We start from the raw sequence: 71196 nt of genomic DNA on the forward strand, positions 1-71196 counted from the left end.
ATTTGGTGCATTATGAAAGTTGATAATTGGCCACTGAACTTAATTCAATGTCCTAAAAATCTGAATAAAAAGCAAAATGCATGAATTGAAACATGGCACCACATGAGGAATTAGTGTCTGATGTCCCAAACATTAGGGCCCATGCATTCCTACATACACTTGATCAACAACTGCTCATGTCTAACCACTACCTCTGTTATATTATGTCTCTGCTACAAACATGTGTTGTGTCATATATATAAATCAAATAAAACAACCATGATTCTTTTCTTTAAAGAGGAGTACATATTAATAAATTTAAGAAAAAATAGAACATTTTAATAGATTTAAAAAAAATAATAACATCTTAATAAATTTTTAAAATTACAGAAATTAATTTATTAATAATAATAATATTCAGAAATTAAATAAAAAAATTTATTTTAAAAAAATTAAATTTTAACAATTTTTTTTTCTTATTTTTTATTTATTTTTAATGAAAAAAAAAGATAAAAAGACTATTTCGATAATAAAAAGAAAAAATAAAAATATTTTAATAAATTTTTAAAAAATATAGAAATTAATTTATTAATAATAATAATACTTATCAACTAAATAATAAATTCTTTTTTTTTTAAAATGGGGATTGGAGGATTCGAATTGAGATTTTTCAGATTTACTCGAATGTACTTCCCACCAGACTAAACCTGTGAGTGCAATAAATTCTTCTATTTTATTTTTAAGTTATATTTTTTTCACAAATTTTTTCATTAACGTATGTAGATTTTTTATGAGAAAATTGTAAGAGTGAAAATTCAAATTTAAATCTATGAGACGAGTACTTATCTAACGATTTACAGGAATATAAAAATTCCACCGCTTCTAGCAATACTTTCGGATTAATTAAAGAAGAAAAGGTGATGGTGGGTTATTCATACACAGCAAGCAGCACTAAGGGAGCATGACTAACCAAAACAATGCCTTAACTAAATATAATAGCAATTGCAAGTGAAGACAAAAAGCCATTGCTCTTTTGTTTAATGGAACATATATTCCACTTATCATTGAAGATCTAGAGGCTTTTATTTCCGTTGATGGTTTGGGTCCCCCTTTAGAATCAAATCAACTTTGTTAACGGTCAAATTAAAATAATAATAATAATAATAATAATAATAATAATAATATCCGTTTTACCATAAGCTCAGTATATAAAAAATATGATCCGACCTATCTATTAAATATAAGACTCTCAAATATAGAATATATAAAAAATTATAAATATTTTAATTAAATATATACTTTTATATTTAATTAATTATTTATATAAATAAATTTGCAACGTATAAAATATCAACCCATCATAAATACTAATTATCATCCATTATTTAGTGTGATAATTGATGATCTGATATCCAAAAAATAGAGTTTTACAATGGGTTCTGTAAGACTGGAAAAAACTTAGACCTAGAGGAGAATATTTCTCCTTTTATATGTTTCCTTTTGGCAGCTAATGACGTGTAGCAGAACGTGTATCATTGGACCACCTGTCCCTGTTACGTTGATACGGAAGTACGAGGGAATCAGATCTCTATCTCATGTATAACGGCCCCTGATTCTCCCCAGGTACGCATGCGGATGGTCTCACAAAATGAATAGGCTGAACTCTTTCTGGATTCCGAATTGGGCCAGAAGATAAGGATAAGGCTAGGTCCAGAGGGAATTTGTTCATTGGGCCGAATGAGCTGGGCCGGCCTGATTGGAGGATCTGACTGGAGTCCGGTCTTTGAGCTGAGCGGGCTGGATCTGGCTCTTAAAAGAGATTTAGAAACTTTCAGATTATGGACTGTCCTAATAGGTCTAGTCTCAATATGGAGTGAAGAAATCCAACGGTCATCAATAATAATTTATTCACAGTCTAAATCATGATGCATATACCCATGAAGAAACACAAAATGACCAAAATTTCAATAAAATTATATTTTTGAAAAGATGAGGCGACCACATGATGTGATTGTGTTTGGCCCGCTAATCAAGCAAGCGTGTTAGAATGCACCCACTACCATGTGCCCCCTTATGCCTTAGCTTCTCCATAAAAATTAGCACAAGAAACTAAAACTATATCTGCCCATGCCATGCCCCATGTGGCATCATCTCATTTGTTATCTCCATTGATCACAAGCTTCTTTTGTCCTCTTGCATGCCTTCTCCCTTTATTTAACTATCTTAATCTCTACCACCTTCACTTGTTCTAGTTCTTGAGAGAAGCTAGAGAGGTGCTTGAAGATGATGAAGTTGAGGTCAAAGAGGTTCTGCAGAGGAAGCTTTAAGCTCGGTTGCAATGGTGGTAATGGAAATAATAAAGGTGGAAGTGAAAGAGAAGGGTCTTGTGGAGGCCTTGGTGAAATCAAATGGGAGCTTAGGCCTGGTGGAATGCTCGTTCAAAAGAGAGAAAATGGAGATAGCGTTGGAGAGTTGATTACAATTAGAGTCTCCACTCTTTCTCAATGGCATGACATTTCCATTGATGCAACTTCAACTTTTGGTAAAAGTTTAATTTTTTATAATGACAATATCAACTTCTTCTCTAATTTCCTTTCATTTCAACTTTCGAGACTTACATGAGTTTAATTCTTGAAACAATCAGGAGAATTAAAGATAGTATTGTCACTGGTAAGCGGGCTGGAGCCAAGAGAGCAAAGGCTGTTGTTCAAAGGAAAAGAAAGAGAAGACATTGAGTACTTACACATGATAGGTGTTAGAGACAAAGACAAAGTGTTCTTGTTAGAAGATCCAGCCATTAAGGAGAGAAAGCTCCATGGCTTAGCAGATGGAACTCCTTGTACTATAAGTATATAATATCTTTTATTACTAACCACCTTAAAGAGAAAGGAAAAGTGCCCAAAAATGGTGATGGGTTTCTCTCTATTAACTTGATTGTGTATCATTATTCTGCCAATTTGACTAATTTAATATGTGAAAGCTGAGGCATAGTGTTATTATTATGTGAAGCAAAAGTAGAGAAAGTGAGGAAAATGTAATGAGAAGAAGCTGCTATAGCTTCCCTGTTTAGAATGCTTATGCAAGAAGGGAGAGATCTTGTATCAACTACCCACATAAGATATTTCTTTCATTAATGAAACAAATGGTCCATGTCCCTAAAGAGAGATGTCATGTTTGATTCTTAGACACCACGTTAGCAAGTGAGATTAGACCGAAAATTAATTTCATTTAAATCACTCTATTTTTTCTTCTGTTGTTTTAATTTTAAAAATTAATAATTACAAAATAAATTTTCAATTATAACATTGCGGCTTCTTTTTTTTTTTTTTTTTCATATTTGTTTTAATGGAAGTGGATGATAACATTTGGTTCAGTAAAAACAAATCGATCACATTAAATTAATTTAAAAATTAGTTTGATTTTTTATTTTTTTCGATTTGATTTATTTTTTATTTTTAAAATTTTTATTTTTCTTTTAATTTTGATGAGAAAAATCAATAAAATTAAATCAAATCGATTAACTATAATAATATATTATTTTTGATAATATAAAAAAAATTAGATTATAATTATGGTTGAAAGACTATAACTAAAATTGAAATATTTCAATTAAATTTTAAAATATTAAAAATAATATATAAAAAATAAAAGCTTATTAAAAAGTTTAATCTACCAATTAAATTGAATTAAATTAAATAAATTTAATTTAAATTAATTTTTTATTTAAAATTAATTTGATTTAATTTATATAAATATTAAAATTTTAATTTTTAATTTATTTAATTTAATTTAATTTTAAATCAAACCGGTCGAATACTTTAAAAAATAAATATTGAATCCATCTCCAAAAATAAAAAAATATTGTGGAATGAAAAAAGAATGTAAATGAGATACAAGGAATTTAAAGTAATATAGTTGATGAAATAGTATAATTTTAAATAATTTATTTTTATGCAATTACAAAAAAAAATAATTCCATTACTTTAATCTAAAATAAAATTTTAAGAATTATTTTAATAATAAATTAAAGATTAGAGAAGCACCAAACAGAGTAATCAATTTATTTAACAAATTTATGATTTAAATGGTAATTTTACTTTTTAAAAAAAAGAGGAAAAATAATAACCATCATTTTTTTTAAAAAATAGAGACTATAAATAAAAATTACTTATTTAAGGATTGGAGATGTTCTCCCCCTTGTGGCATATGGCTATTTGGTTTGGGGCTTTGGGCCCTCTTTCCCTAGCATATTCTCTTGTGATCGTTTACCTCTTTGTTCATGGGTTGGGTTTAAGGAGAATTTATTCCAACTTCAGTCGATGTTTAAACGTGCTCGAACAGGTTGAATTTAAAATTAAATTAAATTGAATAAATTAAAATTTAAAATTTTATATTTATAAAAATTAAACTAAATTGATTTTAGAGATAAATTGAATTGAATTGAATCGAATCGAATTAGTGATATTTAATTCAATTTGATTTGATGAATTAAATTTTTTAATAAATTTTTTATTTTTTATACTTTATTTTTAATATTTTAAAATTTAATTAAAATATTTTAATTTTAACTATAATTTAATCACTTTATATTATAAAAAAATAATATACTAATATCACTAATCAGTTCGATTTATTTTTTTAATTTTTCTAACTAAAATTGAATCGAATCAAAATAATTGAAAATTATAAAACTAAAAACCGAAACAAACCGAAATAAATAAATAAATAAATCAAAATTTTAAATTAATTAACTAATTCGGTCTTTTTTTTTTTGTTAGAATCGAATGCTACTCGCCCTTACTTCCATTTCATAATAAAATCCTTACTTCCATCTCATAAATTTTATTTATTTTTTTTATTATTTTAATATTATTGTTTCTTTTTAATAGGATAGTGATATATAAATTTACTATTATAATTCTATTTAATTTTATTTTATTTTTAAATTTTTTTTAAAAAATCTCTTTTAATATTTAATAAAATTAAATTTTTTAAAATAATATAATTAAAAGATTAATAAAAAAAATTATCTTTCGTAATATGTATAAAAAAAATAAAATTAACGGAGGAGTATATAAAAAATAAATACTTCTTAAGTTTTATTAATTTCAATTTCTTATATTTTTTAATTTTTACTAATTTCATTGGATTTTTCAGCTTTTAATGACATTTAAAAAGTTAATAATATTATAATACATAAAATTAAAAAAAATTAATAAGAGAGAAAAAAATAAATTAACATATTTTTCTACTTTTTCAATAGATATATTAAAATACAATTAATTTACATACTAATTAGAAAATTATATTCTATAATTTTGTATGTTATCCTATCTGGCTTTTTATTTTTTTTTCACTTAATATTATGGAAGAGATTTTCTTAATTAGACACTATTCCAATGCGAAATATGTCATGTGAGTTTATTTTTCCAGACCTTATATTAGTTATAAAGTGCATGTGGATAGGGCCTATTTAGAATAAAAAATTCTAGAATTATTATAATTTTAAATGTAGTTAATAGTGATAAATATTTGAATAAGTTAATTTTTAGTTTTTTTTTTTAAAAGATGATAATTAATAGTTATTCAATTAATCCATTTTTTATTAGTTCTATTTTTAGAGATATTTTTTTTTATCAATCGGGGTGGATTAGATTTTTTTTATTTAGAAAATATTATTCTTTGAATATGATTAAATATTTTGAGATTTTATTGTTTTTAATGTAGTTCCATGAAATTTATACAATATTTTGAGAAAAAAAAGCCAAAATTATATTATTTTAGCAAAAAATATCAGCATATCTTGCATAATATTAAAGATAGATACGGGACATGGCTTTTTTTTTTTTTTTTAAATTATGAGCGACAGTATATTATTGTAATAATATATAATTTAATATAAATAAAAAGATTGAAACAATATTCGCTTGCATTTTTTTATTCGATAAAAATGGATTTATATATAGCTCCATCAACTATTTTGAAAGGTACACGTTATTATGTACAGTTATCGTTACAACAGAAAATATGTGAGTTAAAGAGAGAAAAAGATTTTTCCATTATTTTGTGCAGCTGGCGCGTCTTTTAGAATGATTGTCCAACCTCTTATGTTAGCTGACACATTTTTTGGAATAGGCGTTCGACCTGGTCTACTGGAGAAGTCGTCCAACCTTGTCTACTTGAGAGGTTGTCCAACTTGGTCTATTGAGAAGGTCGTCACCTGGTCTGCTGGAGTGGTCGTCCGACCTAGACAAATGGTCATCCGACCGACTTGGTCTGTTAGATACTATCAGGCCCTTCTCTCAAGATGGAGGCGGCAGATCTCAAAAGCCCATCTTGAACAGATGCTCATGAAAGGAAATGGAGGTTGAAGGCTTAGTAAGGAGGTGGACAAGTTGATGTTGGGAAGAGACGTGCAAGGTAGAAATGAATCCTTTTATGAGTTGTTCCCGGACCACATGGCAATTAATTTCAAGATGTTTTGTTTATTCATGAGAAACAAGATTCACAGCAATGTGCTCGGCCGCTTGATTATCATAGAAGAGATGAATAGGAAGAGATATTTATAGATTAAAATCTCAAAAAATGTAACTTATCAATTTTAGTTCACATACTATTATTGCCATGCTTCTGTATTCTGCTTCAGCGGAAGATCTGCTAACTGTGCATTATTTTTTTGCTCTCCAGAAAATTAAGGATGATCCGAGAAAGATACAATAGCATGTGATGGATTTTCATAATACAGGACAGAAAGCCCAATCAGAGTCGCAAAAAGTTTTGAGTTGCGTGCCTTTAGAAGCAGAAAAGAATAGACTTTTCAATGGACATCCCTTTAAATAACGAAGGACCTGAATTCTTGCATCCCAATGAGACTTTCTGGGAGATTGCATGAACTGACTGAGTTGCTGCGTGGCAAAAGTAACATCAGGTCTTGTAAGACCGAGGTATAACAACCTTCCTATGAGTTCTCTGTATTGTTCTGGGTGTTCAATGAGCTCCCCTGATTTATTATCCAGTTTGATGCTTCTTAATAGTGGATAGGATGCTGCTTTCAAATTGGTCAGACCAGTGTCTTGGAGAATGTCCAAAATGTATTTCTATTGATTTAAAAACTTTCATTCTTGAGATCGGCTGATCTCTATCCCTAGAAAAAATTTGGCATATCCTAGGTCCCTAATTGTGAATTATTGGTGAAGGAAATGTTTGGCATGCAGAATCTACTGTTATTTGAACCTTTAATCAAGAGATCATCAACATAGATAATTAGAGCTGTAAATTCATTTTCTACTTGCTTTATGAACAAGCAATGATCAGATGAGGACTACTTGAATCTGTAGTCTTGTGACTTTACTATAAGTTCATTATTCCCCTGTCTGCCCGCTTGCTTCAACTCATAGAGACTTTTAATTAACTTGCACACTTGTCCCGCTTTGGGTTTTGTATATCCCTCTAGTGGACGCATGTAGACTTCTTCATCTAAGTACCCATGTAATGCATTATTTACATCTAACTGATAGACAGATCACTCAAATTTTATGGAAATGCCTAGGAAGAGTCTGATAGTTACTATTTTTGCCACTGGGAAAAAACTTTCATGATAAGCAATTTTGGTAGTTGATTATAGCCTTTGGCAACCAGTCTGACTTTATACTTGTCTATACTCCCATCTTGTTTGTGCTTTACTTTATAAACTCATTTTGACGAAATTACCTTTTTGCCTTTGGGTAGTGTAGTGAGTATCCATATCTGATTTCGTTCTAATGCCTCTATCTCTTATTGTATGGCATGAACCTAGTTACTATCCCCCCCTAACTTGATTGTAGAAAATGGGTGTATGGATAATAGACACATTTGCCATAAATAATGTGTGTGAAAGACTATAAGTAAGGGATAAGTTCGACAAGTCTCAGATGTTACCTTGGCTCGGACTAGTTTCTATTGAAGTGTTGACTGAGGATTCAATAAGTGAAGAATTATTCATCACATAATCATTTAACCAGCTTGGTTTAGAAGTAACTCTAGCATTTCTCCTTGGTTCTTCTGAATTTGTTTGAAGAAGTGGTTCAATTTTCTTGCTATTTGTGTATCCGGAGAATAGCTCAAGAATAAGAAAGTCATAATTCAGACCGGAATGAGAAGGTCGGTGTAGGTCGAAAATGTCAAGGATGGGTGATGGATTATTATTCAGATTGGAATGAGGTCGATACAAGTTGAAATTGTTAAGAGTAGATGATGAATTGTTGTTCAAGTCAGAATGAGATTGATGCAGGTCGAAATTGTCAAGGGTAGGTGATGAATTGTTATTCAGGTTGTGATGAGGTCGGTGCAAGCTGAAAATATCAAGTATAGGTGGTGAATTTAGGTCGAGATGAAATAGGTAATGACACTGTAGTATTAAATATTGAAGTGTCCCCACTTGTAAAAAGAAAATATGTTTTATAAAAAACCACATCTCTTGATATTATTATTTTCTTTTGATATAAATTATATAATTTGTATGTTTTGAAACCTGAGACATACCCAATAAAAACACATTTAAAAACATTTTGTTCAAACTTATCCTTTTTAGACCTATTTGTAGAAAAATATAGACAGCAAAAAACTTTTAAATGTTTGTAGGTCAGCATCCGTTCAAAGAGAATTTCATAAGGGGTTTTCCAATTCAAAACTGAACTTGGCAATCTATTTATAATATAAGTGGCAATTACTATACTTTCTACCTAAAAAAATTTGAAAGTTTAGATTCAAATATTATAACCTTTGTCACTTGCAATAAATGTTTATGTTTTCTTTCCACGATATTATTTTGTTGTGAAGTGTATAAATTTTTTCTTTAATTGGAAATTCCTTTTGATTTAAAAAGAGTTTTACACTGTTTATTTATGAATTTTTTCCATTATCCAACCTCATTATCTTGATATTTGATTTACAAAGAGTTTTACACTGTTTATTTATGAATTTTTTCCATTATCCGACCTCATTATCTTGATATTCTTATGAAGCTGATTTTATATCATGTTAATGAAATCATGAAATATGTTATGCACATTAAATTTATCATACAAAAGATATGTCTAAGTGACTCTTGAAAAATCATCCATTATAGTCAAAATGTATTTTGCACTTAAAATTAAATGAGTTAAATACAGGCCCCATATATCAATATGAATTGGTTAAAAAATAGTTTCAATCGTTATTTTGCTTTTCTGAAAGCTTAACCTTTATAAGTGGATATATTTCACACACTTGATTCTCCTTATTTTCTGGTTGAATGGTTAAGATACTAATTAATTTTGCATGTGATGTATGACCAAGTCTTGAATGCCATAGTTCATAGGAATTTTGACAAGAGTATAAATGAAAACTTCATTCTTTTCATGCATGAGGTTTAACTTGATACAATCAGTGCTAGAGTTGGCAACTATACCACACCTCTTCAGTCACTGAGTCCTGTACAAAGCAGGTTTCAAAAGAAAAGTTTATTGTTAGTTTAGAGAATTTAAAAAGGCTACTGATTGAAAGTAAATTGTGCTTAAAGTAGGAACATACAAGGTATTTTGTAGAATTATTTTAGATGAGAGTTTAATGCTTCAAGAATAATGAACATGTTTGGATGTTCCATCGGGTAGGGTTATGGTACTTTTATTTGGTATTGCAGAAATGATATAGAATAGAGATAAGTCACTACACATATGAGTTGATGCACCTGAGTCTATTATCCATATGAAATTTTTATCATGTCTGCTAGTAGGATAGATGCTAGTATTCTTACGTGCAAATCGAGAGAAATTAACATAACTTGCTTCATTTGTTACTGGATTTTGGTTTTGCATATATTTTGCCACCTCCTCCTGCTGAATTAAATCTGCCCAACTCACTTGGCTGCCTATTGTTTGCCATCAGTTTCCATCGTGTTCTCCTGTACATTTGCAACAATCAGTCCTTTTCTTTTCATCCTATTATTTTCAGCTTGGTGAACAATTATGGGTACCTGTGAAGCTTAAAACACGCTTCCTTTGTGTGCCCCTTACCTTTACAGTAACCACAGGTTCTATTTTCTTTTCTGCCCCATTCATTTTTCTTGCTTTGAATTTTTCCAGCTGCGATTGGTTTCTGGTCATCATAACCGAGTTGAAGTCTCCAACTGTATCGCCGCTGTATATTTCTTTCTATTTTTCAACTCTAACCACTATCGAGTAAGCTTTGTTAATGGTCGAAAGATGATCCAAAAGTAAGATCTTATTCTTAAAATGATTATAGCGATCATTTAAGTCCATTAAACATTGAATCAGTTTATCCTCATTGCAAATCTCATTCAACTGTTTGGACACACCACATTCACATATAGGTAAAGGCTTTAAACAAGTTGATTCATCCCACAATCTCTTCAGTCTGATAAAATAAATCATGCCAGAGGTATTAGCTTAAGTAAGAAAACTTATCTCCTACTTGATCTGATAGAGAAGGGGTCTATTGATCTGTCTGAATCTTTCCTTAACTTTTTCCCAAAGTATTTGAGAAGACGACTCATATATGAATTCATTAATAAAATCTTTTGACATTGAGCTTAATATCCATGTGGTAACCATACTGTCCACCTTCTTCCATTTCTCTAAGTTTTGAGACTCAACAGGTGGCATTTCAAAGGTGCCATCAATAAAACTAAGTTTGTTCTTGGCCCATAAAGCAATCATCATAGATCTGCTCCATAACCAATTGCATTCCATGATTATCCGAGTTTTGAAGTCTGAGGAAGTCACTCTCATTCTTCTTTTCAGTTTTGGTTTGATTTACGATTTTTGAGGTTGTTTCTCTGGATTGTTCTTCCGCCACTTGAGTGACGAAGAAGGAAGAAAAATTAGAGAATAAATACAGCATAAGTATGCTCCGATACAATGTAACAAAAAGAACTTGATAGGAATAAAGAGGCTAAGACAATACTCGCTCGCATTTTTTTTTATTTGATAAGAATGAGTTTATATACAACTTTATCGACTATTATGGAAGGGTACACGTCATTATATATAGCTATTGTTACAACAGAAAACATGTAAGTTAAGAGAGAGAAAAAAATTCTTCAGTTATTTCGTGCAGCTGACGTGTCTTTTAGAATGATTGTCCAACCTCTTCTATTAATTGGCACGTCTTTTGGAATAGTCGTCCGACCTGATCTACTGAAGAAGTCGTCTAACTTAGATTTGGTCATCTGGAATGATCGTTTGACCTTTGAGTGGTCATCCAACTTGATCTACCGGAAAAGTCGTCTGACCTGCTCTATTGGAGAAGTCGTCTAACCTGATCTATTGGAGAAGTCGTCTGACTTGATCTACTGAGAAAGTCGTCACCTGGTTTGCTAGATTCGACCTAATCTATTGGAGAGGTCGTCACCTGATCTGCTGGAGTGGTCGTTCGACATGGACAAATGGTCATCTAACCGACATGGTCTATTGGATACTATCAATTTTTTTTTTTGAATTAAAATTATAACAATTTAATTCAATTAATTTTAAATAATTTTCTTATTTAAAATAAAAAATTTAATTTTTTAATTTGAAAAAATTTCATTGTAAAAAAAATAAATTTTATATAATTTTGGAAGAATTTATTTAAATTATTTTATTAAAAATAATTAAATAATACTAATCGAAGGGGTTAAGGCATATCCAATGTGGATGTATGAAGTGTATAAAGGGGACTGCGCCCTTAAATTGTGTTTTTTTTTTTAAAAAAAAATCAATGTAAATAAATTAAACTAAAATCTGCTTATAGGCAAAAAAATATATATATAAATGCTTAAATACATAAATTGTTAAATTCTTTCGGTAAGTTTTCAAAAGTGAGATGAAATGATATCAATTTCTTCTGCTTTTTAGTTAGAAGTTTTGAATTTAAATTTTGAATATGAATTATTTTTAAAATTTTAAAAAGTACATTTCTTCTATAAAAATTTTAACTCGAATTAATTAAATTAATAAATTTTTAACCTCGGAAAGAAAACAGTCCTTTAAAAAACTATAGTTTTATAATTTGAAATTATTGGGATAAATTTATGTCACCGAATCCTCTCGGACATGATTATTTACTGCTTAAGTATTTTTGGTGGAATAACATGATTGCTGTTCTTAGAATTTAAAATTTTTTTACCTAAATTATCAGTAGAATGGAGAGATGTCAAATTTAAAATTCAATTGTTTTTTTATATTTATTTTAAAACCATGTCCCATATGTTGAATTTTCTGGTATTAAATTATTATTTTTTTTCTTTCCTTCAATTAAGTTAGATCTCCATGCTGTATGCTGCAAATTAAGGCTTGGCAAGTCAATAAAAGGCAACTGAATTTCTCTGCAATCTTCTTGGAAAGTAATGGACAAGGGCTATCTTTTTTTTTTATTAAAAGGATAAAATTCACACATACAACCATTTTATTTAAATTAAAGGTTTTAGTGATATATAAGTCAACACATATACTTCCACCGTTAATGTAAAATTTTAAAAAATCAGTTTATAGGGTAAGTCTTTAAAGAGATCTCAATTTAAAATCCATGTCATATCACACATATATATTAATTTTTCAAATAATTTGTTATTTTTATTTTTTTATTAAAAAATAAAATTTACATGCGCGAACGGCAATCATAAAAATCAAATTAAAATCATAATAATTTTAATAAAATTCAAATTAAAATCTTGGCGATTTTAACAAAATTCATTAATGATATATAAGTTGACACAAATTCATTTATAACTAACATATCATTTTTCTTTCAAGAAAATGGCAAAGTCTAAAGTGCATTTGGCCATTATTTCTTTTAACTTTCGTACTAATATTCAATAAATATCAGAAAAAGATTTATTTTGGTCTCAAATTGTAGAAGGAAACATCGACCTTAAGTCAAGTACAAGCCATGTTAGACATAATCATCATCTCTAAATTTTCTTATACATATAAAAGCAGCCGCAAATGTCTTTGAACAATTAAATTAAGGTGGCCCGTTTTGTTACAGCACAAGAAAGGGATTAAACAAAAAGAGGGAAGGGTATTATACAATTTTAAATAACGAAGAGGAAGGGCAGGAGGGACTATTTCGTTAACGAAAAGAAACGATAAGGACATTTTAATAGATGTGAGAAAAGATATAGATTATTTCATTGACGAAAAGAAACGTTATGAATGTTTTAATAGATATAAGAAAAGATAAAAATATTTTAATAGATTTTTGAAAATATAGTGAGGGATGATTTCGTTGACGGAAAGAAACGATAATGAGAGACTATTTCATTGATGAAAAGAAACGATAAGGACGTTTTAATAGATATAAGAAAAGATAAGGACAATTTCATTGACGGAAAGAAACGATAAGAATATTTTAATAGATATGAAAAAAGATAATAACGTTTTAATAGATTTTTGAAAATATGGGGACTGACTTGTTAATAATAGTAATATCCAAAAGATAAATAAGATATTTTATTTGAGAGTAAAATTAAATTTTAAAATTTTTCTTCTTTATTTTTTATCTAATTTTAACGGAAAGAAGGACGAAAAGATTATTTTATTGATGAAAAAAAAAATAAGGCCATTTTAATGGATTTCTAAAAATATAAAAATTGACTTATCATAATATGTAGAGATTAAACGGTAAATCTCTCAAAAATAAATAATAATGGGAAAGAAAGCCTTCCATAATGTCCAAAGAAGAAAACAAAGGTAGCTTGTACTTATTTTTCCTTTGTTCACACCGTAAAATCAGCTCTCAACCGACAAAAGGTGGTCAAACACCGTCATTAATTAGGTTAAGATCATTGCATAAATAGTACTTATAATTTTATTTCACTTTAACTCTGATTTTTTTTAAAAAAAAAAGAAATAACGGAAAATAATTTATATTTAGAAAATATTTTTTTAAATAAATATTTTTTATAAAAATATTTTATAATAAAATAATTTATTTTTTATTTTTTAATTTTAATTTTAAAAATAAAATATATTGAAAATTTTATATATAATTTTTAATAAAGTATTTAAAATAATTTATATTTTTTATGATAAAAATTATTTTTTATTAACTAAATTTTTAAAATTATTATACAGATTAAATAAATTGTTATTATTAAACTTTTTGTATTCAATTTCCTCAATCTATATACTTTACATTGTTTAATTTTTTATAAGTATTTTTGATAACCACATTTTAATAATTTAATATTCTCAGATAGAGTTTGAATTCTCAATTTTTTAATATTAGATAATTAAATATTTCTTCATTAAATTAACTTAATGAAAATTTCTCCAGATTTTTTATATAATTAAAAAATAATAAAGATACATAAATCTCAAAAATTAAAAGAATTGGGTAAAAAGAATATAGTAAGGATTGTTCACTTAGTCAGAAAGATTGACTAGGCCATCCATATGGGTAGAAAATTGCATATTAGGGCTTGATTAACGGTTTAAACTACCAACAAATGTAGACCAAAGCAATACCTGAAATTACGATGCCTATTCGCTGAGACCCCACTTCTCCATATTAATTAATCACGCCATTACTCCCGGCTTTTCACTTCTTTATAATCCCTACCCATACCCATCTCTCTAAAATCACCCCTACTCTTCTCTTTTCTCTCCTCCTAGCTGCAGAACAGGAAGAAGAAGAAGCAAAATGTCTACTGCTACTCTTTCTTCCCTTTTCCTCTTCTTCTTCTTCGCCATTGTAACCCCACATTTCGTTTTCTCTTCCCCAGTTCCTGATCCTGAGCTAGTTGTACAAGAGGTGCACAGGTAATGTACTTCTTTTAATTTGTGGTTTTACTGTATAACAAATTTAACTTTTTGTGACGGAATTTTAATGAAAAAAATTTCACCACTAAACTCTTACTATTGCAATTTTTGTGGCGATTTAGCAGTGATTTTTATCCAAATTTATTAATTGATACTGGAGCTAAGTTGATATTTTAATTTGGTTCAGGAGCATCAATGCTTCAAGGAGGAACCTTGCCTTCCTCTCATGTGGAACCGGCAACCCCATTGACGACTGCTGGCGGTGCGACCCCAATTGGGAGAGGAACCGTCAGAGATTAGCAGACTGTGCTATTGGGTTTGGGAAGGACGCCATTGGAGGAAGAAATGGTAGAATTTACGTGGTCACTGACTCTGGTGATGATGATGCTGTGAACCCAAAGCCTGGGACTCTCAGGTATGCAGTGATTCAAGATGAACCCTTGTGGATTGTTTTCCAAAGAGATATGGTTATTCAACTGAAGCAAGAACTGGTGATGAATTCTTTCAAGACTCTTGATGGTAGAGGAGCTAGTGTTCACATTTCTGGAGGACCATGCATTACTATTCACTATGCAACTAATATCATCATCCATGGATTACACATACATGATTGTAAGCAAGGAGGGAATGGTAATATAAGAGATTCTCCTCATCACTCAGGGTGGTGGACTCAATCGGACGGTGATGGTATTTCCATCTTCACAAGCAAACATATCTGGGTCGACCATTGCTCGCTCTCTAATTGCCATGATGGTTTGATAGATGCCATCCATGGATCTACAGCCATTACTATCTCTAACAACTACTTCACTCATCATGACAAGGTCATGCTCTTGGGTCATAGCGACTCGTATACTCAAGACAAGAACATGCAAGTTACTATTGCCTTTAATCATTTTGGAGAAGGATTAGTGCAGAGAATGCCAAGGTAATTAAAGAAAAATTCAAAATCATGCATGTACATGAATGCATGATTGATGATTTGTTAAAGGGTATGTAAATATTTGTTTCAATTGCAGGTGTAGGCATGGATATTTTCATGTGGTGAACAATGATTATACTCACTGGGAAATGTATGCCATTGGTGGGAGTGCTTCCCCTACCATTAACAGCCAAGGGAATAGATTTCTTGCACCAAACGACAGGTCCAAGAAAGAGGTGAGGCTTTAATCGCAGAATACGTAAAACGGTTCCATATGAGACTCAAAATGATACACACACACAACCGTTGTATTATAAAATTTCTTATGTGAAAAGTATGAGAACCAATGTTGCTCTCGGTGTAGGTGACCAAACATGAGGATGCGCCTGAGAGCGAGTGGAGACACTGGAACTGGAGGTCAGAGGGAGACTTAATGATGAACGGAGCATTTTTCCGGCAATCAGGTGCAGGAGCTTCTTCAAGCTATGCTAGAGCTGCTAGCCTGAGTGCAAGACCATCTTCTCTTGTAGATTCAATGACCAGGACTGCGGGTGCACTTGGCTGCAGGAGGGGTTCTCGTTGCTAGCTACAATTAATTGAAAATCACTATATTTAACAGTAGGCCTTAACTGGCCAGTGTAATGTTATGGATTTGTCTCTTGTTTGTTTTGACAACCTCTGTAATATTTGCTTTTTGAAAACTTTAATGGATTGGACTTCGTTGCCAATCCTTGTTTTTGTTTAAAGTAAAAGCAAGACCAGAAGCGTTGACTTTTTGTTTAGTATAATAGCACTGAGTACTGCATGTAAGGCATAAATTTCAATAGAATAAAGAAAAAATTAAAATTAGGCTACATATTTAAATTTTAAAATGTAAAGAAGGAATAATGTATTTTATCATTTGTAAAATTTTAATTAATTTTCGGTAAAAAAAATTTAATTGATTTTAGTATTTTTAATTAATTAAATTTAATATTTTTTACACTCACATACCTGTGAGCTGTTTTTTAAATTATTAAGGGAATGAAGGTTGTTTGTTTCAAGTACATATTAATAATTTGCCGTTAATCGTAATGATGAATGTGAAAAGCAGAAAAGAAAAATGGACGTCAATCGCGGAGAAACACCTGGAAGTGGGTCCGCAACAAGCCCAGCATTCATTATTATATGGAGAACTCGTGGGCGTATCATGGGACCCAAAAGCGTGTAAGAATTATTTAAAAGTTCGGATGAAATAACACGGGTATTTTTTCGGTTAAGTATTTTTCAATTTGATTTTAACGATTTGATTGATTAAATTTTTTAATAAATTTTATTTTTAATATTTTAAAATTAAATTAAAATATTTTAATTTTAATTATAGTTTAATATTTTTAAATTATAAAAAATAATATATTATTATTATTAATTGATTCAGTTTAATTTTATTAAAATTAAATTAAATTAAAATAATTGAAATTTTTAAAAATAAAATTTAAACTGAATGAATTAAAAAAATAAAAATTAAACTAAAATTTTAAATTAATTTAATTTGATTAATTTTTTTTAAATTAAAAAGAATACTAATCACCTCTAATTTATATATTAGAAAAACAAGTGTGTAAGGACTGTCAGCAAGCAGAATGCAAAGCTGCAGCCAACATTGCTGCTTCTCCAAGTCAAACTTTTCCCATTTACACGTCCTCCTTCTCTTGCCACTATGAAAATTTTTCATGATTTCATCCAATTGAATACGATTAAATATAAATTTTATTATAATTTTATTTTTATTTATGATATATTCAGATGAAGATAAATGTTTTTATCCTTTTATATAAAAAATTATTTAACCCAATTAATACATAAATATAATGAAATTTATATTAAAATTAGTATAATTCATATATTTATTAATATAATATAACAATTATTTAAAATTTATAAACTATTATTATAAAATAGAGTCACGTAATAAGAACTAAATTGATACGTTATAGCAGAAATCTCATTCATAAGGAAAATCAGGACATCATAAATTTATTGTTCCGCTCTTTCCTGAGCTGGTTGAATCTTTTATGAAAAGTCACCGTTAGCAAATATAATCTAATATATTCTCGTTACGTTTATAATCTCAAAATTCCTTATTCACTAACTAATACCAGTCGAATTTTCAGGAGATTCGATAACTAACTCATTCCTTTACAGTATAAAAGCAAATATGCATAAAGTTTAAAGGTATGTATTTTTACACACTCATTCTAAACTCAAAGCAATCTATTACATTCGTTTATGCTAACAATTTACTCACTTAAGCGTTGGAGTGATCGTCTATAGAAGCTAACCATCTCTATCTTTTTTACACATTTATCAATCACAATTCAACCCCATTTCTACTCACATCATTTATGTTTTAATAAAAATGCCTTTAGTTTAATTTATAAGTTGATTAAATTTGCTTATAAGTAATGACTTATAACTAAATTAGTATTTAATTGGACTTATAAGTTAAAAAATTACTTAAATAAAGTAAAACAAATCTATAAATATCCATTATTAATAATTTATCTAATTGACTAGATATAAAAAAATTATATTATCTCAAAAATCAACATTGTCCTGTCATGCTTGATAACTATTGGGTCTTTGATACTCTGCCCTCAGCTAAGTCCATGTAGAAAGGCTAAACCCTAGCCTCATCAAAACTCGCTACGCAGGTCCATCCATTAGCACGCAGCCCTGACTTTGTACAAATAGGCCAGACAGAGCAGAATTCAGACCCATCGATGGGAGATCCAACTCAACTGACTTGATGGGTCAGTGGGGCTACAGACCCATATATCCGGGATCATGATTGCATGGCGCTCTGTCTGACGATGGAAAATGACACAGTAATCCGTATATATAGTCCTGCGTGATAATAACAAGTTGTACTATAGTAGGATGGCGGTTACACGTCACTAGAGAACAAAAGGGAAAAGAATATAGGAAGGAAGGCATGAGCCATCCGAACCAAGTTCATAAATACATGCCTTGAGGTATGTATCACAAATACATACCTCACTCCTCAAGAGTAGTGACCTCTTAACGGAATTGTTGTTGTTGGAGATGAGCTCTTCCGCTGCCAAAGCCATACCTTTCAAGTCCTCGATGTGTTTGTTGAGCTCCTACTGGAGGATAGCAGTTTGAGCTAAAGCCTCATTACGTTGACAGCAGGACTCCTCTAAAGAGGACAACTATGCTAAGGCCTCTTCTCGCTGAGACTCAGCTGCAGAAACTCATTGGGAGGCCTGGGCAACCTCCTCCCTCTTCTTCCCCAGTTGTTTGGTGAGGTCCTTAATAACCCCTTTGAACTCAATAATTTATTCGCGAGCCTCACTAGTGATAATGATATTTCATTTCGGTGCTCCTCAGCGATGCACTACTCCACCAAGCTCTGAAAAGACTGATTTTGGGCATCAATTTCAAGGAATACTCCGAAGGCCTGCCACAAAAAAAAAAAAGAAAAACAAAGTTAAAAAAGCCAAAGAAGTTAGAAATACCCATGAGAAAAGCAGATGGCTTACCATAAGTGTAACGACCCGGAAACCGGACCGCTATGGGCGCTAAGATTTAGGTCGACTTAAGATCACCGGATCCCGTAGCAAACCTACTATACCTCCTGTGTACCTGATAAAATCCCATACATAATCATACATTTTCATAAAAATTTAAACTTTTCATATGCCAAGCTCGACCTGTGCATGCATCATAAACTGTATACATAAAACTCACACTAGAGCCCTCATCAAATGCTCTAGTATGGTAAACATCATATGCCTCAAGCTTGGTTCATCATAACTTATCATTAAAACTTTTACATAAAGATCATGATAAACAGGGATACACTAAACATAAACTAGAGTAAAGCATAAATCTAATCCATTACATAGTACATATCCACCACTATTTTATTACATGAGCTTATACCAGCCTCTAGCCGACTTTCCGAGCTATTATTGACCCTGCAAACTTGGGGTTAGAGGAAAGGGATAAGCTACAAGAGCCTAGTGAGCAGAACGTAAAAACAGTTTAATAAACATATTCTCTCATGAAATGCATCACAACACAAACAATACACATCAAGGATGGACTTTTCACCAGTAACCCTCTACATATCCAAATAATACCCGGCTCTCGACGAAGCTCCTCAGGACTTCCTCTTAAATATAACATAACATATCCAACTATGCCAGGGGCGTAGAATGGGTCTCGACCTGGACTTCCGTATCATATCATATTATATTGAGGGCTAGTGGGTCATTCAATATCCATCCACATCAACAGCAAATTATGCAATGCATCATATTCGTGAATTCTAATGCAACAACTTATTACATAACATGGCATTCATGATGCATGAACATGCTTAAAAGTTTGATTACTTTAAAAACAATAGATTAGTTTAGTTCTACTCACCTCTGGCTGACGCTCAACTGATAGAGACGCAGCTGGCTCACTGAAGGCCTCTACGGTCTCCCTGATCCGATCCTACACAGGTGGACTCAAATGAGGAACCAAACACATCTCTAACAAAACTCTAAACATCTCCCCAAAAACCCCCTAAAACATCATAAAACATGCATTCAAAATAGGCAAAGGAAGGCTGGGCAGGAGAATTTCAGCGGCAGGTTCGGCGGCCGAAGGTCCTCTACAGATCCAAAAGTCGGGGTCCTTTGGGGGTAGGTTCGGCGGCCGAAACTCTCTTACAGATTCGAAAGTGCATGCTTTCGGGGTCAAGTTAGGCTGCTAAAAGGTTGCCTCCCATGCAGGTTTTCGGCGGCCGAACCTGGGTTCTCCAGGATGGCAGAACCCAATTATGCCCTATGCATTTCAGCCCCAAAACTCTCAAATCCTCACACCCAACTTTCCACAACATGCATACACACTCATCAAGCATAGGGGACACCGAAACTAGCCTAATCCCCGGCAAACAACAACAAAAACTCATCAAGAAAGCATTTGTCATAAAAACTAACATAAACCCTTAAAACTTTAGATCTACCCATTTCATACATTATAAACCCTTAAACCTCTTAAAAACTTACTTAAAACATAATAAAGGCAAGGATCTACACTTACCTCTTGAAGATCGAAGATAGATGTGACCCAAACTTGGAGATGAGGAGGAAAACGGTTTCCAGAGGTCTCTAAGCTTTAAAACTTTGGATTCAAGCTTAAACTTCAAAAACCAGAAGAAAACTCATGAAAATTTGAAGGAAAAACATAAAATCATCAAAGGAAGGGCAAGAACTCACATTTGCCCAAAAATGGAGAGAGAAACTCCCCTATTTTCGGACTAGAGGCCTCTTATAGGTGGCTGGCCAGACCACCTTTGGGGGCTGAAAGAGAGCTCCCGCAGCAGCACCATGTTCGGCGGCCGAACATGAGGTTCGACGGCCGAACTTGGGCTTATCCCTCAAAAACATTTTTCTTTCATTTTTAAAACTTTAACTCAAAATCAAACAATAAAATCATGAAAAATATTTTGTAAAAATATATTTTACCCTTCTAAGAGGTTCCAGTATCCAAGATTCCAGATTCCAACGGGATTCTGTAGGAAAGTTGGAATTCCGATACCGGAGTCTAGCCGGGTATTACAATAAGGAACATCTCCCTCAAGCTGTTCCTGAGGTCATCCAAAGAACGAGTATTGAACACCACCTATTGCTTGGTGGAGCAGGCAAGGTGGCTGATGAGAGCCAAAAAAAGGAAAATCCGAGACATTCGGAGTCCCCCCAAACATTTTCTCGTAAAGCATCTTGACTGCTGAAGCCGGCATGGATTTAGGAGGCACTTCGACAGCATTCAATAGCTCATTATCAAGACCTGATGACAATTTCTCCACTGCCTTCTTCCCCTGGTCAGCGAAGAGGGGGGAGAAAGGGGCTATCCTCGTAGGCTCTATAGTACGAGCTCGCTTGGCAGCCCTACCTTCAGTAGCAGGCTTTGAGGATCGAGCCTGCTTGCTAGCTACCCCTCCAATCACTATGGCCCCTATAACTTGGAGAGGTGGGACGTCCAAATGGGCAATTCCAATGCCCTCCTTCTTGTTGAGTGTAATAGGCTCCTTGGAGGCCAGTTTAGGAGCCGCCGGAGTCTTAGCGGGAGCTGGCACTTTGGTAGGAATGGAAGCCCTCAAAGCTGTAGATCGAGAGCCTCCCATGGCAGAAACCAACGCCAAAGCAGGGGCAGGGGCAGTAGACCGGTTTGCAGTCGTGGGGGGCCACAACATGAAAGACCTCCTGAGTCACGTCGGCCACCATCTTATTAACCTTAAAGGCTGCTAGGGTCGCCCTCATGTTTTTTCGAGACAAGAAAAAGTTTTTTAGGAGTTTGATGTTATCCATAGGAACAACAGAGGCTAAAATAGAGATGTCAATCCAGTTAGAACTCAAAATAACTAAAAGAAAACGCAACAATGAAGAAAAATAAAAAATAATAATACCAACTTCCCGGCAATCCCGAAGGTTAGACATGAACATGTACTTCTCGACGTCATACTTCTTCCTTACAGAGGTCAGTCGAAGAAGACAGACCTGGTCCAACAGGGTCAACTTGGAAAAGTCGTTGCAGTCCTGAAGGACTTCCCCCTAAGAGAGATCAACGTAGTAGTTGATCCCCGAGCTCTCTTTCAACTCGACAACTACAAAGGCCTCAACCCAACTTTCTATCAAGTCCTTGTACCCGGCGAAGATAGATAACCCTGTCCGGAGACCAAAGTAGTAGAATCCGTAGTTAGATTGGATGAGGCGGAAGAAGGTGGAGAATAAAGCGACAGAGGGACAAAATTTCAACACAGATAAACAGACTCAAAGCAGCATATAAACAAAATGGAATTGGGATATAACATACGGGAAGTCACTTTGAAGTGATGGAAGACCTCAATAAAAAAAGGGGTAAAAGAAAAGATCATCCGAAATCGCGTTGCTTGACAAAGAAGACCAAGTTGCACCCTTATTGGGCGTCTCCTAAGCCTGCAGGAGGTGGATTGGAGAGAATAATCCTTTCATTAGGAAGGGAGCCCTAATCCTATAAATAATAGTATTAGCGTAGTTGCTGGAGAAGAAATTAGAAAGGAAAGAAGAGGTAATGGAGGACACCAGACTCACGATATCGGGGATTCTAAATGAAGTCATGAGAAGAGTAAAACATACCTCAAACTGAGAAAGCAGGGATTACAGAGAAGAAGGAGAGCAAAATAGCAGAGGCAGCGCAAGAGGAAGTACTGTGAGTGAAAGCAAAAGACGAATTTGAAACGGGTAAAGGCAGAGAGAAAATGTTTTGACAAAAGCACTCTGAGAGCCATGCAGTCATAATTGGAGTTTCAGGATTTACCCTCTCATTGATCATGGAATAATTAACGAGCGGGTAAAGAGACACTTGATAACTATTGGGCCTCGGATACCCTGACCTCAGCTAAGCCCATGTAGGAAGGCTGGACTCTAGCCTCATCAAAGCCCGCTACGCGCGTCCATCCATTAGCACGCAGCCCTGATTTCGTGCAAATAGGTTGGACAGAGCAAGACTCAGACCCATCAATAGGAGATCCAGCTCATCTTATTTGATGAGTTAGTGGGGCAACTGTAACGACCCGGAAACCGGTACCCCTCAGTAACGGTCCGAACCATCACTGGCACTAGGATCCAGATCGGCTTAAGGCCGCCGGGACCCGTAGTCAGCCAACTATACTCTCTGTGTACCTGATAAATCCCATTCATAATATAAAACAATACTCACAATCCTGTAAAACTCTGTATGGTTAATAAACAACAACAATAAACATACAGGGAAACAAGAAGAAAGCCTACCATCGGTCTCTACGAAGAGACACAGATACCCCTGGAGTAAAACTCCCGGGTTGGCTATACTGTCTGACTTTGCTGACCCTTCACTGCTTAAGCTGTGTCTACACTGAGTGTTTACCACTCTTGCTTGTACACAAACGACCTGACTCTTTCATATGACTACTAACTTTTCTTTTCTTTGCCTTTTCTCAGCTTATTCACACTCTTCTGGTTATACTAACCTTTACTTCTCTTTACTTATCACTTCTGTCAGTACACAACAACTGACTTGAATCTTTCATCTGACTACGGATCTTCCTTTCTCTTTGCTGCTTCTCGGCTTTATAACTCTACGGAAATGCTAGATGACTTGGCTATCACGTTCTCTTTCTCTACTTACTTTCGATGTTATATTGTGACACATCACAATGAAACAGACATGCCCTGAAATTGCACTCAGCTTACAGAACTTGACCTCTATGCCATGTTCTCTGAAAATCTACAACATTTTGTAGATAACGGGCATGCTTCTCTGTTTCTCTAAACTATTCTACGATTTTGCTGCGCACTCTGATCCTTGCCCGCTTTTCTTCTTCTTTACTATACTGGCTTCTTCTCTTTTGATCCCTTTTTAACTACACTGGACTATCTCTAGAGAGCTCGCTAGCTCTCTAGCTTAGCTGTTTCTATAGGCTCAACTGATAAGCGACTTCTGACTGAGGGCAGCTCACATCGCAGTTGCCTCACCCAGTAGATACTGTCTGGTATACTCAGAGTCGCTGAGCAGGTTTACCCCTTATTGCGGGTTTAGACTCTTCACTATGATCAAGATGTCAGTTTTCTACCTTTCGACATATAGTTCCCAACTCTCAGATCTCTTCTAGAAAACCACTAGCTTCTACTAGCTGGTCCTATAGCTCATCCATTTTACATGGAAACACCTGTCCTGGTAGTGCTTTTGTGCAACTGCTCACAGTCGTTACAAAATTTCAAGGTTTCATCCTTCGTTTCTCATACTGACACTGGAACATTCCAGGATGAGGTACGAGGTCGGATATAACCTTTCTCTACCAAGCTTCTCTATCCTATGCTGACTAGGCTCTCTCTGCAGGTGTCATTCTGTAGGGTAGAAGGAAAGAAATGGTTCCGCGTCCAGACACCACTTCTATTCCACACTCTGACTCCCTGACAGATGGTAAACCTGACAGCTCGTCTGGGAAAACACATTTAGAACTTGCTAGCAACGGGCACTGAGGCTGATTCCCTGATCTGACTCCTAAACGCGCTCACAAGAGTTAGAACCCTCTGATACCCTTTCCTGTGTACCGTTGAGTCTACTGGGCTGACATCAAATCTCTAGGCACCTATACTCTGTCCCTTTCAAGGACTCTCTCTGATCCATCTTAGCCTCTGAACTCTCTTACCTTGTCTCTACAGACACAGACACAAGTAGTACAATGAGTAAGTAGCCAATCCGCCCTAGAATGACATCAACTAGTCAACTCTAGAACCATAAGGTCAGCTGGATAGTCTCTACTCACTCCAACCGCTAAACTGCTCTGACTGACTGACTCTGCCTCAGATGGATCATACTCGGGTCCACTAACCCAGAGCAAAATACTCTAAGCCTAGAAGTCATTCAACCCACTCGAGTCACAGCTCACTAAGTCACAAGGAAGTAGGAACACGCGGGTTCAAAACAAAGCATACACATCCGAACATCCACAAGTGAACATACCTGACGTCACTGTGTTCGATGTGATAGTTTCCTACTGAGTCAGAGTGAAGATCCGAACTATAGGTAACGGACCTTCTCTCGGGAACGTACTAATGAAAAGGCTAACCCTTTCCTCTGCCTCAATTTAGCACCGAATCCCAGAGTAAACTGAAAACTCCTCCTGAACGTACCCTGAGTCTTACTCGTTTCTTTCTCTATTTCATTCTAGTTTGCGTATTCTTTTTCTTTCTTTTGTTTTGTTACTCTGATCTATGACACTTACTTTTTTCTTACTCTTATTCTTTTCTTACTCTGTTCTTTGACTGATTTCTTATACTGGAGGGCTGCACTCAGAGATGAGAGATCACCCCTATACCTGGATAAAAAGCATCTCATAGCACCACTCTCGAATATCTTTCCTGGTTCACTATCTCGCTATTCCTCATTTGGCTTTTCCTATCTCTCGCACTCTCCTTACCATTCTTCGTTCTCACTCTCTTCGTTTAGCGGGTGGTACACCTGATGACTTGTCTGGGTCCTATCGATAACTTGTCTCTGGCTGTGGGCACTACAACTGTTCCCCTTCTAATCTGACTAACTACGCTGTTCTCTGACACAAGCAAGAAACCTATGATAACCTCTCCTAAACAGCGTAAGAGCCTCTAGGGCTGATAGCAAACTTCTAGGCAGCTCTACTTTGTCCCCTCACACATTACCTGTGATCCATCCATCCTGGTCTAAGCCTGACTAATCTGCCTCCGCTATCGAAGGTAGTACGATGAGTAGCTAGTCCATCCACCCCTAGAATGACATCAACCAGTCACTCTAGAACCACAAGGTCAGCTGGAAGGCACCTACTCAAAACTCGCACTCAACTCTATTGGCAGACTAACTCTGCCACTGACGGATCACACTTGAGTCTATTGACCCAAAGAGGACATTCTAATCCCAGAAGTTATCAAACCCATACTCTCGACGGCTCTCACGGCCCTAAGGAAAGCGAAACATCAGAGTCACTATGAACAAACACATCAAAACATATGGAAGTGAAACGTACCTGTCACTGCCAGGTCCGATGTGTCAGCCTCCTGCTGCGTCAAAGCGAAGATCCGTGCTGGTACTGATGGATCTTCCCCTGGGGAACCTGTGGAAGAAGGAGTGATCCCGCTCCTTCTGCCTCTGCCCTGCGCCATGGCTAGAGCTTCTGGCTGAGCCACTCTGTCTGAGACTGTTTGCTGGGACTGTGTTATCAAAGTTGCGGTGGAACACTCACGTGCTATGTGCCCCTCCTGTCCGCACCTGAAACATGCTGTTGTCCCTACTAAACAGACTCCTTTGTGCGACCTACCGCACCTCGGACATTTTGAGGTATTCAAACCAGAACTCGAACCCTCACCTATTCCCAGACCAGACTTTATCTGCTTCCAGAACTTATTCTTCTTTGATCGTCTGAGGCCTCTACCTCCCTTCTTCCTTTCTATACCAGCCTCGTGCAGAGGGGAGAGATTCACATCACTTGTCCCTGCAAGTTTGGCACTAGCTTCTCTCTTCTGTGCCATATCTACTATATCATGGAACCTCTTCCTTGCGCTATCTGGAAAAGCCCCTTCGACAAACTCTGTTGCAAACTGTTCCCAGGATCATCTTTCTACCCTCGGGTTCACATACTGGTTGAACCATTCCCTTGCCTTTTCACATTTCAAAGTGACCCCTGCCATCTGAATGGCTCTACTCTCACTGGCTCCCAATTCATCAGTTATCATCTTGACCGTTCTGAGATACTCAACAGGGTCATCACCAGTCTCAAACTTGGGAATATCTAACCGTAAATAATCTGTCAGCTGCACCATACTTTCTCCAGGTGAACTAAGCTTAGGTGTTTGGATGACTGGGGCTACTAGTTCTACTGGTGGTGGAGGAGGTGTAACTTGCCCTGGGTTAGGGTTTACTGACCTTGGGTAACAAAAGAAGGGTGGACACATGGTATACTGTGGATATGATGGTGGATATGGCGGATAAAAGGGAGGATAGGGCATAAAGGTAGGATATGGGTGATACCTAGGAAACTCTGCTGTATCTTTCATCGGGTACTCAGCCCCCCACTGGTAAGGTGGATACTGAGGTGGAACAAATCTCGAGGCCTGAGTGCCTCCTTGGGACTCACCCATATCTCCTCCTAATCCGCTCATACCAAAGCCGCCCTCTCTACTCTGGTCATCCTCCTCTCTTTCTCTCATAAGCCCTGACATACCACTCTGGACAACTCCCCTTCTACTCTCCTCAACAGACCTTCTAGGGTCCCTTGATGTACCTTCTCTGCTTACACTATCTGATGTTGCCCTTTGCAGAACGGGGAGGTGAGCATCCATGTCCTCATCCTCCGGCGGAGCTCCAGTCAATCTACCAGATCGACGAGTTCCTCTCATCCTGCCTCTGTAAAGCACAACAGCACACAAAAATATCATCACATGATCCATGTGAGAACACATGAATCCTTAGCACATATCAAACATATTCATAGCACATGTTGCTCATCATGGCATTTCACATCATCATGCAAGACAGGACTCCACATCCTATCCTAGTGGACATGATCTTAACTTATTGTGCTTTCCCTCCTATACAAGACACGACCTCTTTCCGATGTGGGCTATCCCAACACACCGTACTCTTGAGGCCCTATGCTCTGATACCAATCTGTAACGACCCGGAAACCGGTACCCCTCAGTAACGGTCCGAACCATCACTGGCACTAGGATCCAGATCGGCTTAAGGCCGCCGGGACCCGTAGTCAGCCAACTATACTCTCTGTGTACCTGATAAATCCCATTCATAATATAAAACAATACTCACAATCCTGTAAAACTCTGTAGGCTTAACCACTGCTACTCAGAAATGTCAATCTGAAATGGCCCTCAGGGCCTGTACCAGGGACTACTATCTGCTGTGGTCCAGGGATTAACACAATCTGTAACACATCCCACTGGTATCTCATCGAAGCCATACATTAAGCCTAACTCACACATTTCTCATCAAGAAACGTAAAACAGGATTGTGTACAAGGGATGAATCACACATCACACTATAGCAGTGACACTAGGGAAAGCATAAGTCTATCCAGTATATGACAGTACATATCTATCTATTACATTACAACTAATCTTTCAATTACATCATGTCCACTATCCTATTACAACATACATTCATGCATAACTGTCCTCAGTACTCTTGCTGACTTTGACTTCTCCTAGCTCTCTCAGAACCTGCAAAACTGGGGTCAAGGGAGTGGGATGAGCTCTAGAGCCCAGTGAGGAGGAACAATAAAAACAGTTCATTCATTACATGCTCTCATGCAATGCATCACATCACAAACATATCATCTCAAGGATGAACTTGTCACCATAGCCCTCTACATACATAATAGTATGTCCAACTGTGCCAGGGGCGATGAGGCCTCACCTGGACTACTCTGAAGTAACTCATATCATAACATGTCCAACTGTGCCAGGGGCGATTAGGCCTCACCTGGATTGCTCTGAGCTCTGATCTGACAGCCCAGCTGTCTCACTCATAGTACCAGGAGCGACCTGGACTAACCAGGGGCGACCTGGTATGGCTATCTCATGCCACAACTCTGTATCTGTGCTCTATCAAGGGCTAAGGATCATCCAACATTCATCCACACAAATATCAGCTTATGCAATGCAGCATATTCGTGGAATCTAATGCAATACAACCTAATACATAACATGGCATTTTATGATGCATGGATCATGCTAGATTCGTGTCATTTCTGAATGTAAAATAGTACAGTTAGTTCCACTCACCTGTAGCCTCTACTTGGCTACCTCTGGGCTACCTCTACCTCTGAAACAGCTACTACTGCTAAACACCTTGGTTCCTCGGGTCCAATCCTACAGTGGAGGACTCAAATGAGGTACCAAACATACTCTAACATAACTATGAACATCTCTCCAAAAACCCTCTAAAACATCACAAAACATGCATGCAAAACAAGCAAAGGAAGGCTGGACAGGGCACCTTCGGCAGCACTTTCGGCGGCCGAATGTCTCCTCCAGAGACGAAAGTCAGGCATGTTCGGCGGCCTAACTTGGACTTTCGGGGGCCGAACCTGAGTTTAGCCAGAACTCAGTTTCGTGCACAAGGACGCCTGTCAGTCCCTCCATCACCTGTTCAGACCTCAACACATGCATTTAACCCTTCTAAAACATGCATAAACACTTCAACAAGCCTAAGGGAGCTTCAAATAACTTTAAACTCCAACAAACAAGCTCACAAGACACACAGCAAACATAAAGGATTCATAAACCCTATGATGCACATCTCATGCAAACTCATGCCTAGCTCCCTTTTCCCTTTACAAAACTCATAAAAACATCATAAGAACCATGGATCAACACTTACCTCTTGAAGAACAAAGGCTGAGATGATCCAAACTCAAAGATATGGAGAAACCAAGCTTCAAAAGCTTCAAACTCCAAAACCTTGTTTAAAGCTCACAACTCTTCAAAACAAGGGTAAAACTCATTACAACCGTGAAAGATTTGAAGAAAAACCATGAAAATACTTTAAGGAGATCAAGACCTCACCTAGGTCAGAAGGAGAGAAGAAACCTCCTCCTTTTTCTGCCACTCGGTGCCCTTATAGATGAGCAACCGCCTCAGGTTCGGCTGCCGAATCGCATGCAAAACTATGCAACCTTCGGCGGCCGAACTTAACCTTCGGGGGCCGAACATGGCAAAATGCCTCCTTGGCCATATCTCTTCAAAACTCAATCCTTTTCTACGCTAAACCTTTAAAAACACTTGAAAATATTTTAGAAAACTTTCTCTTACCCTTCCAGAGACCTCTGACATCCTCGAACTCCCCCGGACGGTAGGAATTCCGATGTCTGAATCTAGCCGAGTATTACAGCAACAGACCCCATATATCTGGGATCATGACCGCATGGCACTGAAAGGAATTAAATTGCCGTCTAACGATGGAAAAGGTTGCGGTACATCCATATGTATGACCTCGCATAATAATGATAGATTGTACTGTAGTAGGATGGCGGTTACACATCACTAAAGGATAAAAGGGAAAAGAATAAAAGAAGAAAAGCATGAGCCATCCAAAACAAAATCACAAATATATATGTTGAGCCTATCTTCTATTGGATCTCGTATCGTCATACTTAATTACATTTTTTTTTTGTCATTTTAATAAATTAAAAAACTTTGAAGCATCCTTTTCAACCAAACAACTAAACCAATTGAAGTTATTTTTAAAGATTTTATCAAACAATTAATTTACGTATTTTAAAATTAATTTATAAATTTAAAATATTTTTTAAATTTGAATGTAAAAGTAGGCGGCCAATCTAAACACTGTCTTGGTAATTATTCACCTGAGATTTTGAATTTAAATTCTAATTTAAGATTTAATAAGAAAAATGTTTTTGCAAATAAAACTATATATTATGATTCGGTGAGAGTTTGGTTCAACAATTGACTTTCTTAGTTGGCTTAGTTAGTATTTCTAGTGCTTTCCAATCTTTGATAAATATAATATTTAAAATAATATTTAAAATATTGGGAATTATATTTAAAATTGTTTATTAATCTATAATTATTTAATCATTAACATTGTCAACCGAAGTAAATGTTCATAATTTTTTTTATATTCACATGAAAATAAATAAATAATTATGAATTTTTTTATAAAAAAAACTAAAATATAATTATTAATGTTGGATTCAGTTTTTTTTCCTTTTCAATTCGGACTTCTTAAAATGCAGTTGTTAAACTTATGATTGCTACAATTAAATCTTCTGTTAGTTAAAGAGTAACAGTCAACCAATAGCATTTCGAAAAAAATTATCAAAACTCGATTTAATTATAAACTAAAAACACAAATTAACAAATAAATATTTTATAAAAGATTATATAAAATTTACTCTCAAAAAACTTGAAAAAATTATATGAAATTCACTCTCGTACCTTTTAAATCTATAGCAAATTAGATTCATTTAAAAATTTTTTATAGTGTTTATAATCTGAATTTTCATTTTTATTATTAAAAGTGACCTATTGTCATGGAACGGTAGATGGATTAATCTTATTTATATAGAAAATTTAAAAAAAAATTAAAGGAAATATTTTTTTAACAAAATAACTTATTTTTAGTTTAATTATAATTTAAAAAATAAAATATATTAATAAATTCATAAATAAAGATTTTAATAAAATATTATTTTTATTAACTAATTTTTTAAGTGATTCAAATCTGTTTCCATGGTTTCTAAAAGTATCAAAAACAATTTTAAAAACTCCACCTGTTTCACACAGATTTATAAACTTATAATTATTGTCACATTAATAAAAAAATATAATTAGCGTAGTTAAAAATTATAAATTTTATTTATCTTTCCTAATATATTCTCTATTTATATTGCTATATATTACTAAATTATTAATAAAATTAATTCATTTTACTTTTTAAATACATATTAGTTAGGAGTAACTCAGAAAGTTAAAAAATAAATTAATATATGATAAAAATAAAAGTCACATATAATTAAAATAGATGAAAAATAAAAGTAATTCTATATTTGTGGGATAGGGAAAATTATATTCATTCACTAGAGTGTTATAATTTGTTGGGAAAAAATAAGAATGAAAACAATTTATTTCATTTGATAAGTAAAATTCATAAACAATACATTTATTCTTTATTGTAACAAATTGAAAATTAAACGGTTAAGTTTCGAATCAATTTAAAATTATCGAAATTCAAAGCTTAATATATACCTGATATATTTTATTATTATTTTAAATATATATAAAAATATTATTATGAATCGAATTCAGCACATACATAATCATATCCATAACATAACCATGTATTAGGAGTCTTTAATACATAATCATATCCATAACATAATCATGTATTAGGAGTCTTTAATAGAAACTGGGTGAAGCACAATTTTAAAACTAAACATCATATTTATATGTCCATTAAGTTAAACAGAAACCTAATAACACTCTGAAACCCTAAAGCTCTTAGCTAATTTTGATTCTGTAAATTTGGGAGTTAGAGAAATGGAGTAAGCTACGGTAGTCTAGTGAGTATAAACATACATAAAATAGTAATTTATAAAAATAGATGTTCACATGTTTGCAACATATCACATCATAATAAATTTATCACCAGTAACCCTCCATATATTCAATAGTGTCCGACTCACAATGGATGCTTCTTAATACTTTTTTTTTAAATATAAACATATTCATAGTACTAGAAGTGTAGAATAATACTCTAGTTTTTCACTTACTATAATACTAGGGGTGTAGAATAAGTCTATTATGGACTTCTATATTTATCATAATATATCACAAGTGCTAGTAGATCATTTAATATCTATTTAATATTAAAAGACAGAAAATATAATGCGTCATATTTATGATTTTATTATAAATAATCTTTAATTGTTCATGACATTTATGATATATGAATATATTTAAAATAATTGATTTGACTTTAAATAATTTAGTTCTACTCATCTCTTGTAGACACAAATCTCGATTTCTAACAATTATCTTACTACTGAGGGATCAAATATAAAATTTTATATCTTTAAAATCACCTAAAAAAAACCCTAAAAGTACAAAACAGTATATAAAAAATGGACTGAAAATACTAAATAGAAGACTTTTGGCAGCCTAAATTTTGTGTACAAATATGAAAGTCCACATTTTGAAACATATTTGGCAGCTAAAGCTAGCTACTTCAAAATGCAGGTTCAACAGCTGAATCTAAGATTTATTAAAACCCCACATCTCGAATCTACACTATTGATATATGTACCAAAAACTCAACTCAAACATACGTAACCCTACACATTAAAACTCTAGATCATACGAAAATAGTTCAAAGGTCTCAAACAACTATCAAATGCAAAATAAACCACATGTATTAACATCATCAAAGGAAAATAGGATTCAAAGTAAGAACTTCTTACTTGCAACAAGGAATCACAACTCTCTCTCTCTCTTAAAGCAACATGCAATCTCAATACTTCCTATTGAACTAGATATTTGAAAAGATTAGTGACTTAAATAGATTTGAGCTTACCTTGAACAAATTTTTTCCAAGCAGTCATCTAACATACTAATAATTCCACACACTTAAATTAAAAAAATTGTATATATATATGTATATATAAATATAACTCGGCTGACTAATATTTTTTAGCAAAATTGATGATAATAATAGGGAAAATTTTATGTAAATTTTCATCACCATAGATGAGATTGTATATAACTTTTCAAGAAAAATAATCTGGCATAATAAATGGTTAATTATGAAAAGATAAAAAATAAGAGAAAAGAGGACAGCCCAGTTCGTTTTCAATAAAGGTTTGAAAATTGAAATTATGAGCTAAAAAAGAAGCACATAATAAATATCAAAGCCTAATACAATTTTGAAAATGGCACTGGCTCGATGCCTAGCCTGTAGCAGAAAATATTATAATGGCTTCTTCTTTTTCTTCTTCTTCTTCATCATCTTCAAATTAAACAAACTAGTTATCCAAAACACAGAAAACAATCTCATCATGAAGATTCAGCACAAACCCATCTGAATAAGCTTAAAAGGACAACAAGAAGAAGCCAGCAGCTGCAGCAACAGCAACAGCAGAGACCTTTAGGATAGCAGCGTGGCTTCCATCCGGAGCATCAGCTGGAGAATCACTGCTAGGACCATCAGATGCAGCTGGTTCTTCTGAATCATCAGCAGCTTGGTCATCGGAATCAGGACTTGGGGAGCCCTGGCTGGATGGTGCAGGAGGAGAGGAGGCCGCACTCTCAGGTGCAACACCCTCTTCAGGGGAGGAGGCGGCGGGAGAGGGGCCAGGTGAAGATGCCCTGGGGCTAGGAGCAGAAGACTTTGGAGCTTTAGCAGGAGCTGGGGATTTAGCACTGGACTTGGGTGATTCAGAAGAAGATGGGGCTTTGGCATCACCAGAAGGAGCTGAAGCTGAAGCGCTAGAGTTATTAGCAGGACCTGCAGGAGCCTTAGAAGGAGCTGGAGAGGAAGAGCTATTCTCTGAAGGAGAGGATGATGGGGAATCAGAAGGTGCATTGCCATCGGAAAATGCCCCAGAAATGGCAACATAGATAAGAGCAAGAACAAGAAATTGACGTGCCATTTTGGTTGTTCGATGTTTGAGGTTTTGGAGATCCTTAAACAAGAGTACTTTTCCGGTGTCGTTTGATTCTATGCAGTATGCAGTATGTCTTAAGCAAATTTAGAGAAACACTGCATGGAGAGCTGTAGAATGAAGGAAGAGTGTGGATGAGAAAGAAGTTATATAGGATGAAGGAAGGATGGAAGTTAGGGAAATGAAAGGACAGAGAAGTGAAGATTTTAGGGTAGTTGCTTGACCGAGTTTAATGGGTTTGTTTTTTGTTACTAAATTATTTGTGGTTCTATTTAGGAATATGATCTTAACCTTTTCAATTCGTCAATTAATCTTTTAAAAAAAAAGTGTTATAGCATTTTTTAAATTGAATTTTTAATGTAAAATTATGAAGAAAATTAGGACATCAATTAACTTCCTTTTCTTGTAAGCGAGCTCCAAGGAGGGATGTCTTAGCAATGTAACATAAAACCCACCAAATAAGGATACAGGAAAATTCTTAATAGATATTCACGTGAGGTGAAAAGCTATTTGTATTATATTTCTTTGGATGCATGCTTGCCAATATATAATATGAAGACATTTGGAAATTTAATTTTGCAAAAAAAAAAAAAAATGAATAATCATATATGAATTGAAAAATGAAAGCCAGTGAGTATGGCTGGACTCAGGAAAAGAGTATTCATTCTCTCCTCACTCTCTCTCTCTGGATGCAGAGAGAGAATTCTCTAGAATTAAGTTTTCTCCTTTTCAACTTTCCATTGATACTTTTTATCTTTTTTGGAAGGCTTTTTTTTGCCTTTCTGGTGGGTTTTTCTCTCTTTACAATATCCAGAGCCGAGTGGAGTGTAAGTAGAATTTTTGGTGCATTGGCAACTAAATCTGATTATTTAGGATTTCTAGTAGAGCTGCCTTATGTGTTTTTTCCTGCCTCTTTGCATATTTCTTTGGTTGTATAGGTTTTTAGAGGCTTCTCAGTCCTGATGCTACTGTGGTTTTTTTTACGACGAGGGAATGTGAGATGAAGGGAGCTTTTTTTCAAATCATACCTAAATGAAATAAATTTTTTCAAATCATGCAGGATCCGAAAATATTTTCGGATCCTGTATGTCAAACCTGAGTGTTCGGCAGTCATACTGCCGAACACTCTTGTTCGACACCATTGGTGTCGAACAGAGCCTTTGTTCGACACCATTGGTGTCGAACGACCACGTGGAGCTGGTGTTCGACACCAATGGTGTCGAACAGACACGCGGCACCGTTGTTCGACACCAATGGTGTCGAACAACGGCTTCTCCGCCACGGGAGCAGTCAAAACTGCTCCCGTGGGGCACTAGGCGTGTTCGGCATCATTGATGTCGAACACGCCTGACATGTTCTGCACGAACCTGGCCACACGTCCCACCTTCTCAACGGCTACATCCGCAGATTCATGGCCCCTTCTCAACGGCTACTTACGCAAATCAACGGCTACTTCCGCAGATTCATGGACCCTTCTCAACGGCTAGCAAATCAACGGCTACTTGCATATTCATTTTTTTTTATTTTATTTTATTTCATCTCCCGGCTTCGTCTATAAAATCCCTATCTCCAAATTTCTATTTCCATTATCTCATTACTCTCTCTTTGATCTTACTTCCTTATTATCTCATTACTCTCTCTTTGATCTTACTTCCTTACTCTCTATGTGCTTTTATTCTTGTATTAATTTTATTTTTGAACCCATTTCATCTCCTATTTGATCTCGTAAAATTATCGTATTTAATTATTTTAATTCGAATAGCAAAAAAAATTTCAGTAAATTTTAGATTCTATTTATTTTAATTTATAAATTTATTTACTTGTTTAGAAAATTTTATTAGAAAAAATAAATATCTAATATATTATTTTTTTGCAGAAATTGAAGAATTTTATTTTATCGATCGAAAAGACGTAATACAGTGATCTATATTTAAAGGTATGTACATATTAAATAACAATTTTTATAAATAAATATATCATATGTATTGTATATAATTTTAATTTATTATAATTTTTAATAATAAAAAATTATTTTTTATAAATTATAAAAATATTAAATTTGCATGTTATTTTTTTTAACAGAAAAATAGCTTGTTGCATATTCTTACCTCCTTACTCCCTATTTGCTCTATTCTTATATTAATTTTATTTTTTAATCAATTTCATCTCCTATTTGATCTCATAAAATTATCGTATTTAATTGTTTTTGACTTGATTGAAAAAAAATATCCGTAAATTTTAGATTCTATTCATTTTAATTTTAAATTATTTTTTATTTTTATATAAAATTTTGTTAGTAAAAATGAATTTCTAATATATTCTTTTTTTGCAGAAATTGAAGAATTTTATTTCATCGGTCATATTGGGAGAAACATAATACAGTGATCCATATTTAAAGGTAAGTACATATGAAATCATAATTTTTGTAAATAAATATATTATATGTATTGTGTATAATTTTAATTTATTATAATCTTTAATATTAATTTTTTTATATAAATTATAAAAATACTGAATTTGCATGTTATTTTTTTTAACAGAAAAATGGCAGTTCCTGCATATGCGAATATTCGTTGGGATGGAAATATTATAAATAATTCTGATGGATACGATTATGATGGAGGTTTTTCAAAAATTGTTCCAATAGGTAAACGGATAAATTTTAGTCAAATGGTCGGGAAAATTGCTCGTGCAATTGGATTATCGAAGAATAATGAATATATAGAGACGATTAGTTTTAGAAAGCCTACAATTGTGGATGGATCTTTAAAATTTGAATGCATGGATATATGGGGGGAAGATGATATGTGTAGTATGTTTAATTACTTATATCAGATTGGTGGTCTGCCTGGTATAGAAATATATGTTAAGGTACTTCGTTGTGCTGATGCGACGAATGAGGATGTTGATATAGGTTCATCTGGAACTGCTGTAGAATCAAATGCGGAACAATGTGAAGAGCAAAATGTAGTTGATGATTATGAGTTATCTGATAGTCTTGCAGGGCCGTCAAGTAATTTATCTCATACAGTTCAGGATGAGAACGAGGATGATGATGACGATGACGATGATTCATGGATGTCTACTGAGGATGATGATGATGATGATTATGGTCAGGAGGGTAATGTGAGTGAATCTGAATATTACAACACACAATTTAGTAATCCTATTTTGCCTGTTGTTCATCCTCCCCCATACGCAGAAATAGACTTCGATTTGCTGAGGGTTGATCCTTATGACAAGGCAGAAGGTCGTTCCTTTTGGGATCCTTCCAAAGAATTTTCAGTTGGGATGATTTTTTCTTCGAGAGATGCAGTGGCTGCAGCTGCAAAAGAATATCATCTAAGACATCATCATCAATTTTGTTATCATGAAACAAGAGAGAAAACTTATTCTATCAAGTGTAAAGACAAAGACAGTGGGTGTCCATGGAGGCTTCGAGCATCAAAGACAGAAGGTTCAGATATATGGAAAATTACGAGATACAGTGGACCGCACACATGTACAAATCCTCAGTTGACAAAAAATCATAGCCAATTAGATGAAAATTTCATTTGTTCGTTCATATTTGCATTAATTGAACAGCAGCCCGATATAAAAATTGCTGCACTACAAGCGGAAGTGCGGGATAAATTTGGGTACGAGCCGTCTTATCAGAAGACATGGAAAGCTAAGCAGAAGGCAATTGCAAGGCTTTATGGGGGTTGGGATGAATCATACGGTCGTTTGCGTAGATTCATGACTGCTCTTCATCATTTTAATCCAGAAACAGTATACATGATTGAAGATAATCCACATTGGATAAATGAGAGGTTGAATCCGATGTGTCGTGTATTTGACCGTATGTTTTGGGCTTTCAAGCAATCGATTGAGGGGTTTAAATATTGCCGACCTGTTGTCTCAATCGATGGGACTTTCCTATATGGAAAATACACCGGGTGTATATTGTGTGCAACCGCATTCGATGGAAATAATCAACTATTTCCATTAGCATTTGCCATTGTTGATAAGGAAGACGGTGATAATTGGTCGTGGTTTTTGGATTGTTTGAGGATCTTTGTGACCAATCGAGAAGATTTGTGTGTAATTTCAGATCGTCATGCTGGAATTCTTAAGGCAATGCAGAAAGATTGGTGGCAACCTCCAGCTGGTCATCACCGTTACTGCATAAGACATGTTCTGAGTAATTACAATAAAACATTCAAGAATGCAGTAATAAAGGAAGCGTTGCGCAAGGCAGGTATGAGTAATTCTGTTATACACAAATAACTTTATTTTAATTATTTAGTGTCATTTTTGAGTTATGCTAATTTTACCTTGATTTACTTGTCATTTATATCAGCAAATGAAAACCAGAAAAGAAAGTTTTACGAGGCAATGAATAATATTCGGGAGGTGCACCCTGAATTATATGATTGGGCAATGAAGATTAATTTAGAGAAATGGACGAGATCACACGATGGTGGACAGAGGTATGGCGTGATGACAACAAACATGGCTGAATCTCTGAATGGCATGATGAAAGGATTTAGGGCGTTGCCTATAACGGCAATGGTTGAAAAAATATTTTTTCAGTGTGTTCATTACTTTGATACGCGGAGGACAACTTTTTTGAATCAACAAATGAAGGGCTATATTTTCAGTCAATTTTGCAGTGAAACTCTGCGTGCTAATGCAATAAAGGCGAATGGACACAGGGTTAGACGATTTAACAGTCAGACCATGGTTTGCGAAATAATTACTGCAAATGGTCGGCAAAAGCAAGTGGTCAAACTCATGGATCAAACATACACATGTGGCAAATTTCAGGAGATAAGAATACCTTGTTCTCATGCTATTGCTGCATGCATGTCACATTCAATTGACTACGAACAATTTGTATCTGACTACTATAAATTGGATCGTACAATCCAGTGTTATGCGTACACGTTTCATCCTCTTGGACATCCTGACTATTGGCCTGCAGCAGATGGACTTCCTCTCGTGCCTGACATTTGTAGAACAAGAAAGAAAGGACGACTGAGATCTTCTAGAATACGTAATGAAATGGACTGGAGGTCTATTCAACTCACAATCAATTATGATCACCGGTACCACACCCTCGGTGTCTCCTCTCATGTGGAGCACGTAGACGACCTTGCCATGGTCCTGGTGCAAGGAATTGTTCGGGTTCCAGATCATCCTGCGTCGGTACTTCGTGATTTTGCACCACAGCACCCACAGTACCCGAAGGATCGGACTGGCCAAAGAGGCCTACACCAGCCTGGCCGTATCCTAATCCAGCGTTATATCCCGCAAACATATGCTCTGAAGTTCTGCCTGACATGTGAAACTGCCTTGAAGAAGAAGGCTCATGCGCAGGCTCTGATGCAAATGCGGGAAATACCGCTCCTGCTGGTGTGTATGGTACACTATATGCACTGGCCGAAAATGAAGCCATTGCATGCGGTCCAGGCGTCCAACCCATAAACTGGCTCTGTGAAGGATAAAACATAGGTGGACCCTGAGATGAGCCAGGTGGGAAATGTGATGAACTTGGTGTAGCTTCATGTTCTGCTTGTGACTGATGGTATTGTATCGGAGGTGGCACTGGATGCACGTCCATTTCACCTTGTGCTGCTTGAGAGGAATCCCTTCTACAGCTCCTACCATGACCACGAGTCCTACCCCTACTACCACGTACAATGGACTCTGGGATGGACGGGTCATCTAGGTCAGCCGCGAATATTGGTGCAGCAGGCGCTGGATGTGGAGCTGGCAGCTGTGTTTGCCGCCTCTCTTCCATCAAACATAAAGATACTGACTGTATGAGGTCGCACATTGCTGTCATGCTCCCAGCCGTAGGGTTGGTAGCAATGGCGTACATATGCTCCAACCCATCCTCCTACACAACATAAAAGCAATTATATTATTAAAATTGTGCTGTTATTATAGAAAATCACAAATTTTCATAAATTTCTCACCCCTGATCCCATTGCTGCTCCTTTAACCGAAATCCAGCGTCTGGACACCCTACGGTACCACTCCATGTACTCTGAATGGAAATGGAGTGGTTCTGTTGCTGCCCTGGCGGTGACTACTCTTCTATCTCGGGTGTTCCAGCGCGCGATCCACATAGAGTGCACCTCCGCCCAGTTCGTATCGCTCTTACGCAAGTCTACATCATGTAGTGCAGCAGGTTGTTGGGGTTCAGCAGGAACGTGTTGCTGCATACCGAACTGTCGCATAACCCTGTCCGGCTGATGCCACTCTACAATATGGAAGCAGATTAGTGGCACAACAGCTCTCCAAATTTCTCGACCTTGGCGACAATATTCGGGTAGCGACTCAATCAGGTCTTCTGTGTACGGCTCCCAAATTACCTGAAATGAACACTCCATTATTATACACAAATTACTTTATGTTAAGAATATATATTTCTTTAAAAAATATAACCTGCTCGGGTAATAAACGATCAAGCTGATAACGCAGCTCAACAAGTACGTGCGTCACAACCTCCGTTATCTGCCTGGCATTACTCCACCTGCACGACAATTTATATTAACGAGTATTTCTTTGAATATAATTATGTTAAAAACAATAACATCAATAAAATATCACAAACCTGCTGCCTAGGGGAGCGTCATGATGTGGTAATCGATTGGACAGTGTAGGCGATACTGCTGTGATCCGGTCCCACGCCCAAATCTGAATAATGAATAACGGACCAGCCATCTGCATAACTTCTGGATTTGTCGCCTTACATAACTGTCTGTACAACCATGCCAGACATGCCCCACCCCAACTATACGCTCCGGCCTCTTCTAGATTGGCTAGCAAAGGTAAGAACATTAAGTTAACTCGCGATGCAGATGTGTCACTAAAAATGGATCCAATCACCCTCAACATGTATGCTCGCGTGAACCTCTGTACAACTTCCTCATCAGCATCCTCTGGAAGTTGACTGAACTCCTCAACTAGCCAATTTATTTTCAAATTACATCCTCTTATGGCATTATTAGGTGGAACAATACCCAATAATGCCTCACATACAGATGGCCAATGGTGCCGGGATCGGCCTGTAACAACTGCACCATTGACGGGCAACCCGGTTATTAACCCCACATCCTGAAGGGTAATGGTCATCTCTCCTTCAGGGAACATAAATGTATGGGTCTCTGGTCGCCAACGCTCAACAAGTGCAGTAATTAAATGCCAATCTAAAGCAAAAAAACCTAACCTTATTACACCATAAAAACCTGCTCGCCGCAAGTGAGGTATTATTCGATCCAGAATTTCTTCCAAATGCAGAATTGTACCCGTCCGTTTACAGCCTATCACTCCACTTTCTACATTTTGTTGCCATACAGCCTCAGACCGATGTTCGGTTTGTGCATACAGCAATGATGGATCATTGGGACCCGGTAATATATAGTTACGGCGGTCACGGCGGGTCCGTCTTTCCTCCATATCTAATTACACAAAAAAAAATTCAATTTAACGGTATAATGATGTAATGAAATGATATAGTAATACACATTTAATAAATTTATTAAATTCAAATTCACAAAGAACATTCAAACACCATTTTTCATTCAATCACAACAAATATTCTATCCAATAATCAAAACAAATTAAACACTCCATAAAAAAATTTAAAAATATTAGTGGTCTACATTAAATCACAACAAATAATATAATGCCTATAAAAAAAAAACTAGAACTAACTGTTAGTACAATATACAAAATTACATAAATAATACATTTAAATTATTTAAAAAATTATGAGGGGTGACAAATTTTATGAATTTCAATTATTTTATTCTTAATAAAAAATTAAATTCCATTAATAAAAAAGTTCATCAATTTTTTTTTTGATTTTCAATTAATAAAAAATTAATAAACACACTGCTATTAATGAAAATATTCATAAATTTTTTTTTATGAATTTCAATTAATAAAACATTAATAAAAAATTAAATTCCATTAACTTTTTAATTATACTTATCTTAATAAATTACATGTAATTAATTATTAATCAAAATTAACAACAAACTATAACATTAAAAATAATAAATACTAATCAATTTCATTATTTACATAAAATATAAAAAAATTAAATAATAATTATGAAATAAATAGCAAATAAATTTAAGCAGGATGCTGAATTTAAGAATTTAAATTTTTTCCTTTTAAAATTTCTTTAAATTTTATTTTATTTTTAATTCCATTTTTCTTCAAAATTTGTATTTAATAAATTATTTAATTGATTCTTCAAATTATCGTTTTCAATTTTTTAAAAACATATATTTATAAAAATCTAAATGTCTAAATTATGTTTGTTTAATTTTATTTATTTTTCAAATTTCTTTTTTTGTGATAAATTTATATCAATTTTTTTTTATTTTATATTTTATCGGGGATTTTAATTTTCAAAAAATTAAACTATTTAATATCTTATACACAAATATTAATTTATTAATTACTGACAAAATTAAAAATAAATTTATATAATTTTTATAATTATATCAACTTACATACAAAAATTATTTAAAAAAAAAAAACTATAATTTTCATTTTTTACCGGTTAACAATGAAATAATTACATTTAATCACAATATATTTTCCAACCCTTTTTATTACATATAATAGTTAAAATTTTATATCAGATTTCATTTTATAATTTTATTTTATTTTATTTTTACATAAAAAAAAATTAATTCAAAAATAGTTTAAATAAATACCTCGCAGATGCAGACGTTGGTGCAGCCCTTGAACCTTGAAAATTTCTGTTGAGAACTTATGGAGAAAAAGAAGAAATTTGAAGAAGAAAGCAAAGAAGGAGAAGAAACTGGAAATGGAAGAAGAAAGGAAAGAAGGAGAAGAAACTGGAAGTGGAGATGGCAGAGAAAGCGGAAAATGGAGACGGAAGGAAGAGTTAAGGCTCCCGTACATGCACAGCCCTCGGGGGACGTGGCAGAGAAGGGTTCGACACTATAAGTACCGAACCCTTCTTTTTGAACTTGTCTGCATCCCGTCAGTGGAGTGTCGAACACGCCTCCTGTGCCACGGGAGCAGTTACGTGGCAAGAGCAACTGATGTTCGACACTAATGGTGTCTAACACCAGTGTCCGCGTGGCCGTTCGACACCAATGGTGTAGAACAAAGAGGCCGCATGGCTGTTCGACATTATTGGTGTCGAACTCCACTCTGTTCGACACCAATGGTGTCGAACAAGAATGTTCGGCAGTATGACTACCGAACACTCAGGTTTGACACACAGGATCCGAAAATATTTTCGGATCCTGCATAATTTGAAAAAATTAATTTCATTTAGGTATGATTTGAAAAAAAGCTCAGATGAAGGCTCTCGTTCACTTTGCCATAAGAGCGCTTCGTTGTCTCCCCAGTCGGCTATTTTCGAATTGCATGAAGTCTCCCTTGGCCGCAGATGAGCAGTTGTGTCGATCTTAAAGTTGGTAATCCCTCTCCATCAAATACTAGATTTGAATTGCGTGTGGTTTTTCTATGCAATTCTTTGATTTCTTTTTTTTCAAAAAAATGAAATGACAGACAGGACGGAGAGGGAAAATGCAAGAATGGGAACGTGAAGGGTTATAATTAAGTAATTTAATTACGAGTTGGGGCTATTATAGTAAAATAGGAAAGATAAAAAAAAATATTCCACTGAAAATTTATTATTTTTAACCCTTTTATTTTTTTTCTATATATAAAAATATAAATTAAAATATAACTAGTGTTTAGTTGCATTGACAAATAATCCTTGGTCCATTAATTTTAAGTCTAGTGAAAAGTGATCACTCATGGCTCTAACAGGTTGTCAAATGAGAAATAACGTCTAATAATTCATACTTTAATCTTAACTTTTTCATCCTTAATTAAGTGCTAGTTTTTTTTTTTGGAAAAAATTAAGTTCTAGTTATTATTTACTCTATAAATATAATAATTACATTTTTTATGTAAAAAAGAAATTAATTTTAGTTATAATTAATTTTATAAAAATTCTATTTTTTTAAAATTAAATATATAAAATATAAAATTCAATTAAATTTCATAAAATTTTATAAATTAAAATTGAAACAAACACAGCCTTAACTCATGGGGAGGGTAAACCCATGCTAGGCCAGAAGGCTATGGGCAAGGAGAGATCAACGAAAGCGGTAGATTGAAGGCTGTTGCTTAGAAAAAAGTAAGGACCAAAGGAAGAAAACTCTGTCTCCGTATAAAGGTGGAGAGAAAGATGAGAGATATGACTTGCATTTCTTTAATGGTAATTCTATCCTTGCAAAAAAGGGGAAAAAAAAACCCTCTTTATTTTTATTTACACTTTCTCTTTAACCTTTCTTTATTTCTCTTTCGCCTCATGCCAAACACAGCATCGGAGTCAGCCAAGAGCCCATAAACAGAATGGAGGAGGAACTGACCCACACCCCTGGCTCCGGCGGCCTGACGGTAGAAGAATGCCAGGATATGATTCGACGCAGTCTCGAAAGTAGAGCTTTTTCGTATTTCTTTAATTCATCCCCTTAAATTTTCGGAAATCTGACTAGGGTTTAGGGTTTTGGAAGGCGGATAAGCCATTTGACTGCTTCAATTTATGAACAAAAAGAAAATTTTAGCTTTCAATTTTTTCTAATACCATAATTAAGCTGCGTGTATAGTTCATTCATTGATGTTTCTTGTTTGTCTTCCTGTGGGCTGTAGCTCAGAAAGTGAAATTTTTGAAGGAGCATTTGGAGAAAGCTGGGTGCGGGATTGGGGACAATTTCATTAACGCTGTTAATTGTGATAAGAATATCAGTGGTGGTTATGTTCGTGGTGAAGGGGTAACAATGCTCATTCATGTGAATTCTTTGTTTAAATTATTTGCTTCAGTTATTTAAGTGCTGAATTTACATTTTGTTGACGTTTTAGATGTCTGCATGAATAATTTGAATTAATAATTACTTGAGATGTCCGTAAAGAACAGGGTTTCTAGTGAGTATGAGTTGAATGTAAATTTCTTGGTCAATTATTTCATCTTTTTTTATGAATTGATCAGCGTATTATTTTTTCCATTTGCGTTTCTCTAATCTTCTGATAATAATTATTTTTCTATTCTTATATTTTCTCTGGCTATGCTTTGTAGATAATGGTGTGCAGTAATCACATGAATGTTCAAGATGAGGTCAACCAAGTGGTTATGCATGAACTGATTCATGCTTATGATGACTGCCGTGCTGCAAACTTGGACTGGGCTAATTGTGCCCATCATGCCTGTAGTGAGGTGCGCATCATGGTTACAATTAACAATTTCTTTCTCTGCTGAGTCTTATTTGCATCTTTTATTTGACGGAGTTGTTTTGCCATTTTTCTTACGCTTGCCATATGTTTATGTGCGTGAATCTTTCTAAGATTATTGACTTGTGCATATCTTTTGTTGTTGATGGTTATATATATTTATTGAAAATAATAACTGCGTGGTAAAATATAGTAGCTTGAGATGACAGTGGTAATAAAAATGATTTAAAATGGTTTGTTTGGTATTAACAATTAATGGTACTCTCAGATTAGCTTTTGCACTCCAAGACTAAGTTTGCTCCCTCCCATATTGATATGCTGCATTCAAGATAAATAACACTAGAGTGATTTTCAGCAAAGTCGAACCGTGGTTGAGTAATAACCATGATACTAATAATTGAGCAACTACGTTTACATAAAGTATTGTAGACTGTTCTATCATCAATTATTTCATGCTTGGTAAAATATTGCGGCATGTATGTAAAATTAATGATCTTTTTCTAGGGAAAAAAAAAATGAACCAAGGTTCATAAAAAATCTTGCCCCATACCTTTTCTCTTTGAGGTCATACTGCATCATTAACTTGCACTAATAATAGTGATGGTTAAAGTGTTTGATTTTTTGAATGTGTATTTATAAAAGTGTCCACTTCGTACATTTCATGTGAAATCTTGCAATATATTTCATATTAATTTGATGGAGGTTGGAGTGTTTTAGGTCAATTTATGAATATGTTTTTTGTTAACAGTAATCACATGCATCCGTAGTAACATAGTAAAAACTGTGTAGTCTAAGGTAATATATCATATTGTAGATTTGATACTTGGTTCCTTTTCTTTTCATTTTTCATTTGTGTGATGCAGATTCGTGCTGGCCATCTAAGCGGAGATTGTCATTATAAAAGGGAACTGCTGCGTGGTTACATGAAAATAAGAGGTCATGAACAAGTGAGTTCAGATTCTTTAAACAGATTTATGTGTAAACTATAATCTCTGTGCATATAAGTTTATAATACCTCTTGACTGATATAAAAAATAATAACAATAATAAAAGAAAAAGAATGAACCTTCATATTCTGTGAAAAATTGAAACTTTCCATACGTAAGGACCACTCTAGGAAGGGACAGAGTCCTTGGGCTTTAGGATAAATTGTGGAAGTAACTTTTTTAATCTTTTCTTGGTTGAGAAGAACCCATTTGCTTTGGATGATCACAGTGCTATTTTGAGATAGGCAGATTTGACATGAAAATTTTTCGTGTTTTAGTTGGAAAATGGAACAAGGAATCTGTTTGGCAGTTCCTATCTGAAAGACATTGCTGAGATGTATGATGTATCTGATTTGAGTGTTAACTCTAACTTACTTTTCTTGATCTTCTTGTCTTCATTACTGTGGTTGATGCCCTGGAAATGAAATAAGAAAGTTTCTATTAAGAAATAAAGCTATATTTGAGTAGGAATTTTAAAGCAACAAGGGGGCAGGATAATGAATAATTGAGAACTGACTCTGATATTGCATCATCTTTGAACTCTTAGGCTCCGCTTTAATTAATAATGTTCTAGCTGTTACCCCTCTAAATCGAGAGAGTATGGCCCAAACTGTGATGATGACTTTTGTCTTAACAGAGGGGTTCATTCAAAGAAGATGAGATAAGATAAAGTAATGCAGAAGATGTTATCCTTCCCTAGAGAACCTTGTTATAGTCTACTTTAATTTGGAGTTTAGCTTGAAAATAAGAACAAGAATCGAGGTGAGGTCTTCGTCCCTCTCATTGTAGATATTGCTGTTTTATATATCTAATAGCAAGTATACTTTATCAATGGAAACTTGGTCACTCAATCTATGTTCAAAGGAAATAAGAAAAAGGAAATGAATCACAGTTCTCATTTTTGTTTTTGCCTTTCTAGTTTTGTTTTGCTTTTCTTTTCTCCTGCTTGTTTAGTACATTCTTCAAATTTCAGAATATTTCTCAAGTTTTGAATGTTAAATTTGAAGGAATGTGTGAGAAGAAGAGTGATGAAATCAGTGATTGCCAACCCATACTGCTCAGAAGCTGCTGCAAAGGATGCCATGGAAGCTGTCTGGGATGTCTGTTACAATGATACAAAGCCCTTTGATAGAGCCCCTTGAATCAATGCTATGACCAAAAGATTAGCTGCTGCTAAAGACCTTGCCTCTCAACATCTGTGGAACCTGCCCATGTTCAGCAAGAATATTCAATTTTTTCAGACGTTTCCTCATTTTTTTTCTTTTAGAAGCACCAAAGGGATCTTTCTATTTATGAACAACATTACATTGATGTCCGTGCCAATGATTGATATTCGTCTTAGGGGTCAGAGATAACCAAAAAAACGAAAAGAAAGAATACCCTTTTAGTTTCACCATTCTCAGAAAGAAATATAGTTAAAAGTAGATCGACCCTTTTGGACGACACATTCATTATCAGGATAATACTAATAAAACTCGCTGTATGTTTCCAATCCCTGCTTTTTGACCGGATTAATGAGAGGGCAATGTGATTTGGGTGGTTGATACATTGTGCAGAATCAACGTATTAATTTTGCTTGGATCTAGTGGTTGCAGTCCATATATGTGTTATATGCATCTTTATCTTTTGATTGAGAAAAAATATTAATTTCAATTAAAGAAAAAGTATTAATTTCACTTTAGTGAACGAGTTGGCTCGGTTTCTGTTTGACTCTCTCCCAGTTGTATTCTCCTTTTTTTTCTCCTAATCTTAAAATGGCATTTCATTCAAGAGTAAGCAAAGAGTTGCATCCTATCCTAATCCAGCAAAGACAGCAGCTGTTGCAGGGGGTTTGATGACCAGCCTCAAGGCAAAAAACCAGATGTAGCTGTACATGCTAACCAATGAGCACAAGAATTTGCTCATCTAGGCATATGAACGAAAGAAAAGGAGGAATAGGTACGTAAAGATTTTAACTCTTGAAAGATGGCCTCCAGCTCCCAAGAAACAAAAGGGTTAACTGCATTAAGCAACAGCTTCAACTGAATTGGGTCTATTTCAAAAACAACGCTCTGGCATCCTCTGGAAATAGCAAACTTAATTGTTGATTGAAGGTTAAAAACTTCTGCCGTAAAGGAGAACAACAAAGAAATAGAAGTCGTGCAACCATCAAGCAATTAATATTCTTTTAGCTGTATTCTCCATTGTGTAGTAATATATTATATATGTAAATTTTTTTTTTTTTTTTGGGGGGGGTGGGGGAGGGATGTAAGATGGGATGAGGGGTACGAATTGGACGTGAACTAGACTTTGGGTGAGATTCTTTCATCATATTCTATTTTCCACTTTATTCTTTTATGTGTTTCCCAGGTTGAAAATGTAGTTCTGATGACCAATGATGTGGCAGTTGTCAAGCACCGCCAAATACTAAGGCTTCTGGTTATATTGAGACCTTTCCCACTAATCAGCTTTTGCAACCGTTTCTCATCTGTGCTATTTGCATCCGTGCGGCGATTGTGTGAATAAGGGCGCATGCTTAGATGACTTTCTAATTTAGTTCAATCAAGAATGGAAAGCCATATTTGCATTTGTGAAAATTGAAAATGAAGACAGTGACTATATGTGTGATAATGCAAGATTCATCAACCTTTTCTCATTTTATGCCAACAGTTATTGTGGAGATAACACAAGCCAATTAAGCAGCCGAAAAAACCATATAAATTAGAAACAAATAAGCCAAATAAATTGCCCACAACTCCAAAACCATGCATGACATTAATAGTTGGTTTCAAGTGTTAACCTGTTCGTATTCTATCCAACCTGTCGACGCTTTTTCTTGCCCTTTCCAGTTGGTGGTCGATGCATTTCTGAGACTTCTCATGGCAATCAACACTTTTTCGAGACCTTTGATCAAAGGAGACACGCAGCTTTTCTAGTTTATCAGCATTGCTCGACTGATTTTTGAGTTTTTCCAGTTTATCAGCATGATTGGATTGGTTTTTCAGTTTCTCAGGTCTGTCAGTACTATGCCTTGGTTTTTCTCTCCTGTCTGTACTTTTCCTCGAAACTTCAAAAACATCAGTACTCTTCCGGGGTTGCTCAAACTGGTCTGTACTTCTCCTTGAAGTGTATCTTTGAGAAGGAGGTTTCTCAACAGTTGATATGAACTTCTTCAGATGCCTGATATACTCTGGAAACTGCTCTAGATCGCAGTGGTTGCCTCCTTTAAGCCAGAGCGGTTCGTATTTTTCTTTACACAGTTCCCAGAGTTGCTTACCATGGGAGCAATCCACAACTTCATCTGAAGTTCCCTACACATTAGTAAGAGTATTGAAATACAGCACATACAGATTTTTCTATGAATCTTGCAATCAACTTCAAAATGCATACAGAACATACACATTATCACTATTACTACAAACAAAAGCCATAGGAATGAGGAACAGACCATTCACGGGTTCCAGATGAATTATCTTTTCACACGATATAAGATTGGGTGTTCACATCATAATTTAGTATTTCCTTTTTTAAAGCCTTTATTTATTTTTTGTATGGATCTGCAATTCTTTAAAACTGGAAAAATAGTAGGCCTTTAACATGATATCCATTTCCTTGTTTAGATTTGGGTTGCCTGCCTGCATAGCCCTTAATACTAATGCATATCCAGTTACATCAAATTTTTTGAAAAAATTGCCAAAATCTCATAAAAGGAAAGCAAAAGTGCCACAAAGTACTTCATGGCTAGAAAATTTGAAGCAAATAGCACCATAAACTTGATCTACCAGATGTAACAGCAGGAGAAATCTTATGTGATGTTGGAGGGACTATATATAATGGCTAAAAGGCAAATTTGCCTATGAGCTCTGCAGTGGGGCGAAAAATATCAAACTATATTTTTTGGTCCAAATTTACCCCAAAACAATCATTAAAAAGCTAAATAAAACCATCACTTGTGAAGATTTAAGAATATGAGCTCTCCTTAGTTTATTTGCCCATTTAATGATAGTTTAAAGATAAATTTGAATCAAAAAATGAAATTTAGCATTTTTGCTCTCCACTGTATAATTCAGTGCAAATTTGGCCTTTTTGCCATTATATAACATATGTAGAGTCAAAACTTCAACAACTAGAATCAGGACAAAAGAAGCACATTTTTGTGCATTTTGATTGCGAAGAAACTTTTAGTTAACCAACATCGGCATGCCTAGAGGAACTAAAAATCTTAAGTGCCAGAACTTTAGCACATTCAGGACTACATGATAAACTCTGATTCCTTAAAGAAATTTCAAAACTTTCAAGTTTTTGACCGGAATAGGATGTATTTTTCAAAGTTTACTGTAGAATATAGGGAAATATAAATGTAAATAAGCATGTGAAGGAGGCAAATCAAATAACTAAAATGCCATTTGCACTGTAACTCAAAAGTGCAAACGTGCACGAAAAGTATGTGCAGATAAAATAGAATTGAAGAGAGAGAGAGAGAGAGAGAGAGAGAGAGAGAGATTAGGTAGTTCAATGTGTTGTAGTGGCACACTTACATGAATGATAAGAACAGGACAATTAACTAGTGGAATTTTATCAATATTCTGCAAAAAAAGAAAACCAAGATAACAAGAAGTTCATTACATTAAAAAAAATACAAATAAAAATACGCATCACTTAAGCAAAGAGCTAAAACAATTAAACGTACTTGCAAATATGTTGTTACCTTATAAATATCAAACCAATATGTACGCTTGACAGGATACATGACTCTTAAACCTGAGAGTATGGGACTATGCAGAACTACAGCTCGTAACTGGGGCAGTCGAGCTGCAAGATCTAAGGTGGGGCCACTTCCAACAGATTGTCCATAAAGGATAATGTCTTCTTGCTTAGTGCCACAACTTTTTTCAAGACACTTGTATGCAGCTTCAATATCTGCATATGTATTCTGCTCACTCGGCTGCAATACAGGAACATGGCTTCAGATGAAACTTGTATTTTTTCCTCCCACTAATTCCACACAATTCATAAACCCTCAACTATAATTTGTAAACAAAAAGATATCTATTCATAATTTAAGGATATTATTAAGAAGTTTAGAAAAGCAAACCTTTCCAGATGATTGCCCATACCCGGAATAGTCATACCTGAAAAAAGTTGATAAGTGAATGCACTGAGAATATTTTTCTGATATGGTATAGCTTAAGATACCAGCACAATTTATAACTTCAGTAACGACATAGGAAAACCAATTACAAGCAGGTTTGTTGCCATTTGGTTAAGAACCTCAGATCACTGGATTGTCTAAGGTATGGTCCATAGCAATGCTGTTTGAGTAAATTCATTAAGCAACACTAATTAACATAAACCACAACAACAACAGTTCTACAGATATTCCAAGAATATACTTACTTTTACATTGGTGAGACTGTAAGATAAGATAAAACCAAGACTAGTACTAAAATCGAAGCTTGTCCTATTCTCATCATGCTAAATGGTCTTTTTGTGAATGTGATCGTCCCACAACCTTGAAATATCTCATTCTCCATGAATTTGAATAAAGTATAAGTTCGATTCTACATTTAATCAAATCTGTTTTTAAGTTAACTTAAACGAATCACAGCTACAACCTGAAAATATTCCTAGCCAACCATCAACTAAATTCCAATTTATTGCAAAATAAAGCTATGTTAGAAAACAACATGGGTAAACATCAATTACCAACAGTGTTTTTTCTTTTATTTTGCTTGGATTTCTTCTTTAGCCATTAGGTTAAGAACCTCAGTTGACTGGCTTTTTTGAGGTACGGTCTATACAAATGCTGTTTGAGTAAATTCATTAAGCAACAATAATTAACATAAACCACAACTACAAAAATTCTGCAGATATGCCAAGAGTATACTTAATTTTACATTGGTGAGACAGTTAGACAATTAAAGTTCGTCCCATTTTCAACCTGTTAAACAGTCTTTTTGTCAATGTGATCTTCCCAACACCTTGAAATATCTCATTTCTCCATGAATTTGTATAGAATAAAACTTCGATTCTGCATTTAATCTTTCTACAAAAACCGATAAATTGACCAAATATCTGTTTTTAAGTTAATTTGGAGGAATCCCAGCTAAAACATTCCTAGCTAGCATCTACTAAATTCCACTCTCTTGCAAACTAAAACTTGAGAAAACACAAACCCACCCCAAGTTCTCAGCTAAATCATAAAAGCAAGCAAAAAGCCCATTACGGAACTGCAAAACTATCACAAAAAAGCTCAACGCTAAAACGCTTTCAAATTAGAGTAGCAAAGGGAGTAAAAAGCAATAGCGAGAGTACCCCATTAGATTAACCCTCAGGTGGATGCTCAATTCGATGAAGAGCTCATACATCTGCCCCAGATCGGTAGCATTACCGTGAGAGTAAAGAAGAGTAGAGGTAGCCATAGGATGCCTTATGTACATTGCCACTATCTCTGTGCCTTTCCTAGTGGGCAATTTCAAGATTTCGACATTTTCACGATGAGGGAAGGGGCTCAAAAGCAAGAGACCATTAAGGTCGTCTGTTATTAGCTTGTATGATGGTGGGTTTGGTGGAAAGAAGGCAAATTTCGCTGCCATGGACGATGTCACCCCTCCCATCTCTTTCTCTATCAGTCTTGCTCTGTTTTTGCTTTCCTTTCTTGCTCTGCTTCCTCCGTTTTCTTGGTAAAATAAAATTCTGTTTTGGAGAGCCTGAAATCTGGAGTTTAGTTCAGATTAAAAAAAGGAAAAAGAAAAACATTCTATTCCATTCCCCTTTTTGCTACTTCCAGAAGAATAAATTTACTGTCAAAAGATTTTTTACTTTGGCAATTTTTTTCATATGCCATTTGATTAATTTTAATTTACGATCGGATAGGTTATTAAAAGAAGTAATTATTTAAAAATTTATAAGCTTTTCATAATGAGAGTTCAATATATATATTTTAATGAAAAAATAAATCACAATTCATTCATTTTCGCTTCATATTTTATAATTTAATTTATATAAAATAATATTTATATGCAAATTCTATTAATAAACTTTTTATCCATCATCTTCAAAAAAATGAATGTTATACCATAATAATACCACATTACTCATAAATTTCGACTAGTTATCTGATTTTCTATTTTGATAAACTTTTTATCGATCATTTTATCTCATAAATTTCTATAAATTTAATTTTTATCGATCTTCTTCATCTCAATTTTCATAATACCCCTTCATTCATCATGCTTAACCAGTTCTTCAAAAAATAAATGATCCATTATAGTAATACCACATTGTTTATAAATTTTTACTAGTGATTTGATTTTCTGTTTTGATAAACATTTTGTTCTGTTTTTAGAATTTACAAAAGATTGTTCATCGATAAACTTTCTGGTTTACTCCCAAAAACTATAAATCAACTGTTATTTTTTGATATGTTAGAGAAATTAATTTGTAGAATTAAAACACCCAACCACGTTCTATTCTGACCCTTACATTTTCTAATCTGATTTAACTTTTTTTAAAGAACTCATCCATCAGAGCATCTCTACTTATCTAAATTTTATTTGAAGCAAGATTATAAATTCAATAGCCTTTTAAGGCACTACCATAGCCCACTAGTTTCATCAAATAATAGCTCTTTAGCATTTTCTATGCATGGAATTCAATTATTAGCATTGATTTTTTTAATGAATTAATTTTATTAATATCATTCAATCATTTCTTTTTTAAATTTAATCAAGATTAAAACTGTAATTTTAGAATTTTAAAAATAATTTATTATTGCCAAGTTAATTATCTGTCATGTACGAATGATATAGTTTTAAAAATTTATTAATATACTAACAATTAACCCTCAAAGGTTAGTTAATTATAATTCCTTTTTTTTCTGAATAAAAAATTAATATCAAATCATACTCTTGTCTTAGAATGATACAAACTATAAAATTATCATCTATTAAATGTATTTTTAATAAATATAACTCAAAAAATAAATAAATAAATAAACATGTTAAAGGTTAGTTAATTATAATTCCTTCCATTTAATTCTGTTTATTTCTACCGTTAAAAATAAATCAAAAGATCAAATTACTCATTTTTCTTCTTTTTCGGTTTTTCTTCTTCTTTTTCGGTTTTTTTTTTTAAAATAAATTTTAAAAATTGGATTAATGAGAGAAAAGAAGAAGTAAAAAAAAAAAAGATTATTGAGAGGAGGAAAAAGAAGAAAAATTAGATTTTAAAAATTGGATTATTGAGGAAGAAGGAGTAGAAGTAGAAAAATTGGACTTCAAAAAATTGAGTTATTGAGAATAAAGAAGGACGAGGAGAAGAAATCGGATTATTGAGGAAGAAGAAGAAGGGGTTAGTGAGGATAAAATTGAGTTTTAAAAATTTTTTCTCTCATTTTTCATATATTTTTAATAGAAAATATTTTTAGTGAAAAAAAAATAAAATGACTATTTTACTGAAAGATAAAAGATAAAGATATTTTAATAAATTTTTAAAAATATAGGGACTGACTTGTTAATAATAATAATATCTAAAAATCAAATAGTAAATCTCTGGTATGATCAAGCAAAATATTAAATTTGTGAATTTAGGACTTTGTAGTAAATTGATTTATGAGTCTGTCTTGGTATTTGGGATTTGTTTTCTTTTTCTTGGTTTAAAATTCCTCACTTTTTTTTCAGAAGAAGATAGAGACGGATTTATGTTTATAGGCTTCTTCACGATCATGGCCGGCTAGAATTGCCGGTGCTAATGGCAATGGAGGAATACATCAACTAGCTTGAGATTGATGTGGGTGTGCATCGACATGGACAAACATGAACTCCCTCAAGATCTTGGGTGATATAAGGAGATTAATCCATTGGAACATGCAAAGCCAACATTATTGAATAACCACTCCCCTGTCACCCAAATTCAGAGATGAATTTGAAAGGAAAATTTTGAGGAAGAGGGCATAACAAGGATGGAATAATAGACAGAAAAAAATGAGGGATTTTATTAATAAGTTAAAAGAGAAAAGGATAAAATGGAAAGTTTAAAAAGTTTATCTGATGAGATTTTAACAAAAAATTGATTATAAATGGATAGAGGTAGGGGTGAGTATTTGGTCGGTTCAATTTAAAATCAAATCGAAAATTAAAATTTTAGTATTTATAAAAATCGGATCGAACTGATTTTTATCAGAAATCAAATTGAACCAAATCGGTCTGATTCAGTTCGATTTAATTCGATTTGATCAATTTAAATTTTTAATAAATTTTTTATTTTTTACTCTTCATTTTTAGTATTTTAAAATTTAATTAGAATATTTTAACATTAATATGATCTAATCTCTCTGTATTATTGAAAATAATATATTATAATCACTGATCAATTCGGTTTGATTTTTTAATTTTTTTTATTAAAATCGAACCGAATTGAAATTTTTAAAATTAAAAATCAAACCGAACCGAAATGAATAAAAACCAAACTGAATTTGCAAATTAATTCGATTCGATTAATTTTTTCGGTTTGAATTGAATACTGATCCTCCGAAATGGAAAAACTATTTTATTAATATATAAAATGTTTTAATAAATTTAAAAAAATATGAAAACTAATTTATAAATAATAATAATACGTAAAGTAAATCATAAATTTCCCTTTAATTTAAAAAAAAATCAAGAAATAAAACACCCCATGTAGAATTTGTGATTTAACAACTAGTGAAATCACAAATATGATCAATATAGATTAAATTGTTAATTAAATGAAAGCTCCAAATATTTTGCTCCCATTTCACAATCCAAAAAAAAAGATCAGGAAATTTATTTTGATTTTAACATTTTTTGGCTGGTTAATGTTGCTATGAACCCTTAACAGTCATTTATTTAATGGCAGGCAGGATATAAAGCAAAAGGAAAAAGGGGAAAAAAGAGAAGAATCAAAGTTGTATATGGTAAGTAATCAAAGTGATGATTATATAGAAACTCTCAAACTCTTATTTATGGATTCAAACTAGCAACTTACAACTCTCTTGGCGGCCATTGCCATATTACCAGAAACAAACTTGGAAATCAAAAGTACCAAACGTTGTGGGAAAATGAAAAAAAAAAAAAAAATGATTACAACGAGCAAGGAACTCAATATCTATATTATAGCTGCAAGTTCAATATTATGTTTATCATGGTAAGTCTGCAACTTCAACGCCCTAGTCCTCATGGCAACAGAGGAAACTGATATATTTCTCCATGACTCGGTGGCACTCAGGGCATCTGAGCTGCTCAGGGATCCTACTGGCGCTTTTAGAGAACTCAAAACGGCAGCAAGTATGAGAAAGACAATGAATCTTTTCATGGTGTTCTTTGAACGACAACTCAAAGCCTTTAATTTCAATTTGCTCCTTCCAGACTTCATACTCTGTCAATGTCGGCAAAACTGCGGAGCTGTGCCCATTAACCACAATGTCAGATCCTTTAGCGAACACGGCCCATCCACCTTCTTTGTCGTAGCTAAGCAGTTTCTTAATTTCTAGCATCGTAGAATCTTCTTCATCGATCTTGCCGAGTTGAAGCTTGGAGTACAACATGCTTTCAAGCCTTGTCCAGAAGAACCAGATCATGGTTAAGTCCTCCCACACGTAGCTCAGCTTCTCCTCGATGATTGTTGCTATGACTCGCTGAACTTTCTCCCTCTTGCTGCTCTTCCCTACGTACACCAGCTCCAGTGGTATGCTTGCTTCCAGTGCAACTGATCTTGCCGTGCTGGTGAACTTCCTCACCCACTCGATATCGTCACCTCCATACAATAATATATACCTTTCTTCATTAATCTGTTCAAGGAGATGTTAATATTAGTTTAAATATATATGTTTAAAAGGGTTTAATTGGTATGGTTATTTTAATTACCCAGTTCATAATATTTTTGTCAATGCCATCAACCAGAAGCTCGAGCTTCCATGTTTCTTCCTTCCAGAGGGATTCTTCTCTCAAGCTAGTGAAAGGGAAAGCGTGGCTTCCCCAAATCCACATCATGTGCAGTGCATTAGGGCAGACAACTCTTCCCTGAGAGTCGAGCACCACCAGTATAGGCCTGCTCCTGTAGTGCCATACCTCCTTGACGAATTTAATGACCACTTTATCGATCATTGATGGGTGGTGCACCACGTACCATGGCATCGTATCCTGCAGGGATTCAAATTGCTTTTGCATACACTCGGTCCAGGGCACTGTATGGTCCACAATTGGGACCCAAACCACCTCATACTGAACCTCCGCCCTGGTGGGGTGGAGCCTGGACTCCTTGTAAATCTGTTCAAGAATCGAAAGCTCGTCTTGGGAAATGTCTAGCCCCGAAACGAGCAATAGCACATTCTTCTTCATCAGCACCTCAACTTTAACCTGTTCAAGCAATAATAATCATAAGAAATCTTGCACTAGCTTGAAATTAATTGCTGCTACAGATGATAGATGTGGTAGAAGAAAAAAACCCTTTTCTTGGTCGAGCCCTCAACAAGTGGTGGGACGTCATCCTTGCTATAAATCAGGGTCTTCAGGATCTTGATGTTGTCAATATGGATTGTTTCAAAAAGAGTCACAAGCACTTGATAGGCTTCAACAGTTCTCTTCTCCTCTGCATATAAATCAACATTATTATATTAACCGTTAATTTCTACAAGGACAATTTCTATATCACTTCTCCAAAATAGATATCTGATGGGAGATTTCAGGTTCGACCAAATGGGCTTTAGAAAACTGTGAGGTAGCGAACCTATGTGTTGGTAACAAATAGAGAGCTGCTTTTTTAGATGCTCGTCTATGTTACGAAGTTTGTGAGCCAAGGTGGATAGTTCCCATGCTTCAGTGGTAGCAAACCTGAAATAATTAAGCCGAAGAGAGATTATTTCTATGATTTATTAATAATTAATAACGCACCAGCAAGGAGTGTAAAATCACTAATTGAAAAAGACCCAGAATCTAAATTATCAATTAACAAATTCAGCCTATGCATGTTGGGTTGGTAAAGAGAAGGTGCATACTCATGTCCCATGGTGGTGAGACTGCTGATCTGAGTTGCACAAGCCACAATACTCCTTATGGTCCAGTAAACAGCAGTTGGGGTGAGAGAGGTGGCTGTGGACAAAGCAGGCATGTCTGGGGAAATATATGTAGATGGTAATTCCCTGAACTCAACTATGCAACCAGTCACCTCCAACATGATCCTGATCAGATGATTAAGTGCTTCAAATCGAGGCCTCAATAGGCCTGAGTGTTCCAGTATAATAGGCAACTGTTTGAGGATTGCCACTGATTTGGCAAGTTGGTTTGAGGAGTAAATCTGGGCAAGCAGCCAGAATTCTCCATAATTTGAAGCAAAGGCTGCCATGGTGAGCACCAGCTTAGCATCCCAGGAGTAGTTCGATAGCATGCTGAATATTGAGAGAGTTATGGCATGGGCGTCTGATCCACCCAGAGAGTTGTAGCAAATCTGAAAATTTTCAGTCCAAACAATTAGGGCCAACCTCTATATTGCAGATCATTCATATGCGAATTGATATATTACTTGCCTCGCAACAAATTCTGTCAATAACAAACGACAGTGTTTCAAGCTTGGAAATGAAATTGCAACGATTCTTGTCATCTGACTCTGCATGAGACGCGGTTGGCTGCAATGAATAAACAGAAGTGATAACTATCAGCTATCATCAACTCATGGAAGATCAAATGAATTAATTGCAGAATTTTTGTATTAATTATTACCGTCAATGTGGTCTCAACTTGAAGGGTAGCACGTTTCAGGATGTCTTCAACAATGTCAAGGAGAGGTCTGACATCGAACTCGCGGCCATCAGGGCAATGAGTTGCCTGAATTTGCTTCATCACTGAAGTCTCGTCGGAAAGAGCTAGCATGGATCGGTCAGTCTTGATCAGCTGATGGGTAGCGCCGTTGCCTGGAATTACTGTGGGTGACCTGAAGGCCATAGGGAGCAAAGGGCGATTGAACTGCGAGATATAAGACTGAGAAGAAGGAAAGAGTTATTGAATTGTATGTTCCAGTGCGCAACAAGTACAAGCTTATTTATAGTAATTAGAAATCAGAAATGGAAAGAAGGGAAGCATTAAATTCACCTCCTTGCTTCCATTGTAATCTAAACCCTAAAACGTTAATCAGAAGAATGTTAATCAGCCGCTTTTAATAGGTTTAGAATTCGAATTTCGGTGGAAACCAATTATTAAAATAAAAAGAAAAAAAACAAACAAACAAACAGGAGAATGTTAAGTTGTTTTGCAAAATCTATGGCCTATTTCTCCTATTGATAGCCAGTTTAGCACGTCCCTTGTATTATCCTGTGCACTAGTGTATGCTTTAAAAAAAAATACCCAAAAACTCTATTAAGTTTATGAAGTAAACAGTATCATTTGTATATATAAAAAAAGCAAAATTAGGTTGCTTTGTCCGAAAAAAAAAAGTTAGATTTCATGCCATGTTTTTTTTAAGGTAAACAATAGAAACGTTGATTTAATGGCCGACCAAATATACAGTTTGCACAATTTGTCCCCAGCTGGCATTAGTTATGACAACTCCAGAATGCATATAAACTTGTGGAGTATTCCAATCAAACATCTCAACCAGTTCATGGAGGCTTTATATCCCCAGTAGTTAATTGTGTTGGATTTCAATTTTGGTATGATTTTATTATATTTTATTCCACGCTAAAATTAAAATTTGAATTATTTAAATACAATCATATAATTTTTTTAAAAAAATTAATATTTATTTTATTATATATAAATATAAAATATTACATTAAAACTATATAATATGTAAAACCATATTTTTAAAACTATATAATAAAATTATAATATCGGTAAAATTATTATAAATACATATATATAATTGAATTTTTTTAATGAATCTTATTGCTAAATATTATTTTTAATATTAAATTTTATAAATTTAGTGGCTATTTTATTCTGAAAAAAGGACAAATTTCTTGTAATGAGTAAAACTAAGTATATTTAACAAATTCTCTAAATTAAAAAAAAAAAATCACCATGTCTTTGATATATCTTCTTTTTCTTTAATTTATTTTTAAAATTTTCATGTGATCGTGCTTGAACTTCTAATCTAAAGTTAAAGGTCGAGCAACAATTTAGGCAGCTTTCTTTGTAGAAAATGAAAAAAAAAAAAAAATTAAATACACTACAAACGGCTTTTAAATTTTAAAAAAAATCTATCATCAGTTTTTTTTAATTAATTTTAATCATTAAAAATTAAGAAAAACTTAAAATATTTTCAATTTTTATGATTATTCACTTATAAAAATCATAACTTTTTTTTCTCTTTTTAGTGTTAAAAAATCACGCAGTGTTAATTTAATTTAAAAATCTAACTGTATGAATTAATTAATAATTTTTTTCATATTATTAAAATTAAATAATAAATTTTTCTAAAAAATATAATAGCAAAGGTGTTCAACTGCTTTCACATTAATTACCTTTTGTTCTACGGACTTGCTAAGGCTTGTTTGGTTTTTATTAGTAAAACAGTACAATTTTTTTTTTTTTTCAGAAAATTTCTTTGACCTTTTCTTTTTCAGGAAACCAGAATGTGGTGTTAAACCAGAATGAGTAGGAGAAGCCTACCCATTTATTTATTTTTATTATTTTAAAATAATATTTATCATGATTTTGAATACTTAATAGGAAACTTTTAACTCATGCATTAGCTTTTTAACTTCTATAAATTAAAAAAAAAAAAAATTAAAGTGGGGCTTTTTTTTTTGGAGTAAAAATTAGGGATGGCAACGGATCGGGTATTTTCGGGTACCCGATCCGACCGAACCCTAATAGAACGGATTTGGGTAGTTATAATCGGGTTTGGGACGGATTCGAATTTTAAAAATAATACCCGTTGCGGGTTCGGATCGGATTCGGATTTTATGTACAGGGTATCCACTACCCGAACCCGTTTATATAAATAATTAATTTAATATAAAAAATATATTTTACAATAATATTTATAAATTTTTTTTATATATTTTTATTTAAAAATTTAAATTTAAATATTCTTTAGAAATATTAGATTTTTTAAATGAAAATTATTAATGAAAAATATTTTTTATATAAATTATTAATTAAAATATATAAGATAAAATATATAAGATTAAACGGATTCGAGTTTTATTCGGATAATAATAATCGGGTTTGGGACGGATTCGGATAATTTAAATTAATTTTTAATCGGATTTGGAACGAGTTCGAATATTACTAATATAAATCGAATTCGGATTCGGGTAGTTTAATTTTCGCGGATACCCTACCCGTTTACATTCCTAGTAAAAATAGATGTTAAGCGAAGAAAAAACAAAAAAAAGAAAAAAAATAACACTGGCATTGTTTCCCATCAGCAAATTATAAGATTGCCTCTAGAAGCATGCTCCAAAATATAAATACCTAGAGGATACTCTTTGAGCCAAAGTTGCAAAATAGTCCATAGGGAAGTTTGTCGTTGGAAAAATATGTATAAATTTATATTTTATGAAAAATATTTTACATATTTGATATTCGATACACTCAAAAAATTTAATTAATAAAAAGTGTTTTGATAATTTATTTTAAAATTAAAAAATTTATATAAATTTTATTTAAATTTAAAATTACATTTAATATGATATATTTTTTTATTATGTGGCATTATATTTTACTTTTTTTATTAGTAAATATGGACTCATTTTACATTTAAATAAATATTATAAACATATAATATTAACAAAAATTATTTTAATTAATTAAAATATATTTTTAATCTATCTTTGTTTTTTACTTTTTAATTTCATAATTTTTTTTATTTTCATAAATTATAAATTCTCAAATATAAAGATTATTATTTTGATAGAGGGAAAGAATAGAAATAATTCGGTTTCGGTTGTTCTTTCATTAATTACATCATCGAAAAATAATGTTAAAAAAAAAAAAAAGGAAAATCATGTTACAAATGAAATAAAATAAAATTAAATTAAAAAAATGAGTAAAAGAATGAGATAAAATATTTAAAATATTTTTAATTAATTAAAATAATTTTTATTTATTGATTGTGTGAGGTAAAGTTTATATTATGTATTAAATAAATCACACGTTTAATAATAAAATAGCCAAATATAATATCACATAATAAAAAAATATATTCTTAAATATAATTTCAAATTTAAATAAAATTTGTATAAATCTTTTAATTTTAGAATAAATTATTAAAATTAAAACATTTAGATAAAATATCAAAACACTTAAAATTTTTTAATATTAATTATTTTTTATTTATGCATTAAATGAAATACACATTTAATAATAAAAAAGTCACATGTAATGTCACGTGATTAATAGCACATCCCATTGATTCTAATTTCAAATTAAGATAAAATTATACAAAACATTTCAATTTTAAATTAAATTATCAAAATTGAAACATTTGAATAAAATTGCTAAAATGTGTTAAAATTTAACTTTTTAAGTTTAATTGGCTTAAAATTTATTAATAAGTTTGAGAATTAAAAAATTTTGATTTTAAAATTTACTAATGTAAATCAAAAGGCATTCAGAAATTACATAGGAATTTTAACTCGATAGTAAATTAAAGAATAAAATTAAGTGTTAGAATTTATTAATGGATTTTTTATAATTTTAACGTTAAGTTTTTTTTAATCTCTTTATAGGAGATGATAATTGGACATTGTACATTCTGATTCAGTCTCAACTCTATTAAGATTCAGCTGTCAGGTCTACTTCATATTTAAGTTTAAAATTCGAATTAGAAGAGTTGAACCAGGCTTGAATCTGGAGGCCTGATCCCATTTATCTCTCTAATCTCGTAAGATAATAAATTCTGTAACGCTTAAAATCGTGTCCATACGGCGTCGAAAAAAAATTAAATAATTGCCTGAAGATGGAAAATGATACAGTATATCCATACGTACGGTTATGAGTCACTAAACAACAAAAAAAAAAAAAAGAATAAAGGAAGTAAGGGAGAGATACACGAGATTAAACTTATCAATTTATACTTTAAGCCTACCTTTTACTGGATCTTAGAACAACAATTAATTTCGTATGTGGAAACGAATGTGATCTTTTTTATCACCAGAGTATCACCAGAGTTCTCATTCTTATTTCACTCACATTTTATTTTCTTATCTTTAATATTTTTTATTTTTTCATTTCATTTTATTTCTTTTTTTTGTCTCTCATAATATTTTCTCTTTCTCTCATTTTAATTTCTTCCATTATTATTATTTTTTTCTTTTATTTTCTTGCATCTCTTTTCTTTGCTTTGTAACATTTCTCTCGTCTTTTTTTGTTCTCCTTCTGTTTCATGTTCCATCATTTTCTTCTTTTTTTTCTCATCATTTTTTTAAATGCTTCTACTTTCTCCCAGTTTAATATAATTTTCTCTTATTTTTATACTTATGATTAATTTTCTCTCTTATTTTTAATTACTTTATCTTTCATGTATTTCAAATAATTATTGAAAAATATTTATAATAAGATAAATTATTTTAAATATTACTAAATTAATCTAAAAGAAGTAAAAAAAAAATTTCCTTTCCAATATAATTTATTTATAAATTTTTTAAAATGTACCAACAGTAAAATATCCGAATCCTTAATAAATTTACTAATAGATTCAATATTCAATTTTGTAATTTATTTTTTAATTTTTATCAATTTATTAACAACTTTACTTAATCATTTAAACGTTCAGTTTAATTTAATTTCTAGTAAATTATATTTTAATTTCAATTTAATTTAAAAAAAATGAGAGGAGAGGAAGAGATACGAATGAAAATTGAGAATGAGAAAGAAAAGAGGAGACAAAGAAAGAGTGGGGCAATATGGGAATAGAAGAAAGTTATTGACTAATGGAAAAAGCTTTAAAATGGACTGATGGACTATATAATCCACAAAATGATTGGTTAGAAATATTTTAATATATAATTATCAAAATCTACAAAATAAATAATTAATAATTATAAATTATAAATATCCCAGAGTAATTCATTCCATACACCTCCACTTATTCCACTTTTATTTTTTAAAATTTATCAATTCTATGAAATAATTTTTTTTTATAAAAATTCAATTAATTTAAAAAATTTTTACTTTTAAAATAAATAAAAATTATAAAAATTTATTAAAAAAATTTTTTTTTTATAAAATAAATCATATAAAATAGAGAATTAGCGCATTCGCACTATTTAAAATTGAAAATTTAGGACATATAAGTAAATTTATGTAAAAAGTTTATATTATTTTATTTAATAAATTATTTTGTGGAATTAAAATTAATATATTTATAGCAAGTGGAATTAAAAAAAAAGCAATTAATAATTGAAAATTAAAAAAAAAATGAATTTTACGTGAATCACATTTTATGGATTGAGAAACTAGTAAAATTATAAAAATAAATTAAATTAAATGAAAAAAATATTTAAATGATTTTTATACTTTCGTTAGAGATATGATAATAGTGCACTGATATTTTTTTAATAAAAAATATGTAGCGTCACCGTTGCTTAATGTGTATTATTTTTCAAGACTTAATTAATAAGTCTAGATATTTTTTTCTTTTTTTTATTTATATAGAATGTATAGATATTTGATACTTACAGCATACTACTTCCAGAATTTTATAAAAATAAAAAATTTATTTTTTCCTTTTTCTATTCCTTTTAAATTATATATCATCTTTTTTTTTAATGTGATAATTTATTCATTAATTTTTAATATATTTTTTATTTTTTTAAAATATTTATTACGAAGATAATATTGCAATAGAATAATATGAATGGGTAGTATATTAAAAAAATATAAAATTTCTTATTTTAATTACATTAATTATATTTTTTATTTTATGTGAAATAATTATTAAAAGAGAGTATTACATTAAATATAGATATTAAATTACTGGGTCAATACATAAATGCAACCATGCATATTTATGGAAAACATTTAATCATACCTCACAATTTTTTTTTTTGGAAAATTTAGTATAATTAAATAACAGTTTTTTTTATTTTTTTTATTTTTTTACCGATAATTGATATGATTGAAATAAAATTATTTTCGATGAATTAATCTGTAAGAAAAAAAAATGTGAATTTCAATTAATCTGCAAGAAAAGAAAATGTGACGAGTGCAATATAATATTCTGAATTTAACAACCTGAATTTAACCGTTATTGTGTAAAAATGACGTATTTTGATCTATGTACATATTTATCTGATTTTATACTGTTATAAAATAGAGTTATCATATCTTCTAGAAATTCAATTAGTATCGGCTAATAAATATGAAATCCTGCAATTATAAATGTAATGAAAATCTGCTGAATTTTGTTCTTTAATAATAATTTTTTGTGGAATTTCGTTTATGATTGAGAGAGCGAAACTTAATGAACAGATAAAATTTGAAGTGTTTTTTCCTCGATGAAACTAAATATCATATGATTAGACCTCTATCGTACAATATAGTCGTATATTTAAATGTCAACACGATTAGTGAAATATATTGATAATATATAATATTTAATTTAAATTATTAAAAAATTTAAATTAATTATTTCAGGTGAAATAATAAAAGAATCCAAAATTTATTTAGACTATTTTTTCCTTTGAATTATTAACATACTTCATAATTAATATTAAAATTACGTTGAATTAAAATGTCATATCAATTTTAATCGATTATTTAAATCAATTTTAGTGGATTTTAATCGAGTCCATTACATTACCTCTAGTTATGTTATTAACATTATCAAATTATTATTTAAAATAATAAATTTTATTATTTTAGTATATATTAAATAGGAGTATATTATAATTAATAAACAAATTAAAAAAATTAATTACTTTTTGGTTGTGAGATTTGTCTGGTGGGTTTCTCATTTTAACACAAATATATTTTCAAAATTGATATTACACTAAACACATTCTACAGTAGCAGAGCTAGAAATTTCAATTCAATAATTGGTTTTTTGAAAAAAATTAATAAGAAAATATCAATTTTATTGCATACTCTCTTATTTAATTAAATAATATAATTTAATGAATTAATAAAAAACTTAATACATTAGAATATATATTTTCTATAATTTTTAATTTGTTTAATATCAAATTTTAAGTAATTGAAAGAAATAGTAAAATTTGATCTTTAATAATAAAATGAAAAAACTCAATTAATTATTATTTTAGATGGAGGAATTAAACTAAATTATAATATTTTATTTAATTTTTGAAATATTATTTATTTAAATTTTTTGTCAAAACCTTTTTACAGTAGCCATGCCTTCAATTTGAAACTAACAATTGAATTTAACATTTTATACACATGATATGCCATTTAACATTTTAAAAATTATATTATAATTTAATAGTTAATGATAAATTAAAAAATATTATTTAAAATATTAGATATAAATTTAAATTATAATAAAGATTTGTATTTCTCCATACAATAACCCTAAGAAATAATATACATTAAAAAAGCATGTTAGTAAAAATTAGCCAATAATAATAAAATACTATAAATATAATTTAAGCAAGAATATACTTATTTAACTAGCTAGAATATAATAAAATTAGTGTGTGTATACATATATAAGAGAAATAATGAACTGATAAAATAATATATAGTAATTTATTATTATGGCAATGTAAAATTAAGTTTAATAGGCTATTGAAATTAAAAGAAATGGTATAAAAAATAATAATATTCTATTTTTTAGATTTATAAACATAATTGTAATAAAAAATAATTAAATTTAATTAATTGTTAAAAATCAATATACCATTGTAATATTATATTATATATAAAACATTAACCACAATTATAATAATAAATATAAATAGTATAGTCTCTGAAAAATTGTAATGATTTTTAGTTTGATAGAATTAAAATATAAGAACTCATATTTTTAAAAATAAACATGTACCTTAGTTAATGATGACCGCTGGATTTTCCTACCCCCAATCCTGGGTCCAGATTACGGCCACGGCCCATGAAAGGAAGGCCCGCACGCCCTCTCAAAACAAGCCCAGATCATCAGACCCCTAAGGCCGGACTCCACCAGATTCTTCCTCATCGAGATCGGCCCGGCCCGTATAACCTTCCCATAGATTCCTTCTCCTCCTGGGTTCAGCGTTCAACCCAGCTCTCGGCCCAACCCAGAATCCAGAACGAGACTCGTCATACAGCCTGGCAGATCCGCTCACGCGTACGCACGGGGAAGAATCAGAGGCCGTTACGCATGGAGCAGGCGCCTGATATCCTCGTACGCCCATATCTGCATGGCAGAGACGCGTGGCCCAATTATGGAAGAGCCATTATACATCACCAGCAAGCAGAAAGAAAGGATAAAAGGGATACCTTCGAGAGAGATAAAAAGGAGGGGAAAAAAAGCTGTATTCTTCAATATCAAAATAAACATGTACCTTAGTTAATATATATTATATAATTAATGAGTAACTAAAGTATTTTACTTAGTTCTTTTAGCCAAATCTATTAAAAACTTTTCTTCCCTTTGGAAAATTTTGTTGAATTGCTTTAATTATAGTGCAATAATTGAAAAACTACTGGGCTAAACCAATGGTCGGATTCTATTCAGATGCAAATTTTAGTGGGGCAAGCCCTGGGACCAGTCCAGGAGTAAAAGGGTTGTATTCATTTCCTTGTCTTTTCACTGTGTTTGATTCTTAATTATTTTTTCAAGAAACAAAATTATCAAACTTTAATGAGATATAAAACCGCTCAAATATTTTTAAAGTTTTTAATGATTTATTAGTAATTTTCTATAAAAAAAAAATTTATTAAAAATAAGCCATAGAGTTTAGAGATTAACTAGGGATAATTTAGAGAAAGCCCAAGTGATGCATTTCCCTGTCTTTTCACTGTGATTGATTCTCACTTCCTATGGCAAAAAAACCAAAAAATTCTCGTGGGGCAACTCACCATTGTAAAGCTGAGGCCTCAGACATTAAAAAGTTACAAATCGGCCTTTGGATTTGTCTTCTCTCCCTAAATCTAACTTCATATTTTACAAAAACAACTGCTGCAGATTTGTGGGCCTGCTAGAAAAGCTAAAAAGACATAAAATTTCTCCATAGTTTCTTGTCCTAAAACTTCATTGGAAGCAAGGAAGATTAAACAATGAACCTCTTTATGTGCTTTATTCCATTTCTCTAATCACTATATAAAGGCCTCTCTTTCAACAAGAACAACACATTAAGCCTTCTTCTCTGTCTCTGCTCTTGTTTAAGCCTAAAAATGGCCATGATCAAGCAGACCCTACCCAGTTTGCAGGAACTGATCAAAGGTGACAGGATCATGTTCTCATCTTCTGATGACACTGCAATGACCAATCAAATTCAGGCAACTCATTCTCCTGATGGACGTGAGTTCGATGTCAAACCTCTTCTTCAACTTGTTGAGGACATATTTACTCGAGCTGCCCCAACTATTGATGCCCTTGCCGTGCCGGTAAATTTCATTTTCGCCGTCTAAATTAGTATTTCTTGAGAGTAGTCAACCTGCAGCTAATCCATTTTTTAATATTCTGTAGGCTACTCATCAAGCACGTACAGCAGATGCTCTGGATGAGAAAACTTTCCATGGCGGCTTCACTGTTACGCTTGAGTCGTTGGCGTCCGTTATCGATCGAGTTGCTAGTGAGGTCGTATCTCTATGCGCAGTGGATTGTCTCAGACCATTAATCACAGTGGATTTATATCATGTCTAACTAGCTTGTCTTGTGTATGCAGATAGCGTATAAATGCTCCGGTGTTGTGGATGCACATGCAACGACAATGTCAATACTGAACATGCTATCTAACTACTCGTGGGAAGCCAAGCTAGTGATAACCTTGGCAGCTTTTGCGATGAATTATGGAGAATTTTGGCTGGTTGCTCAAAATTGCACCTCAAACCAGCTTGCCAAATCAGTGGCAATCCTCAAACAATTGCCTGACATTTTAGAGCATTCGAGCATGCTTAAACCTCGTTTTGATGCTGTGAAAAATCTCATCAAAGTCATGCTTGATATTGCCAAGTGCATTGTCGAGTTCAAGGAGCTTCCAGCTCAGTATATTTCAATGGATGTCACTGCTTTGTCTACTGCAATAGCCCATATACCAATCACTGTCTACTGGACAATCAGAAGTGTCCTGGCCTGTGCATCCCAGATCACTGGTCTTATTGGCAAGGGGCACGAGTATGTATTCAATGTTCTTTTGAGATTTGGGAAATTATGTGATGGTTTCTCAACTCCTCCTTACTGTTGTTTGTAGGTACATGGCATCAACAACAGAGGCATGGGAGTTATCAAGTTTGGCTCACAAGCTCAGCAACATGCATAGTCACCTAACGAGTCAATTGGGAACCTGCTATAAGCATATTGGTAAATTTTAAAGCTAAAAATGATTAGTCTTTGCAAATATATGTAGATGAAGGATTGATATATATGCATACTTATAAAATCATCTATTATGCAGATGAAAAGAAACAGCTGGAAACTTACCAGAACCTTTTACATTTGTTTGAAACGGCTCACATTGACAACATGAAAGTTCTCAAGGCATTGATTTATGCAAAGGATGATCTGCTGCCGCTTGTTGAAGGAACCACCAAGAGGAGGGTCTGCGCTTTACCTTCTGAATCATCCAATTGACATTTCCTTACAAATTATTAAAATTATTGCCTAAACTCTCAGGTGACATATCTAATTAACTATTCGTGTTATGCTTGATAAACATCAGGTTAACATTGAGGTCCTGCGGAGAAAAAACGTGCTGCTACTCCTTTCAGATCTTGACATCTTGCAAGAAGAGATTTCCATTCTTGAACAGATATACAATGAGTCGCGGCTCCATCCCACAAAGCAGGAAAGTCAGTATGAGATCGTGTGGCTCCCAATTCTTGACCCAACTAGTCTGGGAAATAATGAGAACATGCAAAAGAAATTCGAAAGTCTGCAGGCTGGTATGACTTGGTACTCAGTATACCGCCCTTCCTTGATCGAGCGTGCAGTGGTCAAGTTCGTTAAACAAGAGTGGCATTTCGGGAAGAAGCCTATTCTTGTGGTGCTAGATCCACAAGGGCGGGTTGCCTGCCCAAATGCACTCCATATGATGTGGATTTGGGGCAGCCTGGCCTTCCCTTTCACCACTATGAGGGAAGAAGCTCTCTGGAGGGAAGAGAGTTGGAGACTTGAGCTCTTGGTGGATGGCATTGATCCGATCATCCTCAACTGGGTACATATATATATTTCCATTAAATAGCTTTAAATCCTCGTCAAGTAACCGATTAAAAAATTAGTGTCTTTGCTTTTTTCCAGATGACAGAAGGAAGATACATATGCTTATATGGAGGAGAGGACATGGATTGGATTCGGAAATTTACCAACACTGCACGAGCAGTGGCACAAGCTGCAGGTATCCCTCTAGGGATGGTTTATGTAGGAAAGAGCAACCCAAAGGATCGAGTACGGAAGAACATTGCGAAC

At 33.2% G+C, this 71196-nt stretch overlaps 8 protein-coding genes across 9 annotated transcripts in view; 5 read left to right on the forward strand and 3 right to left on the reverse strand.

The window, feature by feature from the left end:
* The first annotated feature begins 2113 nt into the window (after nt 1–2113).
* Nucleotides 2114–2981, forward strand: LOC110605666 (BAG family molecular chaperone regulator 2). The gene is made up of 2 exons (XM_021744312.2): nt 2114–2521; nt 2624–2981. The coding sequence occupies exons 1-2, from the start codon at nt 2263–2265 to the stop codon at nt 2833–2835; spliced, it is 471 nt and encodes a 156-aa protein (XP_021600004.1). The 5' UTR covers nt 2114–2262; the 3' UTR covers nt 2836–2981.
* An 11589-nt stretch (nt 2982–14570) lies between these two features.
* Nucleotides 14571–16469, forward strand: LOC110604668 (pectate lyase). Its single transcript, XM_021742930.2, has 4 exons — nt 14571–14759; nt 14947–15687; nt 15779–15917; nt 16046–16469. Exons 1-4 carry the CDS (start codon nt 14641–14643, stop codon nt 16265–16267), a joined length of 1221 nt encoding a protein of 406 aa, XP_021598622.1. The 5' UTR covers nt 14571–14640; the 3' UTR covers nt 16268–16469.
* A 17381-nt stretch (nt 16470–33850) lies between these two features.
* Nucleotides 33851–34508, reverse strand: LOC110604951 (classical arabinogalactan protein 6). Its single transcript, XM_021743232.2, has one exon. It carries the CDS (start codon nt 34409–34411, stop codon nt 33851–33853), a length of 561 nt encoding a protein of 186 aa, XP_021598924.1. The 5' UTR covers nt 34412–34508.
* Nucleotides 34509–36967: 2459 nt separating this feature from the next.
* On the forward strand, nt 36968–39446 carry LOC110604952. Its single transcript, XM_021743233.2, has 3 exons — nt 36968–38663; nt 38766–39301; nt 39390–39446. The coding sequence occupies exons 1-3, from the start codon at nt 36968–36970 to the stop codon at nt 39444–39446; spliced, it is 2289 nt and encodes a 762-aa protein (XP_021598925.2).
* Nucleotides 39447–44535: 5089 nt separating this feature from the next.
* On the forward strand, nt 44536–48181 carry LOC110605228 (mitochondrial inner membrane protease ATP23). 2 transcript variants are annotated; one of them, XR_006349214.1, is made up of 7 exons: nt 44536–44693; nt 44800–44915; nt 45128–45249; nt 45552–45689; nt 46567–46650; nt 47327–47451; nt 47697–48004. XR_006349214.1 is itself a non-coding variant. In XM_021743644.2 (6 exons), the coding sequence occupies exons 2-6, from the start codon at nt 44831–44833 to the stop codon at nt 47829–47831; spliced, it is 564 nt and encodes a 187-aa protein (XP_021599336.1). In that variant the 5' UTR covers nt 44542–44693; nt 44800–44830; the 3' UTR covers nt 47832–48181. The 2 variants fall into 2 exon arrangements, 1 of the variants encoding a protein (XP_021599336.1); XM_021743644.2 differs by lacking the exon at nt 47327–47451 and having other exon boundaries at nt 44542–44693; nt 47697–48181.
* Nucleotides 48182–49293: 1112 nt separating this feature from the next.
* On the reverse strand, nt 49294–53393 carry LOC110605227 (alpha/beta hydrolase domain-containing protein 17B). Its single transcript, XM_021743643.2, has 5 exons — nt 52984–53393; nt 51764–51800; nt 51377–51613; nt 51207–51254; nt 49294–49979 (listed from the first exon to the last, which is right to left on the reverse strand). Exons 1-5 carry the CDS (start codon nt 53283–53285, stop codon nt 49464–49466), a joined length of 1140 nt encoding a protein of 379 aa, XP_021599335.1. The 5' UTR covers nt 53286–53393; the 3' UTR covers nt 49294–49463.
* Nucleotides 53394–56619: 3226 nt separating this feature from the next.
* On the reverse strand, nt 56620–59998 carry LOC110605303 (protein SIEVE ELEMENT OCCLUSION B). Its single transcript, XM_021743756.2, has 8 exons — nt 59775–59998; nt 59406–59663; nt 59213–59311; nt 58685–59133; nt 58417–58520; nt 58136–58278; nt 57555–58046; nt 56620–57478 (listed from the first exon to the last, which is right to left on the reverse strand). The coding sequence occupies exons 2-8, from the start codon at nt 59625–59627 to the stop codon at nt 56858–56860; spliced, it is 2130 nt and encodes a 709-aa protein (XP_021599448.1). The 5' UTR covers nt 59628–59663; nt 59775–59998; the 3' UTR covers nt 56620–56857.
* Nucleotides 59999–68927: 8929 nt separating this feature from the next.
* Nucleotides 68928–71196, forward strand: part of LOC110605302 (protein SIEVE ELEMENT OCCLUSION B) — a 2954-nt gene continuing 685 nt past the window's right edge. The window contains exons 1-7 of the mRNA XM_021743755.2: nt 68928–69176; nt 69259–69369; nt 69458–69906; nt 69983–70092; nt 70187–70329; nt 70451–70945; nt 71029–71196. The exon at nt 71029–71196 is cut by the window's right edge and continues 685 nt beyond it. Of these exons, the coding sequence (XP_021599447.1) occupies nt 68964–69176; nt 69259–69369; nt 69458–69906; nt 69983–70092; nt 70187–70329; nt 70451–70945; nt 71029–71196 (1689 nt within the window). The 5' untranslated portion in view covers nt 68928–68963. The remainder of the gene's footprint in view (nt 69177–69258; nt 69370–69457; nt 69907–69982; nt 70093–70186; nt 70330–70450; nt 70946–71028) is intronic.

Source organism: Manihot esculenta, chromosome 17 (genome assembly GCF_001659605.2).
Source record: "Manihot esculenta cultivar AM560-2 chromosome 17, M.esculenta_v8, whole genome shotgun sequence".
NCBI classification, from domain to species: domain Eukaryota; kingdom Viridiplantae; phylum Streptophyta; class Magnoliopsida; order Malpighiales; family Euphorbiaceae; genus Manihot; species Manihot esculenta.

Bases quoted from the DNA above. Each gene is read 5' to 3' on its own strand.
- LOC110605228 (XM_021743644.2), top strand. From the start codon at position 44,831: ATGGAGGAGGAACTGACCCACACCCCTGGCTCCGGCGGCCTGACGGTA. The intron at 44,916-45,127 runs GTAGAGCTTTTT...TGTGGGCTGTAG, and splicing joins GATTCGACGCAGTCTCGAAA to CTCAGAAAGTGAAATTTTTG. The intron at 45,250-45,551 runs GTAACAATGCTC...TATGCTTTGTAG, and splicing joins GTTATGTTCGTGGTGAAGGG to ATAATGGTGTGCAGTAATCA.
- LOC110604952 (XM_021743233.2), top strand. From the start codon at position 36,968: ATGGCAGTTCCTGCATATGCGAATATTCGTTGGGATGGAAATATTATA. The intron at 38,664-38,765 runs GTATGAGTAATT...CATTTATATCAG, and splicing joins GGAAGCGTTGCGCAAGGCAG to CAAATGAAAACCAGAAAAGA. The intron at 39,302-39,389 runs GTATCTGACTAC...ATTGGCCTGCAG, and splicing joins CAATTGACTACGAACAATTT to CAGATGGACTTCCTCTCGTG.
- LOC110605227 (XM_021743643.2), bottom strand. From the start codon at position 53,285: ATGGGAGGGGTGACATCGTCCATGGCAGCGAAATTTGCCTTCTTTCCA. The intron at 51,801-52,983 runs GTACTCTCGCTA...AACTTTTTTCAG, and splicing joins CTGAGGGTTAATCTAATGGG to GTATGACTATTCCGGGTATG. The intron at 51,614-51,763 runs GTTTGCTTTTCT...CCTGTATTGCAG, and splicing joins ATGGGCAATCATCTGGAAAG to CCGAGTGAGCAGAATACATA.
- LOC110604668 (XM_021742930.2), top strand. From the start codon at position 14,641: ATGTCTACTGCTACTCTTTCTTCCCTTTTCCTCTTCTTCTTCTTCGCC. The intron at 15,688-15,778 runs GTAATTAAAGAA...TTTCAATTGCAG, and splicing joins TTAGTGCAGAGAATGCCAAG to GTGTAGGCATGGATATTTTC. The intron at 15,918-16,045 runs GTGAGGCTTTAA...CTCTCGGTGTAG, and splicing joins ACGACAGGTCCAAGAAAGAG to GTGACCAAACATGAGGATGC.
- LOC110605303 (XM_021743756.2), bottom strand. From the start codon at position 59,627: ATGGCCTTCAGGTCACCCACAGTAATTCCAGGCAACGGCGCTACCCAT. The intron at 59,312-59,405 runs GTAATAATTAAT...TATTCATTGCAG, and splicing joins AAGTTGAGACCACATTGACG to CCAACCGCGTCTCATGCAGA. The intron at 58,047-58,135 runs GTTTTTTTCTTC...TTGCTTGAACAG, and splicing joins AGGGCTCGACCAAGAAAAGG to GTTAAAGTTGAGGTGCTGAT.
- LOC110605666 (XM_021744312.2), top strand. From the start codon at position 2,263: ATGATGAAGTTGAGGTCAAAGAGGTTCTGCAGAGGAAGCTTTAAGCTC. The intron at 2,522-2,623 runs GTAAAAGTTTAA...TGAAACAATCAG, and splicing joins TGATGCAACTTCAACTTTTG to GAGAATTAAAGATAGTATTG.
- LOC110604951 (XM_021743232.2), bottom strand. From the start codon at position 34,411: ATGGCACGTCAATTTCTTGTTCTTGCTCTTATCTATGTTGCCATTTCT.